Below are 72,089 nucleotides of genomic sequence, written 5' to 3' on the forward strand. Positions count from 1 at the left end.
ACAATACGCATTTTCTTTATGTTCTTCTTTAGAAAGTATAATAATTCCAAACAAAATTAACGAAATTAGTAACTCCTTATTTAGTCAATGCTCTTCATTAACAAATATCACAATTCCAGATTTAGTTACTTCGATTGGAATGATTGCATTTTCTTATTGCACGAAATTAGAAACAGTTATTTTTATGGGAAATAATATTAAAACATTTAATTATGAATCATTTGAATATTGTGAATCATTATTCAATATAACAATTCCGAACTCAGTTACTTCGATTGGTGATGAAGTGTTTTTAGAATGTTCAAATTTAGAAAATATTTTTTTGGGTGAAAATGTTATAACAATTGGAAAAAACGCATTTAAATCTTGTATAAGTTTGAGAAATATTTCTTTCTCAAATACAATTATGATAGGAAGTGGATGCTTTATGCATTGTAAAAATCTTAAATCTATTCATTTACCGAAAATAGAAAATTGTTCAAATAATTGTTTTACTGAATGTATTTCTTTAGAGAAAATTGATTTACCTTCAATTAAAAATATTGGAAATTCTTCATTTTCATGTTGTTGTATTATAAATAAAATTGATTTCCCAAATGTTATATTCGTTGATGATTTAGCATTTACTAATTGTTTTTCTTTAACTTTCGTTAATTTACCAAAAGTTAAAAAAATCGGAAATAGAATATTCGAAAAATGTATTTATTTAGTCGAATGTATATTTCCAGATTTAACTGAAGCTGGTGATTACGTATTTTCTTCATGTGCATCAATTACAACATTTAAAGCGCCAAAATTAACAATTTGTGGAAAATATTTATTTCAAGAACAAAAAGTAATCGAAAATTTCGAAATGGGAAGTTTAGAAAATGCATCTGATTACTTATTTTCAAATCAGATAATTTATACAATAAAAATTCCAAATTGTAAAGAGTTTGGAATTTCATGTTTCGAAAATTCAAGTTTTAGAATCAATTATGCAAAAAATGTAGTACAATTTAATGTTACGAAAGTTGGCGATAAATGTTTTTATAATTTTGATAACACAGAAACAATTGTTTTCCCATATTTACAAATCATTGGAATTTCTTCATTTTCTAACAGTAAAATTAAATGTGATTTTCCTTCGTTAATAACTTGTAATGATTTTGCATTTCAAAATTCTCAAATTACCAAATTCATAGCACCAAAATTGAAATTTATTGGAAAAAATGTGTTTACAGGTACAAATTTACAAAGTTTTATTGCAAATAATTTGATTGAAATTGGTGACGGTTGTTTCAAAAATCAAAATGAACTTCAAAAATTAAATATTGAAAATGTCGAAAAACTTGGAAACGAATGTTTTATGAATTCATCACTTAAAGTAATTAATTTTTCAAAGTTAAATCATATTGGATCAAAATGTTTTTCATATTGTAAAGATATCGAATATTTCGATTGTAGTAATCTCATTATTGAAATTGGTTCGAATGCATTTCAGTCATGTGAAAACATTAAATCGATTTCTATTCCAAATTTAATAAAAGTTAATGCAAATACATTTGATAATTGTCATAAGTTACAAAATGTTTATTTGCCAAAATTACAAATTATTGGCGATAATTCATTTAGTAATTGTATATCATTAACTAATATATCATTTAATGAAGTTTCATTAATTGGAATTTCTTCTTTTGAAAATTGTAATAATTTACAAAATATTAATTTACCAAATTTAAATGAAATTGAAGAAAATTCATTTAAAAATTGCGTTTCATTAAATAATGTTTCATTTCCCAATGTTTCAATAATTAAAGATTCAGTTTTCGAAAATTGTATAAATTTGGAAATAATTAATCTGAATAATGTTAAAGAAATTGGTTCAAAATGTTTTTCTAATTGTTCCAAGTTAAAACAAATTTCATTAGAAAACGTTATGACAATTGAATCGTTTACATTTTCAAATTGTGTTTCACTCGAAACGATCGAATTGAAAAAATTGGAAACGATCAAAACCAATTCATTCGAGAATTGTAAATCACTCAAAATTATGATTTTCGAAAATTTGCTCAAAATCGAAGGAGATTCTAACTTTAAAGGCTGTTCTTCACTAACATTTATTCACGCGCCTTTATTGCATACAGTGCCACCAGACTCCAAGCATATTTTTGAAAATTGTTCATCATTATCAATTGTATCATTTCCAGATCAGCCACCTAATTTTGATTCCAAAGTTTTTGAAAACACAAATCGAGACAAAATTCACAAAAAAGGACATTTTGTATATGACATTACATTGTGTTTACCATTTGTTAAAAACTATGAAAATTATAACGTTAATGATACGGAAGAATGGAATCAAATTCTTGCAGTTAAACCCGAAAATTATTTCGACGTTTGTAAATATACTAAAGATTCAAAATCGAATCAAAAAGGTTTGATTATTGGCGTAACTATTGGCGGAGTCGCATTGGTCGCAATAATTGTCGTTGTCTCTGTGCTGTTGTACAAGAAAAATATAAAGAACAGAAGACTGAGAAATGAAATTGATGAACACATTTTACTTACTTCGGCTGTTGTAAACGATTTCGGATAAATTCATGTGAATATATTAATAAATGTATTCATCAATTCAAAAAAACCCAAAATTTTTGTTTCAATGAAATGTTATAAATTTGTAATCATTCTGATAAATAAAAAAAGAAAAATTTAATCATTTTAAAGAGGAAAAGAAATTTGTAATTTCTTTTCACAATAAACAATGATTAACAAAAACAGAAAAATATTTTATTACCACATTTCAACATTTTTTATTATTACTCAAATCCATTGTCCTCTTCTTCCGTTATCAATTTAATAAATTAAATTCATTGTTCACTTCTTCGTGATTTCCTCCCGTAGTTGATGCAAGTGATCAGTATAAGAAGTTCATTACTTAGTATTATCGTTATATAACGATAATAATTTTTTTCAAAAGTCTTACAAAAACAAAAAGCACAATACTAAACATCAAAGTTGGAAAATAACGAGGTGGCTTTGAACTAACCATACTAAAAATGACTCACATTTAGAACATACCACACCCCATTATTTATTTATCTTAATTACATTTGCTCAATGAATTTCTCTTCTTTGAAGTAATCTGCAAATGGATCTTCTTCAATGTATGAGATTGATATTCCTGTTGTAAATGTGTTTGTGGTTTGGTTATTATCATTTTGTTGTTCTGAAATTTCATTTTCATCAATTTCTTCTTTTTTATTTTTAATTCGAATCAATAATATAATAAGCAATAAAATTATAATAACAACAACAATAACGCAAACGATTATTATGATAATTGTTGTTTTATTATCATTTGTTTGAATTTCATTATTATAAATAAATGTAAAGAAATTCGAATAATAATTGTAATATGTTGAATAAATAATAACTGTGTAATCATAATATATAAATTCTGTTTCAATATAAATACACGATGAATTAATTGTAATTAATGCAATTGTCTTTGTTTGCGTTTCATAATAAGTAAATGAATATGCAATTGTCAATGTATACGTTAATGCATATGAAAATGTTAAATCGCTTTGAAATGATTCAGTAAATGTATTACTAAAATGAATGTATGTAATTGAGAATATGTATTTGACTTAGTATCTGTATTACTTCGACTGAATGTATGTGATGCTGAAAATGAAAGTGTTGGAATTGGTTTGCAGTTTCCTTCTGTATATGATTTGATAACATTTAATATCCCAAAGTTACTTTTGATATATGTTGGATATGTTATAACTGTTGTTGTAACATTAGAAAATGCATTTACTCCAATACTTGGTTCGTTAGTTCCATAATAATAAATACATTCAAGTGCATAACAATTACCAAATGCTGTTTCTCCAATTTCCGTTATTCCATTTCCAAGTGTTAATATCATTAAATTAAAACACAATGAAAATGCTAAACCACCAATCGTTGTAACTAAATTTGGAATTGTAATGTTTTTGATTGATGAACATGATGAAAATGCTCCACTACCAATCGTTGCAACATTTTCTCCAAAAATAATCCTTTCTAAATGTGAACATGACGATAAAACATAATTCTTAATATCTGATAGAGAATTACCAAAATTAACTGAATTAACTGATGGCCATCCTGAAAATGCATTAATTGGAATGAAATAAATTCCTTCACCGATATTTATAAATTTCGTGTTGTCTTTATATCGTTCAATTTCACTAAAATCATTTGAGTTTGTTATCGTTAATGTTGAAGTTATAAAATTATAATCAATCCAAATTTTATCAATAAGTATAATTGAAAAGATTTATGAAAAATACAACAGAAATTAAAACATTTTTATGTTTTTTCTTTTCGTTTGTTTTCAATTTGTTAATTAAAAATTAAATTTCAGAAAATAAAAAAAAAAAAAACCAAAATTAAAAAGTATATTAGAGCTTGAACATTTTCGTTGAATTTGAACATTTTCCTTGTGAAACTACTATTCGTTAAAAATGATAAATGTGCTTTTAATGAAAAATGATTAAACACTAAAGAAAAGAATTGGAAATAATGTTTAACATATGAAATCGGTAATTCTAACAAAGGGGAATGACACTGATATTAAATGGATTCGATTCATTACCTTTTAGCATAATAAAATTTGTGACTTTGATGGATACGTTCTTTTTATTAAGGCATGAGAACGTAAAGTATGTGTTCCATTTGGATTTTAAAGTAAGGCAAGGGGAGCGTTTGAGGGTTTGAGAAATAGATAATTGATCACTAAAAATCTTTTAGCCTAAGTTTTTTGGTGAGGTTTGTAATAAGCAAAAGCAAGAAGAAATAACATTCGTTCGAAAACTTGCTAGCAAGCAGTCAAAAACGATACAGAGAAAAGGCGATATAACTTTTTGAATAATAACGATAGAATCCTTCGCAATAAAATTTACAAAAAGTGGCTACGGTTGTTTGCTGACATTGAACGACAGGGCTTTCAAAAATTGATAGTATAAACGGTCGGAAGGTTTGTTTTTAAGCAAAACGCGTTAATTTAAGAATTTGCAAAAACGAATTAAATGACGAATCATTTTTTCTCATCAGAATACTTCATAAGTGCAGTGTCAGATAGCCCTTTTGATCGTTGTTATTATAAGAAAAACGAATTTTCCCAAATTTTATGCGAAACATTTCGACGTATTTTTCATTTTGATTGTTTATCAACTATTTCTCTTCAAGTTTTGATGATCTTCCCATTACTCTTTACGCTTTATGGATTTGGTATGCAACAGAGGCTTCGAAATTTCTATGACAAAACTCGCTTATTATTCATTGAATTTCTTCTCACACTTTCTTTTGGTGCAATTCTTAATCACATCATTACCATGTGGATGAGAGAGCCATACCCCTGTCTTAAATGGAAAAACGGGCATTCAGAAGAAATTAAAAATTCGTTCCGTACACCAAACAATGATATGTTCATAATTACATATATATCCTTTATCTTCACACAAGTTGATCTCGGTAACAAATGGATCCGTTATTTTATCTCACTTTTAATTATATTGTCAAATTGTATATGTTCTATATTTCAAGGATTTTCTTCGATATCACAAGTTCTTATAACACTTTCATTAACCCTTTGGATAGTCACTTTCTTCCGCTTCATCCCGCCAATTGGAGTTATCATTTTTTCTTGCATCAGCATCATCGGCGGTTTTATCGTTTTTGGATTGAATTACGCTGAATTTGGATGGGACTCAGTCGTACGTAGTTCTCTCGAAATGCTTATTAGAGGACTTACTCTTATCACTGCATCGTTATATCTCCTTATAAGATATAAAATGTCAAGGAAGACATTTTCATTGTTTAAAGTTTCTTGGATGAAAACAGAAGACGATGAAAGTAGTGACGATGCATATATTCCGAGTATGACAAGAAAAGATGATGATTTGGAATTCGCGCCAATCCTTAAGTTTGACCTATTGGATAGTTCTATAGCTTTTTTCATTTATTTGATTGGAAACTTTGGTTTAGTATATGATAAAATGTATCGATTCTTCGAATAAGATTTAAATTTTTAGTAATTTTAATAAACGCTTTATACGATTACACTTTTTTTTAATATGTTATCCAAATTACACCAGTTTTTAAGGGTCTCGTCGTACCGTACGATCAAAATCAATTTTTTCAATACTTCCGAAAAAAACATGTTTTCATGTTTCATATTTCTTCTGATGTTGAAAAAAATCATTTGCTTATAATTCCTTTCAGACTGACTAGATCAAAACAAAAACACAATTGCAGCAATAAAACGACGGTTTTCGATCGGAATAAACGTACATTAAGCAAAACAAAAATATACACCAGCTCATTCATTCGTTTTAGCAATAATGAACATTACAATGAGAAACAACCCAATACGAAAATGATAAATTACGAACACAAATTCGATTTTTTGTGAAAGATATTCAAGGATCCTAAATAAACCTGAATTAATAGGAAAAGTTTTTTGTCCTTTGAAACACCAATTGTTTAGTTAATGCTGGGATGTTTCATTCACATTTTATGTTTAACTTTGAAATCTGATGCGTATGCTTGTTTTTATTTATAAAATTAAATGAACCTAAAATATTTTTTATTTAAGGTTTCATTTCTGTTAACAGGATAAATTGTACAAAATATGTACATCAAAAATGTCGTTGGAGAATTAGAACGCCAAACACTAGAATTATTGATCTGCCTCGTATTTATACTTTGTAACTTTTTAGCTATGTTACAAAATATTCTAAACTTTGAGTTTCGCAAAAATATTTGATTTCTGAATCTTTAACTTTATGTGAAAATCAGACTTCATACCTAGTAGCCTTATTCCTACAAGGCCTTTAGATGTTGAATTTTTTACATTTATCAAACCAGAATGTGATATGCTCAAAGCATATCGGCATCGTCAAGGTGTAAAAAACATAATACTGCAATATTACAAGCACTGTAATAACTCTTGGTCAAAGAATGATTCTTTTCTCCGCCGTCAGGATTCCACAAAAAAAGTAATAATAATAATTATAAAAATATTTTAGTTGCAGCATCCTTTGTTCTTCTTTGCATTTGTATTTGATTGGAGCTCGACAGTTTCACTTACCACCCTTTGTGTTCTTGGAATTCCGCTAATTTGATATGCTGATGTTAAAAAAATGATTCTATTCATAACAGCCTCTACATTTTGCATATTTTTAGCTGATGTTTCGAAATATTCTAAACTATGAGTTTCGCAAAAATTTTTGATTTCTGAATCTTTAACTTTATGTGAAAGGTCAGACTTCATACCAAGTAACATTATTCCTATAAGGTCTTCAGATGTTGAGTTTTTAACGCTGTCAAGCCAGAATGCAACATGCTCAAATGAGTCTGGATCGTGAAGTGAAAAACATAATACTGCGATATTACAAGCTCTATAATAACTCTTGGTTAAAGAATGATTCTTTTCTTCACCAGCAGTATCCCATAAATTGATTAAAAAATTTAATCCGTTAACAAAGCATTCAATCCCATGATATTCAACGCCCACAGTAACAATATAATTGGCTTGGAATTCACCTGTTTCAATTGCTCTACAAAACGTTGTTTTCCCTACTGCATGATCGCCAACAAAAATAACTTTTGGTGCTTTTGTTGGTTTGATTAAATCACCAAAAGGAATTTTATCAAATTCTTTATGTAATTGGGAAAATTGCCCAAGTGCTGGCGTATTACTTAGTGTGTATTGTTTACTCATTTTTAGTTGGTATGATAGGGCACCCCAAAAATAAAGCAAAAAAAATGACTTTAAATAAACAAAGTTTATACCTGTATTTAACTTTTATTTTTATATTTGCTCAATGTGCATCATCGAACGTGAGTTCTTGGCTTTTTCAACATTGATATCTTCTCTTATTTCCAACATTGTCTGGATTGCTCTAATAGGAGGAACATTTAATGGTTCCATATTATCACAAATTTTTATCATTACGTGAATTGCTGTCATTCTTACCAACGATGGAAGTTCTTTCTTTGTTAATATTGATGATCCATTTAAAGGTCCGAACCATCCGACATCTTCTTTACTCTTCACGTCAACCCTAAACAAACCAGTATGTAAAGGATAAATTATTATATGTGCTTGATTAAATTGAGATGTAATCATTTCAATATCATATTCTAATTCATCTTCACACCATAAAATATGTACGTGATCATTACCAATATGTCTTTTTTTAAGAATTTGTTGTTCATCACCTTGAACAATTGGCATCAATGGTGCAACATGAAACATAATTTCATATAAAGAATCCTCATAAAAAATAGATGTATTCCCATTAGTAAGTCCTTTTATATCGAGTCCTCCATCATATTTATTATGAGTTTGTAAGTCAACATTCCAACCTATACCTTGTAGGAACTCTTTAAAATGTTTTGACGTATTTTCCCATTTAATAGTAAAAATCTCATTTTGATTTTGAACTCCTTTTGGTACATATAATATTGCAATTTTTGAAAAAAATCGATTAACATTTTTTATTAGGAATGAAAGTTTTGCTAGATTTTTAGCATCTGGTTCTATATAATATATTTCATTTGTTAAATATCCAAGTGAAGTAATCACATTAGAAAAATGTTTAAAATCTGTATTAGGTTTCCAAACAATATTTGATTGGATTTTTGTTTTATATTTGGTATACAATGAATTTATTTGATTTATAAAATATTTATCATTTTCTGGTAATGAATCTTTTGTTGCTATTATTTTTTGAGTATTAAATTTTTGAGTTGTTATATCGAAAAATGATTTATTTTCCATTTTTAGTATTGTTTTTACTATTTTCTGATTTTTTACAAAATCCCAATTCGAAAATACATCTTCACATTTTTGTTCAGTAAAACATTCATGGATATCTTGAAAATCCCAATAAAAATATTCACCTTTATGAAAAATATTTAATGAGACACCTTTATTATGTTTTTTATAATTAATAACATTATAATTATGCAAAAAATAATTTTTATTATTTTCACAACTTTTAATATCAAATGTACATTTTTTAGAGAGATATGATGGAAATACTTTTACTCTTGTGGATAATTTATATATTAACATATTTATATGAATTTTTAATTTGCTATTTTCAGTATTTTCATAATAATATATTAAATTTTTTGCTGATTTTTGTAGAATTTTTGTTTGAATAGCCATATCATAAAAGTAAATTAATATTTCTGTAATCAAACTGAAAATATTTAAAATAAATTGAGGATCATCATTAACATTTGGCCAAATTTTAGTGATTTTTTCAAAAATTTCTTTAAATCTTTTCATCTTTTTAAAATAATTATAATAAGTTATAATAATATTTTTTAAGATAATTGTTGCTTCAACAGAATTATATTTTTGTATTTGAACACACATTTCTAGCAAGATATATACAATAACATTTTCATTAGGATTATCTTTAATGATTTCATATGCACAATATACTGAATAAGCAGAAAGGAAATTTGTTAAATGTTTCAATTCAAATTTCATTTTCTTTATTAATTGAAATACTCTTTCTTCTAAATTATTTCCTTCTTTATCTAATATTTCCATTGCTTTAACAATTAACGAATGATTATTTTTCACAATGTTTTTTATAGCTGTCAATAAATTATTGTTTTTTGAATATGTGACTGAGAAAAGAGGAGTTAATGAAAGAAATGATATCTGATTTGGGTTTGGATTATTTTCAAGAAATGAAATTAAAATAGGAATTAATATATTTGATCCTGCAAAACCTACTGATAATGTTTCTACACAATTATCATATGCAAGTTCTGATAATTCATGATCTTTATGTAAAAGACAAACAATAACACAAGTATACCATTTCATAAGTATATTCATATCAAAAAGATATTTTGATTCAGATTTTAAAATAATATCTTTAAGAATTTTATAACTTGCTTTAAATATTCTTTCATTTGTTTGATAAAGAATGGAATCAAATAGGAAATTTCCACATATTTTTATGGTTGTATTATGTTCAAATTGAATAGATCTTGGAATTCTTGACAACTTTAATAATGCACTTGCATAACTATTTAAAGCAGAATAAAGTCGAATTTGTACATTATCATCAAATTTTTTATAATCCTTAAATAAATCAATGAAAATGTCAATAGTTTCCAATTTTGGTTTGAAATTTAAAATATGAAAAGCAACTTTATTATTTGTATCAAACTCATATTTAATTGCTTCTGCTACTTTATATGGATTTTCAAGAATTTTTTCAAAGTTCAAAACAAACCAATCAAATTGACTTTTACTTTTTATTCTTTCTCTCCTTTGACTAAGAATCATGTTTTCCTTTATTGCTGCTTCTTGACTTAGATTAAATAATTTGGGAAATTGTAAAACAGCCAAGAATTTACAAAACTGTCCATTCACATCAGAATATATATCTGAGTTAATGATTTTCTCTTTAATAAATTCCCAAAATTTTTTGTTTTCGTAATTTTTCATCAATGCTACAGAAATAAGTGTAAAATAAAAAGAATACAAAAATGGTAATGATTTTTCATATTGACGAAGTGCAATATCTATATAAATTAATAAATCATCTTTAACAACTGAAAACAAACTTCTAATCAAATCATAAACAAAAGCAGAAAAGAATACATTATTTTGTATTGAAGAAGAATTAACACTTGATGAAATAAAAGTTTGATATACATCAATATGATTACTTACCAATTCTTTCATTGCTTTTTCAGAAATACAAACTTTCCTTTGAAGTAACAAAATATTCTTTTTAAAAGATATTTCATTTAATATGTAAATATAAAACATCGTTTTATCTTTTGATGGTGTAAAAAAATCACTTGGTTCACGAAAATTCGTAAGAAAATCAAAAATTTCATTGAAAATTTCTTCAGGTATCGAAGAAATATAACCAAATCCATGATTCGGATAATGGATTTTGATTGCAAGTTGATAAAATATTATATTTAAAATACCATCAAATAATAACCATTGATATATATCATTATCTTTATGTGTATCAATGAAAACTAACAAAGACTTAAATATATCATAATAATCACTTTGTTTAACTTTTTTCTTAGGTTTAAAATTTAGTAAAATCATTTGATATGTAAAACTTTTATAACTTTCTATTTCTTTACTATTATTAGTCAAATTATCAAAAGGATAGAATAAAGAAAATAGAAACATTAGAAAATCTTCTCTTTCTTTTGGAATAATTGCTAAAAAATTCAAGCACACTTCTTGTCCTTTTTTAGTTAATTCCAAATTTGAATCATGATATAAAAGAAATCTAAAAATAATTATTATACTTTGATGATCTTTTTCTATAATATTTTCTGGTTTTAAATATTTTACCATTTTTTGAAGACAATTAACAATCAACTTTTTATGAATTTTTGACTTTTTTTGTAATGCCTTTTGGATAAACACACCTAATTCAGTAAAAAAATCAGAGAGTTTAGTATTAAAAAAATCTTGAATATCAAATTTTGGTTCTCCAAATGTCTTAAGAACAGATTTAAGAAATGAATTCATTTTAAGTTTTATTTTTTTAACCCAACTAAAATGTTCCTAATAAAATATTCGAAAAACCAAAATAAAATTAGCAATAATAATTATATAAAGACAATTTGATCAAAGTGAAAAAAATTTTTTTTATTAATAAAAATAAACTATTGAAATTAAAGGTTAAAAAAAAATTAAAATTTCACCAAATGAGTTATTTTATTTGCTTACTGAACGCATAGCTTCAATAGCAGCTTTAAGTTCTCTTGAAAGATCCTCTGCTTGTTCTGATGTCATTGCGAATGAAAATGTATTTCCATTCTTTGGACTAAACCTAAGACACAAGCTACCTTTGGGGAAATTATTTCCTCCCTTTTTCTCCAATATAATATCCGATCTAAAATCAAAAACAGAAACTTCTGAAAATCTCTGGAAGTTATTCCTGAAGTATTTTCTTAATGTTTGTCTGTTTTCACGATAAAATCTTGTGATTGTGCTAGTGTGAGAAAGAGGTGTACCAAGTTGTTGAAGTTCTTGTGATAAATCTTCAGGATCAACATTAAAACGAACCGCATTTTGGATAATGAAAGAAAGGACAGCAAGGACAGAACGTGTTTGGCTTTCATTTAATTGAGCATCTGCTAAATGTCTATAGATTTCATCAAAATCTACCTCAGCTTCAATTAAAAGATTTAAAACTTGAAGCAAAATGAACTTAATACGAACTGAAGACACATAAGAGAGTGTATTTAATTCAGATATGATCCAATCTGGTGCATCGCTGTTTCCAAGAAACTTGAAGAGCATTTTGTCACTTTTTATTCATATCGGTTTTCAAAAGTGCCAAAACTTAAATTCAGTTTCAATTGAAACCAATGTCACTTTTCAGTTCATTTAACGACCATGTTGATCGTCAATCGGCTTCTCCTTTCGATAAGTCTTCTTTCTATGTAAATCACTATTCTCGTGTTTATTTCACAAGTATTGATTTTATTAACATCACTAAAAACATATATTTTTGATTTTCATCAATCAACTAAAAATACTATTTATGGTTCAATCAAATTTCAGACAAGTGAACATGCTTATCCTCTTCTTCAGGATGTTCGTCCTTTTCTTCTTCCTCTTCCTCCTCTTCTTCAACATTCTTTTTCCCACTCTTATCACAGAATCCAATGAAAATAGCAGCGGCCAAAAGCACTAAGCCTAATACCGATATTGCAATTTCCCATGCAACGTAAGCGCTCCATTCTTTTAGCCAAAATACTCCTAATGCAACGCCGACAATAATCTGGCCGAATGGTACAAAATTAGCGCCAACTGCACCAACGTTATTCACTAAATACATAAACCCATGAACGGCAACACCAGATGCAAACACGCCAAGCATTAACGGCCACATCCATTGAAGCCAATCCGACTGCTCACATGATTCTTTGATTTTCTGAGGACCGTCCATGATGAGCGACCAAATCATATCGAATATAAATGATGTAAATGTTTGAACCATACAACTTATTGTTATATCTACGTTTGTAGCCTTCCATTTGAAATACACCGAAGCAACGCCAAGGAGTATGACTGCAACAATAAGAAGAATATATCCAACTGCAACCATTGTTGTTGATTTTTCATTTGTTGTATGGTTAAATGATGGAATGGCAGTAAGAACAACACCAACAATAGAGCTTAGAAGAGCAAAGAGCTTGAACAAATTAAATCGTTCATCGGGAAATATAAAATGCGATATAATTTGACTCACAGTAGGACTAACAGGTTTGCACATTTGAACAGCTGCACTTGGAATCCATTGTTGAGCAATAGCAATAAGTGAATGAGGAATTGCTAAATTAAAAAGTCCACCAATTGTTATATGGACAAAAAGCATAAAGCCTCTTGCCATAACTTGTTTAACAACGAGAACGTATCCTCGCTCGAATTTGAGCCTAAAAAGGAAAACAATTAGGCAAAAACCAAAACCAAATAACATTCTGAAAACAATTATAAGTTCTGGGGTAAATGTTTTAAGAGCTTGGGTTACAGCGGCTGAAGACGCACCATAGGCAACAGCACAAAAAATAAATGAGATTGCAATAAGCGGAGAGCACTTCATCGGGATCGAGAACGATGAAAGTTTTTTTCAATGAATTTTGAGTAAACTTTTGAAATTGATCTTTTTGAACGGAACCATTCAGATCTGGTTTTTTGTGTTAAATTTATGGATGATTATGTAAACTTCACAATTTTTGTCGTTGATGTTTTTATTTAATGGAATCGAGTCAATAAAAAAAATTTAAGAAGAAACATTCATAAAATCAATCAAATTATCGACAAGTGACTGATTAGAAGAAAAAAAATAATTGATATTTCTTGTGAAAAAAATGATTGGCAAATTATCATTATGAAATGCCATGTGAAAAATTCGAATGGAAAATGAAACAAAACGAAAAAACAGAAATAGAATCACTTCCTAGAGATCCAAACATGATATTTTCTGAAAAGGGGGATCAATGGTATGTTGAAAGCAGATTTTTTTGGTCAACTCAACAACCAACAATAGAATCAATGATTTTTGGAAATGAAGAATATTCAATAATTGATTTAAGGTACACTTATAATGTTCTCTCTCTGCTTCAATTTGAAAAGAAAATAAAAGGTGGTGTTGTTGCGGATTGTGGTGGTGGAATAGGTCGTGTGTCTTTCCAAGTTTTAACGCATTTTTTCCAAAGCGTTGACATAGTGGATCCAATTCCACATTTTTTATTTAAGGCAAGAGAACATCTTGAAAAAGTTTTATCAGTGGATATAATTCAAAAAGGACTTGAAGAATGGAATCCATCAAAGGCTTATGATGCATTTTATATTCAATGGACAATGTGTTATTTAACAGATCGTGATTTGGTTTCATTTTTAAAAAGATGTTCTTTGTCCTCTTCTAAAGATTGCATTTTCATCATCAAGGAAAATATTGCAGGAGTAGAACTTCAAACAGATAAATCACAATACGAGTATTACCCTGAGAGGAATTCAATTTGTAGAACATACCCACATTTTTGCGAACTATTTAAAAAAGCCGGACTTGTTTTAGAAGAATATAGGATACAACCAAATTGGCCCAGCGACTTCCTTTCTGTTGCAATGTTCATTCTACGGAAATAACAATGCAAAATGATTCCAAACGTATTTTTGAATTCAAAAATTGAATTATACGTAACTTTTTCATAAAACGATAGAAGTTTCGAAACTTTTTTTTGGCACTGTGCAATACAAATAGAATTGGCATTTAAAAGTTTTTATTGTAAAAAATTGTAAGTTAGTGATTTTTACTGAATTGTAAAAAATTCCCACTCATTTCCTAGTTAAGATATTGATAATTTCCGTATTACCATTCTCTTCAGCATAATTAAGTGCAGTTTTATACAATAATAACAAATTCCAAATATTTTTTTGAATTTTTAAGTTATTTGTATAAATATATTAAGACAGAAATTGATATCTTTAGCATCAATTTTAATATCTTTGTTTGAAACAAGTAAACTTACAATCTGACTGTAGTTACCCATAGATGCCTTTATAAGTGCTGTTTCAAACCACATGAATAAGTTTCATATATTATTTTAAAACACAAAATTGTGAAAATAAATATTAAATATTAAATATCATCATCAGCAGCATTGATATCAATATTCTTTTGGGCAAGAAGTAATTTAACAATTTCGATATGACCATATTTAACAGCTGATACAAGTGCTGTTACTAATAAAGTGAAGACATTTCTTAAATGATTTTGAAAATCCTAATTCTTCAAATAAACATGGATTAAATCAAATGAACGCAGGTTGCATTAATATCAATATCTTTATGTCCTAGTAATAATTTAACTATTTCAATATTATTTTTCATAGATGCAATTATAAGTGCTGTTGCATAATATTATAATAAATTTTAAATATTATAATGATATAAAAAATATATTAAATTAACACGAAAAATATTAATGAAATATTATCAGTATCATTAATATTAATTCCTTCTTTATTTAATAGTAACTTAGCAATTTCTATACAATTATATTCAGAAGCATACATAAGTGCTGATCTATATGAAAATTAGAATTTCCAAATATTATTTATAGACCCAAACTTATTCAAACAAACTGTGAAAAAAATAAAATAATATCTTTAATATTTATATCAATTCCATTTTTATCAAGAAGTAGTTTAACTACTTCAGTATTACAATTTATTGTTGCTTTTATAAGTAATGTTCTAAATAATATGAATAATTCTTAAAACAAGCAAAAACAACACAGAATCGGAATGATTTATATTAATATCTTTTTGTTCAAGAAGTAATTTCAGTATTTCAATGTAACCATTTTCTAATGCTATAAATATTGCTGTATTAAATGATTTGTATAAACTCTTGGATAAAATTTATTTAATTACTCTGTTCTCAGAATTGATATCAATTTCTTTTTTATTAAGAAGATATTTTACAAGTTCAATATTTCCAGATTTTGAAGAATTTACAAAAATATTTTTTGGAATTTCATTCTCATTAAGAAGATCTATGAGAAGTATTAAATTACCATATTTAACAGATTCTTTAATGACTTTTTTATAATTCAAATTTGCACTTTTACGTAAGAATGAAAGTATTTCATAATTACTTGATTCAATGCATTTTTTAGCGAGTTTTGTAAAATCATTGATTTCTTCTATTTTGTTTTCATAAAGATATTGGAAGATATCATTCTGATGGAATTCAATTGCTGATTCATATATATTATTAAGTGGTGCATGATTTTGTATACACAAATGAATTATTTCTTCATTTCCTCCAGCAACTGCAAATTTACCTGTGTTATTTAATTTACAGCCATTTATTAACAAGTGTTTAAAACAATTAATTGAACCAAAAAATGCTGCATAATCAGTTAATGAAATATTATTTTGATTAATAAATGAATATTTTTCATATAGTGATGGTATAATTTTTTGATTCAAAACGAAATTTGATTGCGATAACATTTCTTGAAGTTTTCCTATTTCATCATTTCGAATGATTTTTAAAACTTCATTTGGATTAACTCCATCTTTAATTAATCGTCTATGAAGTTCCCAATCATTCTTTTGTAATTCTTGCATGTTATCATTGAAGTATTTAGAAAATGGAATATTATCTTCAGTTTTGATTTTTTTTAAAGTTTCATTTGAAATACGATGTGCAAAATATAATGTAGCTTTTTTTTCAATTGAATTTGAAGATATGATTTGTGATTCAATCATTTTTTCAAGAAGAAAATTTGATTCTTGAGAATCTAAATGAAGTAAATAATTTGTAAATATTTTGATTAAAGTATTATCATTTGTTATAACTCCTTTTTCTTTAGTGTCTATAATTTTTATAAAAGTAAAATATGTGTTAAAATCTTTCTTTTGTGAAACAAATGAGGCATATATTAATTGACTCAATGCTAAATTAAAAGTATATGGGAAATTGATATATAATTTTACTATTTTATCTGTTTCATCAATATTAGATTCATTTAATTCAAATACAATTTTTTCAAGAGATTGCAACAGATTTGGTGGAAAACTTAGATTCGGCTGTGCTTTTTCAACTGTTTCATGATATTGATTATTTCCCATGAATAATCTTGGATACTGCCAAAAAAATATTTTTATTAAACTTTTTGAGATAAATGGCATTTTTTTCTAAACCAAATCCAACTTTTTGAATTGTATTTATGTTAAACGTTCAAAAGCATTCCTTTGATTCAAAAATTTTTGAACACAACCAGAAAAAGCCATAAACGGCCGACATTCATAGTTTCTGTTTAAACACGTGTTCAACACCACATTTTTGCTTTTGAGCAAATCTTACACGCTCTAACTTCAATTATATAATTATTAATTCGTAATTTATTGGAATTTTTGAATGAGGCTTGTCAATCAGCAATGAATCTCTACATATATATACTGGAAGGAAATTTATTTGTTTTAACACTTTAGTTAGTTATTTAATTAAGCAAATAAACATTTAGTTACGTTCACCACGAATACGTTGTGCAAGTTGGACATCGCGTTCCATAATTGTAACACGATTTGCATGAATCGCGCAAAGGTTTGTATCTTCAAAAAGACCAACAAGATATGCTTCCGATGCTTCCTGAAGTGCTGCGATGGCTGATGATTGGAAACGGAGATCTCCGCGGAATCCAGATGCGATTTCACGAACAAGACGTTGGAATGGAAGCTTACGGATAAGAAGGTCTGTGCTCTTTTGATATTTACGGATTTCACGGAGTGCAACTGTACCCGGCCTGAAACGATGCTGCTTCTTAGCGCCTTGTGAATCAACAACTGGTGTTGACTTACGTGCTGCCTTAGCGCCAAGTGACTTACGCGGTGTCTTACCACCAGTTGACTTCCGTGCTGTTTGTTTGGTACGTGCCATTGATGGAAATGAGCAAAGGAGTTAACGCCTAGTAGGCGGCTTAGTGCTTAATGACGTTTTGGGTCTGTTAAATTTAAATGAATAAGTAATTGATAAACATATTTAAAAATGATGATGCAAAATGACATTTCAATAACAAAAGAAAACCCCGGGAAATTAAACCAAAGTTTTCTTGTATTATTATGTTATGGACTATGAATTATTAATTTATTTTAATTTTTAATATTTTATAAATTCATTTCCTTATTTAATTTATTGGATAAATTTTTAAATTAACGATAGATAAAATGGATTTAAATCTTTTGTTGAAATGATTCACTAAAAAATCAAACCAAAACACATTTTGTAATACAACTTTTTAAAGATTCACTTTTGGAATTATAGAGCACGTAAATCTTTTGCTGAATATATTATAATTTTTTATCAACTGTATGATATTCATGTAAATTACATTTTTTTTAATACAATGGAAATTCTATGAAGATTATTTTATTTTTGAATTTTCTTGAAAAAATTCATGTGTAATGCAGTATCTCTATTAATTTAAATTAATTTTTTACATTCTTAAAATATTTATTTTTATTTAACTTATAAATTAATCTTCTTTAATGTCTTTTGCAAATGGATATCTTCAATATTTGTGTTACTAATCCCTATCGAGAATACATAATCGGTTTCTTTGTTATTATTTTCTTCACAAACATCTGTATTTTTGTTTTCTCTTTTTATTTTGATATTTTATTATAAATATTAATATTATTATAAATACAATAGTTAACACAATATAACTGCAATTATTATAATAATTAATGTATTATTTTCACCATATTCTATAATTCCTTCATATATATAAGTAATATAAAAGAAATAGGAATAATAACCATAGTATCATGGATAAAATATAATTATATAGTTATAATATAAAAAGTAAATATAAATATATTTACTTTCTGATTTTATAAGTGTCATTAAATATGATTTTACAATTGTATAAAGTGATAATATTTGTGGATAATGATAAAAAATAAGTGAATACAATGCAGGCATAATAATATGTGTAAAATTATCCAAAAACGTTTTAACATAAGTAACTGATTCAATCAATGTATTTTATTCAGTATATTTATGACTATGTGTTAAAGCATTCGAATTAAGATATATGTTATATTCTCACATTTATGGAGATAAATTTTTTCATTCGTATATATCTTTCTAAAAATTTGGTTTCCTTCAATTGTAAAGTTCGATCAACATTATATTTTACTTTAAAATGATAATATATAGTTAAATAAATATTAAACTTATAAATCGTTATGATTTTTAGAATAAACAAAAATATTTTAATGGGTTTCCTAATGGTAAAAATATTGTTTATATATATTATAATTCATGTATAATCTTATTTATCATATTCACTTTATTATATCATTAAACTTACAAATACAGAATTCTACATTATTAATTAATAATTCGATTATAAATTAATGATAAAAAAATTATTAATAATATAATTTTACAAAACATAATAACAGTTATTGCGGAAATTCTTCAAAATACAAATGATTGAACTTTTTCATCAATTCATTTGCGAGTCTATAATATGAAGTATCAGGCGTATTGAACAATTTGCAATTATCACACATTAATGTGATATCTGCTGCAAATATTTCTGGTCTTTTATAGTAGTCTTCATATTTTGTTAATCTTTTCCGTATTGTCATGAAATCCATTGGCTTCTTGATCTTTGAAAAGTATCCAGGAGCGAAATCTTCTGTAACAGGATGCTCAAAAACTTCCGCAAATTTGTTATCACTTGCAAGAGTATTAAATATCCTTAAAAGTTTTTCTTTGAGAACTTTCATTCGCTCCGAATAGTTTTCAGCTTTGAAAAGTGACGGGGGAAGTGACGATAACGAAAAGTTCGCAAACGAAGGCGATTGGAAAAAATGGAACAAAAGAAGGCGTAACATTCGGCAAATCATGAACAAAATGTGTCTTGCTCCTGAGGATTTCAATCTGTTTTTGAAGGATTTTTGGAAACTTGGAATAAACAATGTCAGAACGAAGACGGCAATGAACTAGAGTAATTCCATCATAATCCTTGATACACCCAACCCATCGAGAAGGATTCATCAGAATTTCGTTTTGATTAAATCCCTGTTTACGAAAATATGTAACTGCTTCATTATCAGCACAAGTTATCCTGTCATAAGTATTAATGTTTTGAGGACACGACTTGGGGTAATTCATAAGTAATCGACCATACCCACGTGCTTGAAATTGATAATCAACTGCACAAAATGCAATTTCAATAAAAGAAAAAAAAAAAAAAATACGTGAACAAATACCGCCATGAACACAACCACCGTGTAAAAGAACAATAGAAAATGCTTTGATATCAAATAAAAGCCGTGATATATAGGTTGTACCCATGTTTGGTAATTGCCTGGAAAATAAATTTTTTGTGCCAATTAAGATTATTGACCCTTGAGGATTGATTCCAAAATAATTATATACAATTTTTAGCTGTGCATCAGGATATGGGTCTGGGTCTGGAACAAAAGACTTAGGTTTGGTATAAAGGCGAGAACGGTGCCTAAGTCCAGGGTTTATCCTCAAGTTCCTTACATGTGGAGGATTTGATATCTTTGAAAAATACTCCATAAACCCAAGACCCGATAGATAAAACGTACCACTGCGAAGTGTCACTTTTTATGTTGCTTAAATATTATGTTTTGTAAAATATCTTTTTGGTAAACTTGATTGTATGTTGCATTTACACCTTAACAACATGGTGCCTGGCACTGATTTTTGATTTGGTGAGTAATATTGTCCTGTCTCTCTCCTGCTCAATTGTGTTTGTAAGGTATTCAATATCACAATACCGATCATTTTCCTATCAATAAATCTCAGCAGAAAACTGAGTATTGAGCAATTATTACCAAATGTGATACGAAAACCAGTCCTTTTTTACAAAATTCATTGAATTTTTATGAATAATGATGAAGAGTTTAATTCATATTTTTATGCATTTTTTTTCTTGATTTAGAAGTGGATTTCATTTCGTACCAAGTTGAATATGTTTTGATTTAAAAAATAAAATATAACTCTTTTAAAATTTTAATAATATGTAATTATTTTTTATTTCTAAATAGTCATGTTTTGTGTACGAAAATTTTTTTTTTATGATTTTTCCCAATTTTTTTTTCTCCTTAATATGACATTTATGTTCCAAAGGAGTGCTTATATTTTGAGTTTGGAATAATGTTATTGTTATGGGGTTTCAAAACTCAATTGCTTGGGTCCTTCTGAACAGTTTTTAGTTTTACTTCTTTTTTGTTGAGTAATTTTACTATTTCTTTATTAGCTTTTGAAGATGCTAAAATAAGTGTTGTATTAAATCATATGGATAATTTCCAAATTTTATTTTGTAATTATAAAACAAACGCATTTCATTGTGTATTATTCGTTTTCTTTCCAATTTTTTGATAATAGCAAAATAAAAATAAAACAAAACATCTAAGCACATTATTTATCTGAATGAATTTTATGTTTCAAAATAATATTTGGAAATTATTTAAAATATTTCAAACAACACTTAAATACGCATATATAAATTACAACAATGAAATAATGAAATTACTTTAATAAGAAATTCAATATTTTTAATGATTTTAATAAAATATCATAAATCATTTCTAAGTTTCATCATTAAGATAAATAATTATTAAAATATACTTAAACATTTACATCTACAATATTAATATTACCTAAAATAAATTTTACCTCCATACAGTGCATGAATACAGTTTCTTTATCATTAATTTCAAACCATTGTTGACAAAGTTATTACAAATGAAGTTAGATCCACATAAAAAACCCTATCTGAAATTTGAATTTGTATCTTCATTTATCGAAAACTTTTGATCCCAATCATTGATCAGTCCCGTTCATATGTAACATCCATATTTTGTTGTACATATTAAGTAAAATTATGTATGCACAAATTTTGTAACTTAATTTGAAGGCATTTACACATCTTAATGAAATAAATGCTCATCAGAATTTTTTAGTTGTATTCAATTTTATAAATTTTTTCTCTTCCGATCGATTTTCAATTCTTATAAAACAAGAACCTACACTCGACCAACATTTTGTAATTTGTAATTTGATTTCTAATTTTGTTATGTAAAAAATAATTTAAAAACAAAAATAACAATAAAACATTATTTTTTACCAATTACATTAAATTTCACCAATATTTTCCGAATTTTATTTCCCATCAAAGCCATTGCTGTAGGGAGAGCTCCTATCCCATATTTCAAGAACAAAATCGGTGAAATCCATGGCAAAAAGTACATAAAAGTTATTTGAACAACGAAATCAGTTATTGACATTGGGAATTCCATTGCTCTGTAAACTCCCATAAAAATGAAAGGCAAAAACGCAGACTCACAATCATTTTCCCTTAGCACACAATAAATCAAAGCAGCAAATGATAAAATCGGGAATTTGCTGCAAAACAAAACAATTCCAAAAACATACAAATCAAAAGGCTTATTAAAAAAGTGTAACAAATGCGCAGAGGCAGACAAGAAGAAAGCAGTATGAAGTATAGCAGTAGAAACGAATTTGTCGCCAAAATCGTTCATTTCGTAAAGCATTACGCCATGAATAAATTCATTCTCCATTTTGTTAAGTGATGAAAAAAGACTATGAATCCTATTTTCCATATTCTTTGGAATAGAAATATTAAATTGATTTACGTTTCCATTGTCAATTTGCTTGATAATTTGAAATGATTTAGAACCATATGTTATGGATATAAGTTCAATAAGATCAAGAGGTACACCTTTTGTGTAGTTAATTAAAATAGTATCATTTTGTGAATAAGTAAAATTGAATGTTGCTAGAGGTGGTGGTATTAATTGTTTGAGACTGAAAAGATCACATGGTTTGGTACATACTAAAATATCATGAGCAAAGCCTGTTTTAACCATTGTCGAAAGTTCTGTAAATAACGATGGAAGAAGAAGAATAACAGAGAGATCGGCTTGGCCATTTGACCGAAAAATATAAACACCATCATCAACTTGGAAATCATTGAGAAAGAATGGATATCCGTCATGAACAGGCATTAGTTTTTGGAAATAATTTTGCATTAATGCGGTTTCTTGAATATTTATCGATTCAAGGAACATTTTGTTTTTTCTGAATAAAACCATCCCGAAGCTAATAATAACACATAATATTGATATATATGTGGATTTGTTGATAACAAGACGGATGATTTTTTCCCTCATCTATCTTGAACAAACATTGTCAATTACACTTTTGGAAAAAAAATAAAAAAAATTTTCTGCGGCATTATAGTATTACTGGATATTAGGAAGAAAACAAGAAACGAAAGTTTGGTTAATTATAATAGGATTATAAAATTATGATTTTGATTGAAATATATAAAATCAAGTTTTACTTATGTCGCGTATCTTTGTGTCCATTCGCGAGCTGTACGGTTGAAAGCCTCGCGATCATTCTTATATTGACGTGCAATATCAGGAACAAGAGGATCTTCTGGATTTGCATCGTTGAGAAGTGAGCAAATAGAAAGAAGAACTTTGCTGATAGTAAGTGCAGGAGCCCATTTATCTTTTAAGATATCTAAGCAAATTGCACCACGAGGACTAATATTTGGATGATATACACGTGTCTTGAAGATTATATGTGGTGGTTTAAATGGGTAATCTGGTGGGAAAGTTATATCAACGAAGAAAACACCTGTTTCATAAGGTGTATCTGGTGGGCCTAAGATTGTACCTGTCCAGTGGAAAAGATCTTGCCCTTCTGGGCCAGCACTGCAATTGCAAGGTGGATCTCGCGAAATTTCTTGTAATTCTTTCTGGATCCTTCTTAAAGCCATTTGGAAAATAAAAGTGACAAATTGGCCGGACAGCTCTGTAACGATACAACTTTTTAATGAACGTTTACCCTTTTATGATAAAAATCTCACAGACGTTTGTCAGGCCAAATAAAAATTCAAATTCTTCAATAAAAAATATTTACAATTTAATTTTTCAAGAATTCTTAACTAGCCATTTTTTTTTTTTGATAATCACGATCTTTTCAAAATAAAAATTATGTTAATTTCTTCAAATTTATACTTATGTAGAAACAGCATTTTGTTAATGTCATAAATTCTTTAAATTTCATTATACCTGGAAAATTTTCCCGAATACTTTATTTTGAATATGATTTAAACATGAAGTAGAATTGATATTTTGCTCAATTAAATGAAGTCATGTAATTTAAATGATTTTTAATTTGAGACATTTTCAATAATGAATAAATTAAAGCATGGAAACATGATGCCTATTGATTAACAGCTAACCGCTAAAATCCGATTGTTTTGCATTCAAAAAATTCGATCGTTCAGCACTGATTCAATTTTGATGATGGTATTTTTGAAATTTTTTTCCAAAAAATGTCCATGTGTTTGCATGGACATAAATAAACTCCCCTTAGTATCTATAATGATGTAATTGCTGTTAATCATATAAATGCTAAAATATTTATATATCACAAACTTACAATCTAAGATGCATCTCAAAATTCATTTTAATTGACATTAATTTTACATGCAGATATCAAATATTTATTGAATATTATATTGAAGGAAATGATTACTTTGTTTGAAAATATTCTGGAAATTGTGTTTCTTCGTAATCAATATCATTAGGTAACTCGATTCCATCTATATCAAAAGTAAATATATTATTTTGATATTGAATTTCGTCTAATGGATCTTGCATAGGCGTAACATTATTAGCGTTTTCAGTGTTGTTTATTTCTCGATTGGGATATATTTGTTGAATAATTTTCAAATCTTCAACTTTGATTTTTTCATTTTTATCAACTTTGATATAGTAAATCCAATTGCCAATAGAAATTGTGAAACCTTTTAATGGTTTCCAATAAATACTTTTTCTTCCCATCTTTAATTGATGAACTACAATAAATTCTGTGAAGCAATCATTCAAAAAACCGTTTTACGTTGAGTCAATAACAACGGTTATAATCGACTTATCTTTCTCAAAAAGCTGTTTTTTGTGAAGAGTATTTTTCGTTAACGGTCTGTCAAAAATATTGCTCATTTAAGCACATTTTTCCTTTCCTAATATAAGATATCTTTTATTTCTTTAAATGTTGGTTAGATATTATTTATTTTAATAGGCCTTGGTAATACATGTATTAATAAAAAATATTTTTAAATTTGAAAATTATTGTAAATTTTTTCTAAAATTCCTAATATAACATTAGGGATTTGCATATTTCGATATTGTTGGCGCTTTTCAATTGAGAGTTATGTAATTATTTTCTTACACATATGTAGTTAGTTATTACTTATTATTTATTACTTTGGTATGCAATAACAAGAAAAGTTAAAAATGATTAGAAAATATATTTTTAGTGTTGTTCAATTAGAAGAACATTCCGAGGATCTTACCTCCAGCGTTCTTTTTACGGGCTTCTTCATGATCTAAAATACCGTGTGAAGTTGTAAGAACCACGTAACCAAATTGACGTGATGGAAGAAGCTTTGATTGCCAATTTTCTAATTCAGTTAATTGAACGTCAAAGCGTGGGCAAATGGCAACGCATTTATTAAGCCTACCCAAAAGGTTGATAATGATTTTACCAGAACGGTGATCATCTATGACTTCAAATTCGCCAATATAACCACGCTTCATCATAACTTTGAGGAATTGAATAATAACTTTGCTGCATGGACGAACAAGGACTTGACGCTTTCCTTGACGTTCGGCGTTTGTGATAGCTTTAAGTGCATCTGCTAAGACTGATGTTCGAACCATTCGAAAGGGCGACCAAAACCGAAAAACCGTTTACCAATTCACTATCTCTGCTCGCAATCTGAAATCAAATGCTGTACAATAAATCATTGATATCAGACCAAATTCATTTAATTATAGGTAAACTAAGCGTACTTCCTGGCTGCAGTTTATTGGAAGATTTCTTTTTCCTAAATTGTTTTCAATATGTCTTATTTTGATATTTAAAACAGATTCAAATCCATATTTTATTTACTAAAATCATTCAATGTTTGTAAGTATAAATCTATATTTTCATGAATTTCATCAAACTTTTGCAGCACATCATCGAAAGCATTTATTAATTTATCTCCTTCTCCATTTTCTATTTTATTATGTACGTCTCTAAACACATATCTGATTTGATTTGTTTTGAAAGCGTTTTGCCCAAGTATATTGTTTGGGTTCAACGGGTCAATTATGTACATTGTTGTTGGCGAGTCGAGGCTCATGTTGTTATTTAGGTACCGAGAAAAAAAACGGCCTTTGCCCTTTACGTCGATACCTGTTAAAGTGAAGTTGAATTCACTTCCATAGAATCCGCATACACCTTCGATGAACTCAGAAAGGTTATTTGGGATCCCACGATACTGTATATATGCTAGTAACATCAGCTGAAGTGTATATGAGCTGATGCCTCCGATATATGGCTTATCAAGATTATTCTTATGAAGTAAACATTTCATAAAAATTTGAGCTGGAAGTAAACATGGATATGTGGAGAAAATGTTTCGAATGGCATTAACATTTAAAGGACCTTGTAATTCATCAAATGATAAATCTATCTGAATATTGGGTTCTATCGAAAATTTAAGCACAGGGACTTTGGCTTGGGGTATGGGTTGAAAGGTTTCTTCAATAACTAGGTCTGCCAACTGTTGCATAAGAATTTCCATTATCTCAAATGGATTACATGGAAAGGGATAAAAATATAAAACTATGTCTATGTCAGCACCAGGGAGAAAAGTTCCGTTGAGACAACTTCCTGATGGTAAAACAATCATTTGATTTTGCATAATTCTACACTCTACAACTAATGCTTCTTTAATTCTATTACATAAATTATCTATAATCATCTGTCTGACCAAAACATCATTTTTTGTTGGGATTAACTTTTTAACGAAATCACCTAAATCTTTATTAAATTTGTAATTTTTATGATCTGGAGGAAGCTGTGTGTTATTTATATAATCGAGTCCAACTTCAGGGAAGCCAACCACTTTCTGATTTGGTAAAGTTCGGCTGACCCAATTGAAGAATTCCATTCGATGAATTAAGAACCAAAAATATAAGAAAAAGTGACAACAAATTGAACCCAACGCTAAATTGAACCAAATGTGACAAATATCTTTAAATCCAAAATTTCATTATATTCTTTACCTGGAAACCAAAACTTTTTTATCACACAAGTTTCACTTCTTACTGATAAAGAGTATTTGTTTGATTTTTACTAAAAAAAAGAAAGCTATGAAAAAATGAAATTATATAATGCCAAAAAACGAAAACGAGAAATTCATATTCTAATTGAAAAATCAATGCCAATAAAAGAAATCTTTAATGGAATTCATAAATTGTTTTTTGTACTAAGATACGAATAAATATGAAAAAATTCAACTGAATTTTGATGTGAAATGAAACCCATCAAATATTTTGATGTCACAATTAATTTATTGATTAGAGCATGAATCTGTGGTCCTCCTTCTTGTGCTTGTTCTGTTTCTCGTCTGAAATTGCACCACCAGCAGCTACCACTTCTACTCCTTGTAAGTTTCCGCTTAATAACTTCTTTACATCTTGTTGGGCCTTTACTTCTGCACCATCTCTTCCAGTTTGTGAATACAATATTCCCTTTGCTGCATCCCTTGCTTCCTTTTCCTTCTTTTGCTTCTCCTTCTTTACCCTTCTATGAGCTCTATGTTCTTCATGGGTTCTTTCAAGTTCTCCCTTCATTTGCCTTGTGCTTCCAACAGGTGCCATTATTTCTTCAGGTGCAAGTTGATTCTGTGGACGTTCTTCAACATCAACTGTAACACCTTTAGATACGTCAACATGAGCGCGTGGTCGACGAGCAATATAATTCTTTTCGGTAAATCGATTAAGTTCACTCATGACAGATTCGAAGAGATCAATGGCTTTACGTTCCTCTGCTGTATATTCCACTTCGCCTGAATTGTCTCCGGAGTTTTGTGCACGTTGAATATAATCATTAACATATTCATCGACAAGACTACTTTTTGGTTTAGAACTATTAATCTCGCGAATTTCACTAGCCCTAAGTTGTGGCTTTTGTTTCCGAGTGACATCATCGAAATTCATCGACTCAATGCGCGATAAAAGTATCGCTTCGATATCGGCCGTCGGTGGTGGAATAGGAGCGCGATTACTCGTGAAATCAAAATCGAGCTCAACTTCAGCAAGAGAATCAACTGGACGTTCGCTTGCAAGTGTTTCACCATTCAGCTCCCATGGTCGTTTAGATATGAGGGATTGCTCAATTGCTTCGACTTGTTTTTTCCGCGCTGAGCTTACGTCATCAGGAGGCTCATCTCCATAGAAATCTTTGTAATTGATAGGCTTTGAATAATCGGAATCATCGTCAGCGCCCATCAGTATACGACTGAACTCTTCGTTTGCTTCTTCTTCCTCTTCTTCACCTTCGTTTTGGAGATTAAGTGGGAAATCATTTGCTTCTTCTTCCTCTTCTTCGTAAATGAGTGGTCCACGTTCACCTCCACTTGGCGCTTCATTAAGTTCTTCTTCCTCTTGTGCTAAATCTTCGTTGAAATTGACTTTGGATGCGGCTGCAATTAATGCTTCGTTCTGGACGCGGATTTGTTCCCACGTTTCCCACTCGCCAAATTCTTTGTTGTGAACGAGATTTTCTATGGGACCGGCTGAATTTGGTTGAAATTCGTTATCTTTTGTAACTTTGAAAAATGATATTGTCATATCCATGAATAAATTTGATAATGTGCTGTCGCCATTGATGAGAATTGATGGCGTTTTCGAAATTGCATCAAGGCGATCTAACATTTAGATTTTACTTGACCAGAACAAACTTGTTCAATTATATGACTTTTGACATGAAATAAGATGATTATTAAACGGTCGAAAATCTTTTTAATGCTAATAATTTGATATATTTACCTGATGTTCTAATTATATAACAAAAGTTCATTATTATTTGCTTTTTGGAATTGCTTTTATCTAAAATATTTTAAATGAATCTGATTTCAGTAAATTTTTAGTTATATATTTTATTTTTCATATAAATTTAATAAAATGTTTGATTTATATTATATAATAAAGTTAAATGATTAACATGGTCAAAAAAAATTCAAATGCAAAAAGAACAATAAATATCATCATAAAAAAATAAATAAAAAAAGAAAGTTAATATTAATGAATCATTAATACCAATTCAAGAAATAACTTGTATATAAATACATGAGCACGAACTAAATCGCACAATAAAAAAGTAACCACAACTGATTGCTTACAAATAATTATGTATATTTTAAAATATTTTCATTATATATTTATTAAGCTTTAATATCTTTAGCAAGAATGTTCATTGAAATATTTTCCATGAATTCAAGTACAACAGCAACAGATGATTCCATATATTTTGATGGACATTTAATAGTATTATCTTGCTTGTTCTCCGCAAATATTTGTGCCTGCGTATTCTGTGAATCTACATTTACATCTGTGTGTATTCCATGGAATGCATAAGATAATTTATCTAATGCTGAATTAATTAATTCAGTACAATTGATTGCCGATTTTTCAAGAACTTTTTGCTTTTCGGCAAACCTTCGCATTGCTATTGTAGCATCTTCATTAATTCCTGGTAATTGATGTGAATAAAATTGATCAATTAATCGTGATCTTGGAACTCTATTCTTTTCATCTGATTGATCAACTTGAGGCCTCATTCTACGCTGAGTGTGATCAGGATATTTATCAAGATGTGTTCGGAATTTTTTTAAATATTCTTTACGAATCACACCAGCTGAATTGGAATATAGCATAAAAACTCTATTAAGTTCTGATGGCTCAAGAGAATCTAACCCTGATGACGCGAAAAATTTCTCTGTGTTATCTTTTTGAAATTCTTCTTGAACTTCTCTTAGTGTTTTAATTCTTCCAAAGTTCATATGCAGATTTCATATCATATTTCTCATAGAGAAAAAAAAGAATCCAAAAAAAGGCAAAACAATGTTATAATATTCCAAAAACTAAAAAGAAAACATAGGTGAAGATAATTATCAGTTTATTTTGCTTGGGCTTCACGAAGACGTTTGATTGCAGCACGAGCTGTAAGAGCTGCTGGTGTAGATGGTATATATGCACCGCCTGTTGTGGCTTTACCGCATTTTTGGCACTTCCAAATGCCGACTACTGTTCTTCTAACTGATGTTTTTCCACAGAATGGACATGGATACTTTTTTCGTTGTGATATTTCGATCTTCTTAATGGTTTTACGGAGTGATGCACCATAGCGAACGCCATATTTACCAACAATTCCGACCTTCTTTGTTCTGCGAGCCATTTTCGAAAAGGCAGACCAAAACCGTCTGGTGGCCGTTTATTTGCAAATAAGGAGATTTGTATTACTCATATAAATACACGTTTTTTTTGAAGAGAATGGAGGACACGATGGCCGAGTGGTTAAGGCGTGGGATTAGAGTCCCCATGGGCTTGTCCCGCATCAGTTCGAATCTGGTTCGTGTCGTTTTTTTTTATTTTTTTTGGCAATGAACTTTGCAACTTTTTTAGTATATGTACTGCAGTACCTAATATAAATTTTAAAAAAATTATGGTTTGATAGCTGCTTACAAATTATAAATGCATGGTTTGATGAAAGTTGACAATTCATTAAAATGAATTAAATGAATTTCTAATAGTATTGGGCAATAATAATGATTTTATTTTAAAAAAATATAATCACTTCGGTAGCTCTTAGGTTTAAATGTTTGCAATTATATTACATCATGATGAATATTTTTGGCAGGCATCTTTAAAGATCGGAATTTTATCAAATTTTTCTTCTTAAATTTTAACTTATAATTACCACCAAATATGAGGAATTTTATTTCCGTAGAGCTAAAAAATTTATACTTACTTTTTTGAAATCGATATTTGGCTTTACCCATTCAATTCTTTCTCGAATTTTTATGGAAACCGTTTAGTAACTTTCGAAAAAAGACGTTAAGTCTATAATGCCATTTTTGTTATACTTTTTGAGGAGGTTTTATTCAAATGGCATTTTTTGGTGATTCCATTTTTCAAACATGGAACAAGAGAAAAATGTTGTTGGAATTGATCTTGGAAACTATAGAATTCGTGGTTGTATCTCAAGAATTGACAATGATAATCTAGTTCTTATCCCTATTCAAGATAATGCTAATACATCCTATAAGTTTACATCTTGTATTTCTTTCTTTAGTCCAAAACGTATGTATGGTGATCTCGCTTGGTGTAGTATTGAATCATATCAAACAACAACATTTTATGATCTTAATAAGTTACTAATGTTAAAATACGACAGTGACGAAAGGAAATTTTTTTCCAACAATGTTAGGTTCGATCTTGTTAAACTTGGTGATGATTACACAGGAATTAAAACAGATGATTCTGCTTTTTATCTTCGACCTGAACATTGCATTTCTTTTTTACTTACCAATTTCTTAGGTTATGGTCAAGACACAATGGAACTTCCGTTATATATTGCTGTTTTACCATGGTGGGACATATATCATCGGAAAGCAATATATGACATTGCTTCTTTATCCAATATCAATTTTAAAGGAATAATTAATACAACTACAGCAGCTGCATCTTATTATGCAAAAAATAACGACAAAAGAATCATTCAAGAGCAATTACCTTATCATGTTATTATCATTGATATTGGAGACACCACTATGAATGTTTCTATTGTTGAATTTAATTATGATGATTCAAGTAGAAAATTAATAATAAAAGTTTTAAGTTCTGTTTGCGATGGAAGACTTGGTGGTAGTAGTGTGACGGAATGTGTAAAACAATATTTTATTGAAGAAATAATGAAATTTAATGTTAAAAATATCACTCCTCAAAATATGTTATACATTCATGAAGAAGCTTTAAAGTCAAAAACAAAATTTTTTGGATCAAATCAATTTATAGTTAATATATTATCTTTTGAAAAAGAAATTAAATTCCGTGCTTTAGCATCAAACTTCGAAAATCTTATTAGTGATACAGCAAATAAAATTCCAAATTTGATTAATACTGCATTAAGATTTGCAAATGTTAGAACAGAAGATATAAAAGATATTCTTTTGGCAGGTTCTGGTATTCGTGTGAGACCTTTTGAAAGGCAAATCCAAAGTTGTTTTCCTTTAATACCATTTCCTCAAAGATATTATTCAATATGCGACGACATTATTTCAAATGGTACTGCTTATGCAGCAGCAATTCTTACACCAGGTAATCCATTAAGCAAAAAATTTGAAATTAAGGATATTTATCAACATTTTCGAAATGATGTTAAAAATGAAAACATTGATATAATTGCGAAATGGGAAGATAATGGTACTGAACACCAAGAAATTTTATTTAAAGAAGGAACAGAAATTCCTTCGACTCGAATAATTAAATATCATTCAGAATATGGTAATATCAAACTTTACATAAATAATAAATTGATTGGTGTTATTAAATCACAAAATCCTTCAAAGGAAATCGAAGTAAAACTAAACATTTCACATATGATAGAGGTTACACCAACAGAAGGCATTATATATGAACCAGAATATGGATTAAAGAAAAAAGATTTTGATGACTTTGAAAAATTAAAAGAAAAAATGGATGAATATGAAAAATGTATAGATGTTATAGAAGATACACAAAAAGAAATAAAGAATAAGCAAGAAGATTTAAAAGATTACATTAAGTATGTTGAAAAAAATGAAATTGAGAAAAAGTACAAACAAATGCAAGCAATAGAAACAACTCCAAGAGAAGAAATTTTTACGAAACAAGGAAATTATTTTGTTACTTTTTATCAAGCCAAAAAAGATATCAAAAGAATTTTTCGAAAAGTAGAAAATCGAAAAGAAGCATTTAATTTCTATAATAAAAACGCACAGGAATTCGAAGATAATATTAATACTATAAAATATTTGAAAACAAAAGTTCCATATGAATTGTTTAAAGAAGCTAATTGTCTGTCTAAAAAATATAAGTTATTGATGAAATACATCGACAAGCAAAAGGATCAAACTAAGAATCCAAAAGGATTTAATGAAGATAATTTGTTTGAATATGTAAAACATTTACTGAAAGATATCAAACAATTAAGTGATCAGATAACTATGGAATATAATAGAATTGAAGAAGAGAAAGAACAATTAAGAAAAGTCGAATTCACAAACATCAAATCAAATATAAATAAAGTTAAAGAAGAAATACAAAATGAAATTAAATCAAATAAAGAAGAAATACAAAATGAAATTAAATCAAATAAAGAAGAAATACAAAATGAAATTAAATCAAATAAAGAAGAAATACAAAATGAAATTAAATCAAATAAAGAAGAAATACAAAATGAAATTAAATCAAATAAAGAAGAAATACAAAATGAAATCAAATCAAATATAAATAAAGTTAAAGAAGATATACAAAGTGAAATTAAAGCAAACAAAGAAGAAATGCAAAATAAAATTAATGCAAAAACAAATAAAGTTAAAGAAGATATACAAAGTGAAATTAAAGCAAACAAAGAAGAAATGCAAAATAAAATTAATGCAAAAACAAATAAAGTTAAAGAAGATATACAAAATGAAATTAATGCAAACAAAGAAGAAATGCAAAATGAAATTAATGCAAAAACAAATAAAGTTAAAGAAGATATACAAAATGAAATTAATGCAAACAAAGAAGAAATGCAAAATGAAATTAAATCAAATAAAGAAGAAATACAAAATGAAATTAAATCAAATAAAGAAGAAATACAAAATGAAATCAAATCAAATAAAGCTGAAATGCAAAATGAAATTAATGCAAACAAAGAAGAAATGCAAAATAAAATTAATGCAAAAACAAATAAAGTTAAAGAAGATATACAAAGTGAAATTAAAGCAAACAAAGAAGAAATGCAAAATAAAATTAATGCAAAAACAAATAAAGTTAAAGAAGATATACAAAGTGAAATTAAAGCAAACAAAGAAGAAATGCAAAATAAAATTAATGCAAAAACAAATAAAGTTAAAGAAGATATACAAAATGAAATTAATGCAAACAAAGAAGAAATGCAAAATGAAATTAATGCAAAAACAAATAAAGTTAAAGAAGAAATGCAAAATAAAATTAATAACAAAACAAATAAAGTTAAAGAAGATATACAAAATGAAATTAATGCAAACAAAGAAGAAATGCAAAATGAAATTAATGCAAAAACAAATAAAGTTAAAGAAGAAATGCAAAATGAAATTAAATCAAATAAAGAAGAAATGCAAAATGAAATCAAATCAAATAAAGAAGAAATACAAAATGAAATTAAATCAAATAAAGAAGAAATACAAAATGAAATTAAATCAAATATAAATAAAGTTAAAGCTGAAATACAAAATGAAATTAAATCAAATAAAGAAGAAATGCAAAATGAAATCAAATCAAATAAAGAAGAAATGCAAAATGAAATTAAATCAAATAAAGAAGAAATACAAAATGAAATTAAATCAAATAAAGAAGAAATACAAAATGAAATTAAATCAAATAAAGAAGAAATACAAAATGAAATTAAATCAAATAAAGAAGAAATGCAAAATGAAATCAAATCAAATAAAGAAGAAATGCAAAATGAAATTAAATCAAATAAAGAAGAAATACAAAATGAAATTAAATCAAATAAAGAAGAAATACAAAATGAAATCAAATCAAATAAAGAAGAAATACAAAATGAAATTAAATCAAATAAAGAAGAAATACAAAATGAAATTAAATCAAATAAAGAAGAAATACAAAATGAAATCAAATCAAATAAAGAAGAAATACAAAATGAAATTAAATCAAATAAAGAAGAAATACAAAATGAAATTAAATCAAATAAAGAAGAAATACAAAATGAAATTAAATCAAATAAAGAAGAAATACAAAAATGAAATTAAATCAAATAAAGAAGAAATACAAAATGAAATTAAATCAAATAAAGAAGAAATACAAAATGAAATCAAATCAAATAAAGAAGAAATACAAAATGAAATTAAATCAAATAAAGAAGAAATACAAAATGAAATTAACAGCAACTTAAAAAAAAAAAAGAACACAGAAAACATTGATTTTTATCGAGATAAAAAACGCTCAAAATTCTTCACTTTCAAGAACATAATATTCATAATAATGCTCATACTTCTTATTGTCATAGCTTCTATGGTCATTTGGTATTTCCCTAAAATCTCAAACATATTGGACAAAACTGTTAACTCTGTTGAAGAATCGTGCACATCAAATCAACAAAAACCTTTTGGTTATTTGAATCAGCCTAATGTAAGCCCTAGAATTGTACCTTAAACCTCTTTTGATTTCTTCAATCAAGATTACTGTAACAAATCGTCATAATAAACATGTCCTTTTTTACTTTTCAGCCCAATTTTTTCTTGTCTTTTATGAAATTTGCGAATGTGGGTTCTTTGTTTCAAAACAGTTTGCGTGCGCAAATTTGTCACCCCAAAATTTTTCTGTAGATAAAACGGAATATTTTGTGTATGAAATGTTCTGAATCTGGTTTAACTGTTTCATTTGAATGCAATAAGCGGTTTTTGCATTTACAAAAATTCGTCGAAAGGGCGCCAAAAAATATCTCAAAAGAACAATGGATGCAAATAAGCCAACGCGAAAAACATACATCAGAAGAAAACGTTGTCTCAATCAGTCAATACAGCAAATAAAAAATACGTTGCTTTATATTATGAAAAATTCAGGAAATCCAATTAATGAAAGCGAAATATTGAAATATGCAACATCAAGGGCACAAGAAATTGAAGCAGCTTGTTGGTCACCAAGGTTAAAAATATCGGATGCAGAATACTCACAAATAATTTATTTAAAAACCTATCAATTATGTAATGTACTTATCACACAGAACAAAGCTTTAATGCAGGCCCCTTATACCTTGATGAATCAACAGCAATATATTCAAGCAACTGAAAACTCAATAAAATCAAATTTTAATATTTCACATAATAATCATTTCCAACCAAATGTACATGGGCCAGCTGGAACCATCATTTACATAAATCCATTAACCCACCAAAATTTTTCTTCTACTGATTCAACAGAATCAATTCCACAAAATATGTTACAAGTTACACATAATGAAGATGATCAACAAGATGAAACTTCTTTTTTCTTCAACCAGTCGCGTGTTTCACAAGAAAGAAATGAATTTCCACAATCAATATATTGGGACAAATGATTTATTTTTCTGTTTTCTAAAAAATATTCTGAATATTTATGTTTTTTGTCGTAATTTTCTTTCTAAAAATTATTTGATTTGAAAATATTAATATCAATTCCTTCTTGTTCAATAAGTAATTTAACTATTTCTGTGTGACCATGGATAGATGCTACAATTAGTGGTGTAATTATTTTTATAAATCTTTTGTATATAGATTCCATTTCTTCATATTTCTAACTCACCAAAAACGATATATAATTTGAATCATTTATTTTTAGTAAAACTGAATTTCATATGATTTACAATAGCTTACAAAAGTTGACTGTATTTTCGGCGGCAACTTATTTTGTACAATTGCTTGTATCACTCCTGGATGACTTTGACTCCATCCAGCCAAATTTACGTACATAAACTTCACCAAGTCAGCGCCGTCAAGTTCTTGGAACTCTTTTAGTTGTGGTATATCAGAATACACCAACTTATTAAATGTCGTATCGAATTCCATTGCTTCCACAGTTGCTTGTTTACTTGATTGGTGCATTTCCTTATAATAATCGTCAGATGGTGCTTCGAACATCATTAACAACGAGATAAATAAATGTTCCCATAATTCTGGTGGTATTATTGTTGCTTCTAATAACACTTTCAAAACGCCAGCCAAAATGCATTTTAAGTATTCTCTTCCACGCATTATACTTAAAGCTTTACCCCATGCTTCAATGAAGTCTGGCATTGGATTTAAGTTCGAAAGAAATTCATCAGCACCTAAATAATATGCAGCTTTAGCCATAAATACTGAAAACGATTGTTGGAATTGTACTAAGTCAGGATTACCAATTTGTTGTATAATTAATGGTTGGATTTGTCTGAATAAGTTAACAGAGCCATTATGTTCCATGAAACGAAAGATATTTTCGAAGATTTCAAACGCGTATTTATGTGCGCGTGGCATTTGTAAAAGGCCTTGACATATAAATAATATTTGTGATGAAAAGTTAGCAACAAGTTCTGGAATACGTATAATATATGCACGTACTAATATAGATAAAGCTGGAACATTACCTTGTGGTTGCCATAATTGAGGATTAAGGAAGAACTCAAATTGTGTTGCATAAAATGGATTAACTTCTACATTTGGTGGATATGATAAAAGATATGTACCAATTATTTGAAAAACATATGGTACAAAATCAGTCACATTTTCAGAAATTATTACATTAAGTAAATCTAATACAGGTGGCTCAATCAATTTTACATCTACATTTAGACGTGTTACAGAAGCAACAAGAATTTCAAACAAACAATGTGTAAAATTAGGATTAAGAGGATTACCACAAAGTCTCCTTATATAATCAGTAGTTGTTTTTATAATGAATGGAATTAACGGTATCACATTGGGGTGCCCCGTTGTAACGATCCGCATCAAACATTTTGATGCTTGAACATTTAATTCTTTGTCATATACGAAAATTTCAAATAATCGATTGACAATAGCTTGTAAGTTAACTTGGGTCATCATTACGTTAAGGACTTCTGGATCATTTGATTGAGAAAACATTAAACGCTCCATACAATATGCAGAATAAAATGTTACAGCAGGTGATTGTGAACTTAATAATAGATTTTGAACTATGACAAATATATTTGGAATGATTGGCTTTAATATTGATCTAAAATCAACAATGAACTTTAATGAATCAGTTTGTAATATAGGAAATTGGTTTTGTGGATTTAATTGGGGGATTATAAATTGATTCACAAAACCTTCTAAATCGAATCCTTCAGCAACTTTAGTTACTCCTTGTCTTACTAATTGTGTTTCTGTAGCTATTGCGCCCATTATAAATATTGCCGTATCCATTTGTACCCAATTATTTAGAGGGTCTGCTTGATATTTTTGTAACAAATCATTTGAATAAGGAATGAAAACCATTTGAAGTTGTTGTCTAAAGTTCCTACATAATGTCTTTAGGAAGTCATAAGCATTATTCCTTTTAGATCCTTCAACTCCATCGATATCTTTTGCGAAATATTTTAAAGGTTCTGAATCAAAAGAATTGACATCTTCTGGATCAAGTTGAATACATGGAATAAGGACTGATTGACATAAACTTATTAATATTTCATTATCGACGAAGAAGTTTTTATCTGAAGATCGCGCAAGTTGTTTTAACGCGTCGAATGCTGCAATTGTAAGATTTTCATCATTACTTTGGAATGTATTTAATATGTTCTTGAATATATTTCCAAATGTTTCACGCATATGTTGTATTACTTCTGGCTCTTGTTTATAATCTTCCGTTGTGCCCCATACATGAATTTCGTATAGGTAACGAATAACACATTGTTTGACGTTTAAACAGATTTGTGTTTTGCCACGGATAAATTGGTCCGGTGGTAATGAGAGAAAATGATTATAACAATCAAAGAACTCATTAATGCGTTCTTGATATATTGGTGTCATTCCATGTGAATTAAGTGAATATATTATTGACAAAACATTAATAAAACATTCTTCTACAAGTGGCGATGGGGGAAGCTGTGGAAGGAGTTGAAGAAGAAGTGTGTACGCATTTTTGTCCCAATATTCAATTGATTTGTTGATTTGATTAAAAAGTGAAGGACTCTCCATTTGATGATCAAATCGTTGGAAAATGGTTTTCGCTGTTAATATAATCGCATACATTGATTGAGGAGTGGGGTTCTCAAGTGCATTTGTCATATTTAACATTAAATCTGGCCATCGTTCAGGGAAATCATGGGACGCAATAATATTAATGGACTCGCAGAGCAGAGGAACAAATTGTGCCGGAGACATGAGAAGAATTTTTAACATCATATTTCGGATTTCAACTTTGTTTGAATAGAGATTTTCATTTTCCCAATACATTTTGATGTTGTTCTTTATTACTGTGATTGTGAGATATTGTATTTTAGGATCTGAGTTATTATTTACAAGAAATTGAATTAAATATTCTAAAAAACCTGGTTGAGTATGCATTTCAAGAATCCCTTGTGTTGCTTGTAAAATGCTGTCATTATCAGTGCCTGTAAGAGCGGAAATATATGTAGGGAAATTATTGAACATTAATATTTTTGGTCTTTCATATGGAGCACCCTATTTTTTTCAATTATTTATTCGAAAATTGAATTCGACCTTTTGAAACTATCGTCATTGAGGAATTCACACCTTGAAGTCAAAGATTTTAAAATAACCATAAAATGTGTTTACTTATTGTCGATTTAGCAGCATTTGCTCTCTTTGACAGCCTGGCCTTCTGGTTTCAATTGAGTACTTTCTATTTGTTCGATTTCATTTTGTGCAATCTTCTGGATGATGGCTGATATTAACCTTGTGAATCCTTCTTGAACATTATGGGCTGTAAGTGCAGAAGTTTCGATGAAAAGCATATTTTCACGTTCTGCAAAATTGATTCCTTCTTGTGTTGTAACTGATCTTTGATCTTCAAGGTCACACTTGTTTCCAACTAACATGATTGGGATGTCTCCTCCTGTCTGATTTCGTAATTCTTTTAGCCATTTATCTAATGATTCGAATGTGATTGAGGAAGTTATGTCGTATAAAAGCATTGCCCCTTGAGCGCCTTTATAGTAAGCAGATGTAATTGCACGATATCGTTCTTGGCCAGCGGTATCCCATATCTGAACTTTAACGACTTTGCCTTCGACGCCAATAGTTTTAGTTGCGTATTCAACACCAATTGTAGTTTTGAAATCTTGAACAAATTTGTTTCTGGCAAATTGTGATAAAAGATTTGTTTTACCAACACCAGAATCTCCAATTAACACTATTTTTATGAGGTAATCTGGATCAGCGCCTTCCGGTGGTAATATTCCTGTTGTGAGCTGTACCTTTTGGCTCATTTTTTTGAAATTTTTTAATAACTTTATACGGTTAAAAGTAATTTGTATGTTTTACACGGATCAAATTGAATATATACAACACTTTTGGTGTTCAAACCCGATACGAGCGGTTTTTAGCACAAAACTTCTTTATTTCACCTCACATTTCTTATTTGAATGATTTACTTTTTATCGAAGTTATAAATCAAATCCAAAATGAAAAATGTTTGAACTAAAAAGCTGTATATTTTGATAATGAGTTGTTCCTTAAGTAATATAACTTCCATTTATCTTTCTTTTGTAGAACGAAATTTTTGTTTAATTCGAAAAGCACCTTTAGCTATTGTTAATGTTTTTTTTTTTTTTTTTTAATAAGCTCATTCAGTAAAATGATAAGAATAATATAGCAGGGCTTCAATTACATTCGTGGTTTTTTTTTTTTTTTAATTATTTACATAAATTATAAAATATTTATGTGCATATATAAATAGCAAACCCAAATATAATGTACATCACAAAATGGTCACTTGATATTGTTTTTGGTGACATTGTTATTTATTGAATTGAATCAGCAAATGAATAATTTTCAGCCTCAAAAGTGAAAGAAATATCATTTTCAGATTGGCATAAACAAAAAATAAAGGAAATACGAAAAGACAGCGAATTCTATTTCGTTGTATCAAATACAACGGTCGAACAATAAATTAACCATTGAAATTTCTATTAATTATAATGTTGATTGAATCGATAACCTCCAGAATTCGAGTAGTCAATTTCTTTAACAAATTTGATTTCATAGAACTTTAAATTTTGTTAATAGTTTTGATCACGTTGATAAATAAAATTGACAATAAAACTGGTTTAATTGATTGTCAAATGCCAAATATTGAGTGCAGCCGCCAGGTCACTTCGTTTTCAAAGCCATAAAAATGTTTGCTCTTCTCTTGATCAATACATTATCTTACATCGACGCAGTCGAGATCCCAGAAGGCCTTTCTAATGCTGATGCTTGCTCAATCTGCAAGACAGTTGTTGGTGGAATTGCCGGATTCATCGGTGCTTCACCAGTTCAATCAGTCATCAAACAATTAGCTCTTGGTCTCTGTGGTAAATTCTCTGGCTCTGGCAACACACTTTGCAAGAACATCGTTAACAAGCTCCCAACAATCTTATCATACCTCTCAAAGGGTCTCTCTAAGGCTAACGTCTGCAGCCGTATCAATGTTTGCAAGTCCAACGATGAAGAAGAAGAATACGAAATCGAATACATCGAAATCCCAGAAGGTCTTGAAAACGGAATCGCCTGCTCCATCTGCAAGCACCTTGTCAACGCAGTTTCCAAGGTTCTCTCCAGCTCATCCGTCCAAAGCAAAGCTGCAGAAGCAGCAGTAAAGCTTTGCCAGAAGCTTCCAAAGATCGGCCGTAACTTCTGCGCCAAGCTCGTCAACAAGTATCTCGGCAAGATCATGACATGGCTCGGCCAAAAGGTTAGCGCCTCCACAATCTGCAACAAGCTCAAGTCATGCAGCGGCAACGATGTTGACAGCGACGATGCATATCTCGAACTTTACCTCGAAATGGACGACGATGACTATGTTACCGAAATCGAACTTCCAATTGGTCTTTCCAACGCAGACAACTGCGCCATCTGCAAGAAGGCCGTCGGCTTCGTCTCAGCAGCAATGGGCAACAGCATTGTCCAAGCAATCGTCAAGGCCGCCGCTACTGCCGCATGCAGCTTGATCACAAACGGCGTCGGCGCTGCTCTCTGCAAGACAATCGTCAAGGCCTCCGTCGGCCCAATCATGAACTGGGTCAGCCAGAAGCTTTCGCAATCCACAATCTGCTCCAAGCTCGGCTTCTGCAGGGGTAACGACGTCGAAGATGACGAAGTAGAAGACGGCGACGAGAACTTGTCCTTCTACAACCCGTTATGCTTGAAAATGCTGCAAATGGGCATTTACCCACTCCCACCTGCATGCTTCGACCCAATAACAATATATTTCTGAATCCCGTAAGCAGGTAAATAGCTTTTAACCAAATTTTTGTTTTTGGCTGAGTAATGTGAAAATTGGTGATAAGTCCGCTAAGGCGTTGCACTTACAAACACAATCGAATGGCTAGGAAATGTATAACTTGTGTACCATCTCTCAATTGATATTTAGTATATTTGGTGATAATTCGAATTATTTTATGCATACTGAACATGGTTATATTGAAATAGTTAAGTTGCTACTTGAACAAAAAAAATTGATATTAAGGCTAAAAAAATTTTAATTTGTTTTATTTAATATAAATTTTAATAGATTTCAATTTAATATATGGAAATTATCCATATGATTTAATACAACACTTATAATAGCATCTTCAAAAGCTAATAAAGAAATAGTAAAATTACTCAACGAAAAAGAAGTAAAACTAAAAACTGTTCAGAAGGACCCAAGCAATTGAGTTTTGAGACCCCACAACAATAACATTATTCCAAACTCAAAATATAAGCACTCCTTTGGAACATAAATGTCATATTAAGGAGAAAAAAAAATTGGGAAAAATCATATTTAAAAAATTTTCGTACACAAAACATGACTATTTAGAAATAAAAAATAATTACATATTATTAAAATTTTAAAAGAGTTATATTTTATTTTTTAAATCAAAACATATTCAACTTGGTACGAAATGAAATCCACTTCTAAATCAAGAAAAAAAATGCATAAAAATATGAATTAAACTCTTCATCATTATTCATAAAAATTCAATGAATTTTGTAAAAAAGGACTGGTTTTCGTATCACATTTGGTAATAATTGCTCAATACTCAGTTTTCTGCTGAGATTTATTGATAGGAAAATGATCGGTATTGTGATATTGAATACCTTACAAACACAATTGAGCAGGAGAGAGACAGGACAATATTACTCACCAAATCAAAATCAGTGCCAGGCACCATGTTGTTAAGGTGTAAATGCAACATACAATCAAGTTTACCAAAAAGATATTTTACAAAACATAATATTTAAGCAACATAAAAAGTGACACTTCGCAGTGGTGCGTTTTATCTATCGGGTCTTGGGTTTATGGAGTATTTTTCAAAGATATCAAATCCTCCACATGTAAGGAACTTGAGGATAAACCCTGGACTTAGGCACCGTTCTCGCCTTTATACCAAACCTAAGTCTTTTGTTCCAGACCCAGACCCATATCCTGATGCACAAATAAAAATTGTATATAATTATTTTGGAATCAATCCTCAAGGGTCAATAATCTTAATTGGCACAAAAAATTTATTTTCCAGGCAATTACCAAACATGGGTACAACCTATATATCACGGCTTTTATTTGATATCAAAGCATTTTCTATTGTTCTTTTACACGGTGGTTGTGTTCATGGCGGTATTTGTTCACGTATTTTTGAGAAAGAATCTTTTATTGAAATTGCATTTTGTGCAGTTGATTATCAATTTCAAGCACGTGGGTATGGTCGATTACTTATGAATTACCTCAAGTCGTGTCTTCAAAACATTAATATTTATGACATGATAACTTGTGCTGATAATGAAGCAGTTACATATTTTCGTAAACAGGGATTTAATCAAAACGAAATTCTGATGAATCCTTCTCGATGGGTTGGGTGTATCAAGGATTATGATGGAATTACTCTAGTTCATTGCCGTCTTCGTTCTGACATTGTTTATTCCAAGTTTCCAAAAATCCTTCAAAAACAGATTGAAATCCTCAGGAGCAAGACACATTTTGTTCATGATTTGCCGAATGTTACGCCTTCTTTTGTTCCATTTTTCCAATCGCCTTCGTTTGCGAACTTTTCGTTATCGTCACTTCCCCCGTCACTTTTCAAAGCTGAAAACTATTCGGAGCGAATGAAAGTTCTCAAAGAAAAACTTTTAAGGATATTTAATACTCTTGCAAGTGATAACAAATTTGCGGAAGTTTTTGAGCATCCTGTTACAGAAGATTTCGCTCCTGGATACTTTTCAAAGATCAAGAAGCCAATGGATTTCATGACAATACGGAAAAGATTAACAAAATATGAAGACTACTATAAAAGACCAGAAATATTTGCAGCAGATATCACATTAATGTGTGATAATTGCAAATTGTTCAATACGCCTGATACTTCATATTATAGACTCGCAAATGAATTGATGAAAAAGTTCAATCATTTGTATTTTGAAGAATTTCCGCAATAACTGTTATCATGTTTTGTAAAATTATATTATTAATAATTTTTTTATTATTAATTTATAATCGAATTATTAATTAATAATGTAGAATTCTGTATTTGTAAGTTTAATGATATAATAAAATGAATATGATAAATAAGATTATACATGAATTATAATATATATAAACAATATTTTTACCATTAGAAAATTCATTAAAATATTTTTGTTTATTCTAAAAATCATAACGATTTATAAGTTTAATATTTATTTAACTATATATTATCATTTTAAAGTAAAATATAATGATGATCGAACTTTACAATTGAAGGAAACCAAATTTTTAGAAAGATACATACGAATGAAAAAATTTATCTTCATAAATGTGAGAATATAACATATATCTTAATTCGAATGCTTTAACGCATAGTCATAAATATACTAAATAAAATACATTGATTGAATCAGTTCCTTATGTTAATACATTTTTGGATAATTTTACACATATTATTATGCCTGCATTGTATTCACTTATTTTTTATCATTATCCACAAATATTATCACTTTATACAATTGTAAAATCATATTTAATGACACTTATAAAATCAGAAAGTAAATATATTCATGTTTACTTTATATGTTATAACTATACAATTATATTCTATCCATGATACTATGGTTATTATTCCTATTTCTTTTATATTACTTATATATATGAAGGAATTATAGAATATGGTGAAAATAATACATTAATTATTATAATAATTGCAGTTATATTGTGTTAACTATTGTATTTATAATAATATTAATATTTATAATAAAATATCAAAATAAAAAGAGAAAACAAAAATACAGATGTTTGTGAAGAAAATAATAACAAAGAAACCGATTATGTATTCTCAATAGTGATTAGTAACACAAATATTGAAGATATCCATTTGCAAAAGACATTAAAGAAGATTAATTTATAAGTTAAATAAAAATAAATATTTTAAGAATGTAAAAAATTAATTTAAATTAATAGAGATACTGCATTACACATGAATTTTTTCAAGAAAATTCAAAAATAAAATAATCTTCATAGAATTTCCATTGTATTAAAAAAAAAATGTAATTTACATAAAGTTTTTGCAGTTGATAAAAAATTATAATACACTCAGCAAAAGATTTACGTGCTCTATAATTCCAAAAGTGAATCTTTAAAAATTTGTATTACAAAATGTGTTTTGGTTTGATTTTTTAGTGAATTATTTCAACAAAAGATTTAAATCCATTTTATCTATCGTTTATTTAAAAATTTATCCAATAAATTAAATAAGGAAATGAATTTACAAAATATTAAAATTAAAATAAATTAATAATTCATAGTCCATAACATAATAACACAAGAAAACTTTGGTTTAATTTCCCGGGGTTTTCTTTTGTTATTGAAATGTCATTTTGCATCACCATTTTTAAATATGTTTACCAATTACTTATTCATTTAAATTTAATAGACCCAAAACGTCATTAAATACTAAGCCGCCTACTAAGTGTTAACTCCTTTGCTCATTTCCATTAATGGCACGTACCAAACAAACAGCACGGAAGTCAACAGGTGGTAAGACACCGCGTAAGTCGCTTGGCGCTAAGGCAGCACGTAAGTCAACACCAGTTGTTGATTCACAAGGCGCTAAGAAGCAGCATCGTTTCAGACCGGGTACAGTTGCACTCCGTGAAATCCGTAAATATCAAAAGAGCACAGACCTTCTTATCCGTAAGCTTCCATTCCAACGTCTTGTTCGTGAAATCGCATCTGGATTCCGCGGAGATCTCCGTTTCCAATCATCAGCCATCGCAGCACTTCAGGAAGCATCGGAAGCATATCTTGTTGGTCTTTTTGAAGATACAAACCTTTGCGCGATTCATGCAAATCGTGTTACAATTATGGAACGCGATGTCCAACTTGCACAACGTATTCGTGGTGAACGTAACTAAATGTTTATTTGCTTAATTAAATAACTAACTAAAGTGTTAAAACAAATAAATTTCCTTCCAGTATATATATGTAGAGATTCATTGCTGATTGACAAGCCTCATTCAAAAATTCCAATAAATTACGAATTAATAATTATAAAGTTGAATTTAGAGCGTGTAAGGTTTGCTCAAAAGCAAAAATGTGGTGTTGAACACGTGTTAAAACAGAAACTATGAATGTCGGCCGTTTATGGCTTTTTCTGGTTGGCTTTTATTTAAAACTGGAGGCATTTTCCTATTCTTCCCCTGAGTTCATCGACTTTTCAATCCACTCACCAACTCAAAAATACTTTGATCCAGTAAATAATGTTAACTGGGATTATAGAGACGTTGGAGATACATCATTGAAAGAATCGATTCTTATTATTCCTGGTATCGCAGAAACCACGAACACAATGTTCCGAATTGTGCCCAGTTTGCTAGAAGTTGTTGGTAGAGTTGTTATAGTAAGCATTCCATCATACGAAAAACTATCTCATTTTTTAGTCGGTTTCGATGTTTTCACTGCAAAGTTCCAAATTTCGCAAATTCACTTGATTGGTTTTGGACTTGGCGGATTTTTATCTCTCCACATTTCTACATATCCAAATCTTTCAGCCGAGATTAAATCTCTTACATTAGTTTCAAGTTATGTGTCAACAGTTGACTTTAGAAACGCCGGTTTTTTAAAATTCTTTACAGGAAAAACACGAATTTTCAAAGATCTTTCACTTGATTCAGCACCAGATCACTTGGTTAATTCGTATGCATTCATTGCAAAAGAAATAGAAATAATACCAGCATCTTTGATATCTTCGCGATTAACTTTAAGAGCAACTTCACCAAATATATCAATTTCTAAAATTCCACAAAATCCAATTTTAATCATTCAAACATTGGATTTCCCTTTAAACATTAGTAACAGCGCTCTCCCACAGCAAGCTCTCGGATCAATGGCAAGCGTTTGTCTCCTTAAAATCGGTGGTTGCTTCCCACACTTAGCTGATCCTGAAAACTTAATTTCTTGCATCAAGCGTCATTTGCAAAAAATAGTAGGCGAGAAATAACCAATATATTAGTAAAATGAAAGCTGTCATATTTTTAATTTAATTTAATGAAACACCGCTTGAACTCTGATTTAGATAATAAAAATTAGGATATTTTTTAAATGATGACATAATAATTCTAAAAGGAAACAACAAAGCAATAAAAAATGTTTTTGGGGATCCCCACACGCTCATCATAAGTAAAGTATTCAATACATTGATTTGAATTATTTACATATATCTTTAAAAAAAACGAATGTTTTGGACTCTTGTTATTATTTTAATAATAATTATTCTTCGATTTATAATAATCAAATATTGTCTTAAATATTTACCACCACCACTTCATAATAAAGAACCAAGTATTAGTTTTGAAGAGTTAAATTTTGGTGAAAGTTTTACAATTGGTACAGCCACTAGTTCATGGCAAATCGAGAAAGAAGTTCAACCAAGTAATTGGAGTCTTTTTGAGAAACGAACACGAAAAGATGGTACCGCGTGTTGTCCCCCGCATTTAAATGGTTGTGATGCTATTAAACAATTTGATACAGATTTAACATTAATGGAAAGTATGAATTTAACTTCATATCGCTTTAGTCTTTCATGGTCAGCATTAAATCCACACGAAGGATATTTTGATGAAGTTTATTTGCAACATTATATTGAAATGTGTGATAAATTATTAATGAAAGGTATTGAACCATATATTACATTATTACATTTTGAATTACCATCATGGTTAGAAGAAATCGGAGGTTTATGTAATGACAACTTTGATAAATATTATAAAGAATATTTAAAATTTGTTATTCCTAAACTCAAAGGACATTGTATTAATTTTTTTTACGATTAATGAACCATCTGTTCATAGTATGATGAGTTATTTATTTGGATCATTTGCTCCTGGTATTAAATCACTTCAAAAAATTTTAAAATATCACTTATAACATTAATGCGATGTCATTCTATTGGTTATAAATTTATACATAAAATCATACCAGAAAGTCGAGTATCATATGCCAAACAAATTATCGAATTTCAACCTATTCATCGATGGTCATTAATTGAAATATTAATTACATATTTAGGGAATCAATTTTTTAATTCACCTACATTAGATTGTATTCAAACAGGGAAAGTTGAAATGAATTTTTTTGGTATTAAAGTTATTAATGAACGTATTAAAGGTTTAAAAGATTCTATTGATTTTATTGGAGTTAATCATTATACTATTATATTTGCATCTATTAATCCTAAAGATTGGAGTGGTCGGAAAGAATTTCCAATAATATTATCTAATTATACACAAAAATATCGATTATCAGATTGTGGATGGTCATTAGTTCCAGAATCATTATTAAATACAGTTGAATGGGTTAATGCACGATGGAATGCGAGGAAATTAAATATAATTATATCAGAACACGGTATATCAGATCAAAAAGATGATAGAAGACCTCAATTTATCACTGAATCACTTCTTTATCTTAAAGAAGGTATTGATAAATATAAATTACCAGTTAAAGGATATATGTATTGGTCATTATTAGATAATTATGAATGGGCCGATGGTTATAAAGAACATTTTGGATTAATTGAAGTTAATTTAGAAACACAAGAAAGGAAAAAACGAGGTACATGTGAAATAATTAGTGAAGTAGCATTAAAATGTAAAAATGATGAAAAAAAGAAATAATAATAATAATAATAAAAGAAATATATTTAAATTTTATTATTTAGAAAATCAATCAATCAATCAAACATTAAATATTATGAATCAAATTAATTTTATATTTTTTTCATTAATATAATTTTCTTTATAAAGATAAATGTCAAGGTCTCGTAGCTCAGTCGGTAGAGCGTTGTGCTGATAACGCAAAGGTCTAGGGTTCAAGTCCCTGCGGGACCATGTTTTTTTCATTTTTTAAATCGAGCTTATTTTTACCCCAGGTTGCAGATTTAGAAAGCTTACCTGGAGTAGAGCACAACGGTACTAGTCTCGCGTCTCAACTCAAAACTTTCATTTTACAAATTGCATATCGGCCGGAAGACACCCACCCAGAACAGCTCAGAAACTACGCACGACACCACCTTACAACACAAAAACAAGATAGATATTAATTTTTTTATAAAATATTGAAGAAAATTTGAGCATCACCAAATATGATCTCGGTGAATATGATGTCCTTCCCATTTCACTGTTGATCTTTCCGTTTGAACTATGGGATAACATATTAATGAAACCAATTACGAAACCGGTCTCCCTGGACTTCTTTCAAGCTCTTTTTCCTGATTTTTCGACACCCAACATCCAAACAGACCTAGTCAATTTTGAGTGTCATTTTAAGAATTTAGTCGACCACCAACTACAAGATCTCTCAAATTTACTAACTTTACTCTTTATCGACTATTACATTTTATCACTAGGAAAAAGTGCGTATCTGCAGGAATTTGTTAAAAAATGCGGTCATTCAACTATACGAATTCTCTAACTTACTACTTACGAAACCCTACAAATTCACCTTCAATCTTAATAATGAAAGACACTTTGTCCCAATAGAGTTACGTAATAAATATTTATTAACATCTCCAAACATTAATTTATTATTCAGAAGAATGGGTCTCATGTTTGCATTCTATATCATTAGCATATCGAATTCAGGTATCTCACCTCGGATTTTTGAAGACAATTTTATTGATCTACTAATGCAAAACAACTTTGATTTAAACTACTTAAGAAACCCAGAAACAGAGAATCCGGTAGTTCCTGCACAAAATAGTGTCCAAAATCCAATCATAAACAATAATCTCGAATTTAATTTTTACATAAATCAAACTTTCGATCAAAATTTACTAAATAGCATACACTACGCCTTAGCAACAATGGAAAACTATCATCAGGTAACTTTTGACCAATTCCTAAAATTACAACAAGAACAAGATATCAAAATATTTAATTTACAGAATAAATTAGAGTTACAAAATGAAATTATGAATAATATAATCTATCAAATTAAATACATTGAAAATACCAAGATCAATGAGAATAAAAATACTACTGACCTAATTGAAAATTTCGTCTCCAATCAAAACATATTTAATAAAGATTTAATCCAAAATTTAATTAAAATCAAACTAAATCCAAATGATGATTATAAAGCATTACTACAAAATCAAAATCAGAACATTGTAGATAATATTAATAGAAATCATAATCTTATAATTTCAGTTTTTAAAGAAGCTCAAGTTTTAAATTCATCGAACTTAACTAAAATATTTGAAAATAATAACACTCTAATTGATAAATGGAGTGAAAATATTAATTCGTTAATTACTTTTAAAAATTCAGAATTAATAGCACAATCAAACCTTTATAAAGAACATTTAGATAAAATTATGACTTATAACCAAGAATTAATGGAAATTAATCGAAATTTCATTTTGGAACAAAAAGAAAATCGAGAGATTGCAGACTTGGCTATAGTCAATGTTCTAACTCATCAAACTGAGAACCTTAACCAACAAAATGATTTATTTAATAAATTTATGGAAAATGTACAATATATTTTAACCAACTTATTGAAGGTAACCACAAATTCCATTATGAATATTCAAAATCAAAATAACAATACACAAAATCAACCTAACAATAACATTCAACAAAATGAACAACCCCAAAATACAATAAATATTATAATTAATAATGACCATAACAACATTAATAATCAGAATAATCAACAAGATGATCAACAAGATTTTGTTTTCAATAATAATCAGCAACATATTATATATATAGAAGACAAAATTGCTAATATTAATAATAGAACAGAATTAGACAAACTAATTGAAGAATTAAAAAGAAATGAATGAAGACGAGCTATTATATAGATCTAATTATACTTCTTTACTTATCCAACTGATTGTCAAAAAACAATTTCCATCAACTGGAATGTTTGCATGTACACACCCAAATTGTTTATCACCTAAACATGCTAACAGCAGAAAGAAACACCTATTAGAGAAACATAATGAAAATAATTTAGATAGTGAAATATGTTTATTAATTGAAGCAATACATAATAAGAAGATTATTTGGAAAACTAAAGATACAAACTTTAGACCTTTCTTTTGTTTATTATGTGATTATATTTCAGATAAAAGAGATCCATTCAGAAATCATTTAGCAAAATATCACCATGATGCATCATTGTTAATTAAAGAATTCGGAGTAATTTGGGCTCAATTAATCTATATTTGTAGAAAAAATCTTAACATTAAAGATTTATCCTATTTTACTAACACACAAAATATTGTTATTTGTAAAGAACTAGATTGTATCAATAGAGATAAACATGCACTTTCAATACATATTTCTCAAGCGCATCAAGAAGCTAGAACCCAAGGAGCAGAATCTTACATTTTGGCAGCACAATTAAAATCAAATTTATTAAATGAAATCGACTCAGATAACTCTTCTAATGATGAGGAGGACTTAATAGAAGTTAACTGGAATGAGATGTTCTCAGATAACTCTGATAATGAAAATTCTATAAATAGAAATACTAACCCTGAAATAAATACTCAAGAAGATTCTAACGAAATTCCCCAACAAAATACTCAACAAGATCTTCAAGAACATAATGAAAATGAAGTAATTAACAACTCTTTAAACACTGAACTTAAAAAATTAGAAAAATGGTACAACAAATATGATATTCTTATTGATCAAGGTATATTAACTCTACCGAAAGTTACATACTCCCAAAAAAAGAAATTATCCAAAGATTTAAATGAATTATTCGAGAATAAGATCTACCCAATCATAAGGAGATACTTACCTTATGACAAAGATCAATTTCATTATTTTGAAGGAGCTTTATTAAAATGTGAACATGTTCTTTTTAAATTCCTAAAGAAGAAATTCAAAATTAAGCAAATTGATAAGAATAAAATAAATCAAAGGCTCTATGAGAGAATTAAAAAAAGAGAATCAGAAGAAAAAGCTCTAAAGAATTCATCCGATCTAACATTATTACTTCTAGAATTCAAACAACTCAAAAATATAGATATTAAATTAAGAGATGATACATGGAACAACAATATGACAAAAATTAAAGAACAACTCTTAACAATCTCTCAAAACTCAAATGATGAAATTATACAAAACACATTTGGCACTAGATCTGCTGCTAGTCTTAATAATTTGGAAAACCAACAAGATGATTGGTTTGATAATCTAATTAACTGGCTAGATTCTTATATTACTAAAATTAATCAAAAACAAAAACGACAGAAGAAAAAAACAAATTATTAAGATACAAGAACTCTATAATGATGACCCTAAAAAATGTTTAGAAAGAAACATATTCCCCAATCTCTCTCCTTGTTATAATATTTCACAAAAAGATACAGAAAAATATTTTAATGATACTTGGTCTAAAATTTCAGATTTCCAGGAGGATGCAGATTCTATCTGGAACCCTTTGAAACTGATTAACGAAGAGGATTTAGACCTATTTTGGTTAAATGTAATGAATAGAAAACATTTAAAATCAATTATTAAAACAAGAAAGTTAAGCTCAGCTCATGGTTTAGATGGTTTATCTAATGCAGTATTTTCTGCATGCCCAAAATGGGCTTCAAAATATTTTAAAGTCATCCTAAAAGCTATTAAAAATACTAAATGTTTTCCAACTCATTGGAAAACTTCCAAAGTAGTTCTAATTTACAAACATGACGATCCTAAAAATTGTAGTAATTGGAGGCCAATTACAATTACTACAACCAGTTATAGGATCATCATGATGCAATTTGCTTTTGCCCTACAACAACTTAATTCGAAATTAAATATCATCTCCAATTACCAAAAAGGCTTCATCAATGGTTATAATGGGTGCTTACAACATACAGCTACAGTTCAAGAACTTATTAATTACGTTAGTAAAACAAAAGAAGATATTTACATAACTTCTATTGATCTATCAAATGCTTTTGGTGAAATTCCACATAAATTAATATTCAACAATTTAAAACATTTAGGTTTTGATAAAACTTTTATTAAAATTCTTAAAAATTGTTATACTGATTCCTCGAATATTATCCAAACAATGGAATTTAAATCAAAGAAAATCATCCTTAGAAAAGGTGTTAAACAAGGTTGTCCAATCTCCCCTCTACTATTTGATATAGCAATAGACCCTCTATTGAGAATGGTCAATTCTAGATATAAAAATGAAGGAGTTAATGGAATAGTTATTCAAGCTTATGCAGATGATATTCTATTGATCAGTAAATCGGAGAATGGTATGAAGAATATTTTAGAAACTGTAGACAACTTTTGTAATTATGCAAAACTTAAAATTAATGTTAAAAAATGTGGTTTATATTCATATTTATTAGATAATAATAGAAGAGTTTCTTCTAACGCTAGTTTTAAATTAAATAACCAAGAGATCCCTAAAATTAAATTATTAACGTTAAAAGAATACTTAGGTACACCAATAGCCAGAAAAAAAAAAAAAAAAATGCTTCATTCAGATACTTTAATCAAGGACATTAAAAATAAAATAAAATTAATTGGCATGTCCCAATTAAGACTAAATCAAAAAATTGATGCTATTAAAAGATTTATCATCCCAGCCCTAGATTATGAATTAACTTGTAGTAATTGTAGGATCAAAGATTTAGAACTTATTAACAAAGAAATCAGGAATACTTTAAATCAACATCTTCAAGCTATAGCTACACCAATTGCAATATTTCATACTAATTGGAAAAATGGTGGTTTAGGTATTCAAGATTTAATAGAAAGAGCAAGAGCCCTGAATATTAAAACTTTCTTTGAACTAAATTATTGGTCTAATCAAAACATTATAAACTTTTTTAAAGAAACAACTAAATGTGAAAGAGAATTTAGGAAGATCAATGAAGATGATGAAGATTCTGTATTTTTAAACTGGAACTTAAATAATATGAAACAAGGAACTCAATCACTTTGTATAAAAGCTATTAAGGCAATTAAAAAATTAAAAATTGAAATTAAAGAGGAAGAAGATGAAAATACATTTAAGTTAAGAGATTTGATATTAGAAGAAAATTATAATAATATTGCTAATTCGAAATCTCTATTAAAATCATTAAATAAAATGTTCAATAATAGGTGGACAAAAAACTTAACTTCGATGCCACTTAAAGGACATACATTTAATACTTTAATTAAATCCCCGTGTAGCTCATTCTTCTTAAACCCTTTAATGACAAAGGCTAATGATAACATTGTAAAATTTGCAATAAATGCTAGGTGCAATAATTTACCTACTGGCGAAATTACAGCTCATGGTAAGGAAACGCCCAAATGTACAATATGTAATAATGGTAATGATAATCTAAAACATCGTCTAAAACGCTTGCCTACCAAGGAAATCTTCTTACAAAATTAGACACAATTACATAGTCGAAGAAGTCATTAATTCAATTGATAAAATTACTAATCAAAATCTATTATTTCACAGATCCACTACGATTAAATTACCAAATATGCGTCCTCTAGAACCTGAAAATAGTAGATTGATGCCGGATATTTGGTTCGTAGATAATATTAAAAATCAATTAACTATAATCGAAGTAAGTGTTCCTTATGGTGATTTAAAGAGTTTAAATGATGAAACAATATCTTCTTTAGATTATTGTATAAATACCAAAACTCAAAAATACCAAAATTTATGTGATGATCTTAGAGATAAAACTCAATTAAACATTAAGTTTTATCCAATTATTATTAGTTCTCTTGGCGCTATACCTAAGAAAACTTTTAATAATATTAAAGCGCTACTAAACAATGATTTAAGGCAAACAAAGAAATGTGCAAGATCATTATCATATAATGCTATCAGAGGTTCAGCCTTAATATATTGGAATATGTTAAATCATAAACACAAAGAAAACAACCAAATTATCGAAAGTAACGAAAATCTAAACATTAACCCTGAATTAATCCAACAAAATCCCGCAGTTTAATTTGAAAATGTACTGAAAAGTACATTTTCAAGAAAACCGTCTGACAATTGCTTTTTCACAGGTTTATCTCAAGCAATGACGCGAATATTGCTTGGATTCGTTTTTTTTTGGAAGGACAAGACAATCTAAGCACTAGTTGTAGTTGCTTATCACAAGCTTAAAGAACATTAGACTTAGCTCATTGTAAGTCTTGATGAATAAACATTCCCTGCGGGACCATTTTTTGTTTTTTTTTGTTTTTTGTTTTTTTTAACATTATTATCTTTTAAATAATTATTAATTTAATTTTCGTATCAAAAATTAAAAAAAAATTACTATATTAATGCTTAGATATTAAAAATTTATAAAATTGTTTTGCTATAATAGGTATAAATTTAAAAATTAAATGTTTTTTAGAGCACCTTTTGTAATATTATTAATAAATAAAAATTTTTATTTTTTGACTTGTGTTTAGAATAATATTTGACATAAAGTTATAACTTAACAATAACATATTAGAATATTCAAGTGTTATTCAACTATAAACAATAACTTTCGAAAGATGAAATTATTTGTTCAAAACATTTCAATAATTGAGAATAGAAGATTCATAATTCAATACTTTCAGATAAAACACGTCACCTCACATTCCTACCTCCTTTGCACTGAAAATATTTTCATCTCATTTTTGAAGAATGATGATTCTTTTACTTGGCTTGATAAGATGTAATGATTTCGTATATCGAATCATTGATAAAGATAAAAAAACTGCAACAATATTAAAAGCGCCAGATAAAAATTTTAAACTTATTACCTGATAAATTTTTGTAAAAATTAATGGAATTAATTATACTATCATCGGTATTGAAGATGAAGCTTTTAAAAATTGCAAAGATCTTAGAACAGTCAGAATTTCAGATACCATTAAAACAATAGGGAAAAAAGCTTTTTATAATTGTACTTCTTTAATAGATGTTGATTTAGGTGATGTTAAATTTATTGATGAAAATGCTTTTCAAGGTTGTACTTCAATTTATAATGTATTATTTGGAGGTTTATATGATATTCAAGGATGTCATAATTTATTCGATAAATACATCACAATATTTGTTGATAGGAATTATCAAGATAAAACATTCTGTGGTTATAATGTTGATAAATCTTTAGAATTATTCATTTATGCAGGTCCCGCTGTAATATATAAATGGTTTAATGAAAATAAGAAAGAAATTTCATTATATAGATCACTTGAAAAAGGTGTTTATACAATTCCAACAGAATTAGTTACAAAAGAAACTTATAAAATAGTCGGAATTTATGATGGTGCATTTCGTAATAGCAATGATTTAACTGAAGTTATCATTCCTGATGGTATTAAATATATTGGTGAAGAAGCTTTCATTAATTGTGTTTCTTTACAAAAAGTAACAATTTCATGTGATGTTAAATATATCGGTGAAAATGCTTTCAAGAATTGTTCTTCTCTTAATGAAATAATATTTGAAGGTTTATATGATATTCAATCATTGAATATATTCGATCATTCATTAACAATATTTGTTGACAGGAATTATCAAGATAAAACATTCTGTGGTTATAATATCGAAAAATCATTAGAATTATTCATTTATGCAGGTCCAACTGAAATTTATAAATGGTATAACAAAGATAAGAAATATGTTTCTTTATATAGAACACTCGCTAAAGGAATTTATACTGTTTCTACTACTGTTTCAACACATCCTGATTATTCTGTCATCAAAATTTATGATAATGCATTCGAAGATCGTAAAGATTTAACTGAAGTTATCATTCCTGATGGTATTAAATATATTGGTGAAGAAGCTTTCATTAATTGTGTTTCTTTACAAAAAGTAACAATTTCTTCTTCTGTCGAATTTATTGATATTAATGCTTTTAAAGATTGTTCTTCTTTAAGTTATGTATATTTCAATGGGAATAATGAAATTAATTATGATGATCCTGTTTTCCCTTCATTTACAAAAATTTATGTTTCTGAAAATTATAAAGATGATACATTTTTGTGGAATGAATGTAATTAAAATACAATCAACTTCAATATCAACATCAACATCAAATGATACAAAAAGAAGGAAAGAAATTAAATATGATATTAATTGGATGTGTTGTCGGAATTGCAATAATTGCAATTATTGTTGGTATTACAATATTTATTAAAACAAAATTACATAAAGAAGAAGAAATTGATGAAGAACCAATGCTTGGTAAAGATTGTAAATATACTGAAATATTGGATACTGATCCTTAAATAATAATAATAATAAACATTTTAATTCAATAATTTTTATTTTTGTTTTTATTAGAATTATATAACATAATCTACTAAAACACGCCAATGAATAAACTCAGATCATGAATGATAAAAGTAATTCTCCAATAAAATTTCAGAATTATTAATAATCTACCAATCATTGATTTATCATCATAATCAAGTAGAAGCAAATAATCAAACCTTTAAAACATATTTTTCGTTGGGTTTTAAAAGAGTCTAAAAATGTTACACATGCTTTTTTTATATATAAACTTTATATAGATAGCATATATAAATAAAAAATTCTTAAAATCGTCAACAAAGAGGAAAATGTTCAAACATTTAATGTTTATCACTTTTTATAGTTTTGCTGAAGCACAACACAATTTCGAAAGCGAGATACCACATTTCTGATTGAAAAATTTTCTATATTAGGCACCTGTCCATAAGGTCTTTTAGCGGTGATAACATTAGTATGATTGTGGGAATAAAAATTAGAGGTAATAATGTCAGTAACTACTTGAATAATTATTTAGGCTCCAGATCAAAGTTACAAATAAAAACTTTGCAAATATAAAAAAATTCTTTACAATTAATATATATAAATACGAATTAGTACAAATATATAATGTATATTCGAGAGATTTAAAGAAATTAAAGGTAACCTGAATTTAGATTTTTGCCCAAATTTTAACGTTTTATTAAAGTGCATTCTTTCATTAATTTTTTGATTTTTTAATTCATTTTTCACTTGCTGTCAAGAACAAATACGTGCTTGTTCACTTAGAGCAAAAAACCATCTTTTTTATTTGGTCCTTAAGTCGATGTCACAAAAATTTCAAAATAGATTTGAAGTAGAAAAAAGTAAGTTACCATGTTACAATAGAATTGAACACTTTTATGTATCATATGTAATATAAAAGAATCGATACCAAGCAAATCTTAAATAGTAATGTTTCATCAAGAAATGTGAATAAATAATTTTTTGCGAACCAAGAGGAAATGTTCATATTGATAGCTGCATGTGCAAGAAATTAAATAAATCGATATGATAATTTACTCAAAATCCCAAAAGTCCCAGAAGTTAAAGTTAAATGGTGTTTGCTCATCGCTTGGGCCAAAAAGGAAAGGGTTGGTGTAAAATTCGTCAAAATTACTTAAACAAATTTCGTTCGAGTTCGAAATAGCCTCTGAAGTATCAAGAGGTTGTTCGGCGTTTCCTCTAATTATTTTGGAGAATTGATTTAGTTCATTCAAAGTGCCTTCTTGAAAAACGATTTTTTCGTCAACAAGAGGAATGGAAATTACCATGCCGTTAGGTACACTAATGATTATAACTTTTATTCTTTTTGAGTTTGGACTTCTTCTTCCCATTATATTATAATGAATTCATCTACACGCTTCTGTTATAACAAATTCTAATGTCACTTTTATCTCAAAAATGACGTAAACCTTTAAAATAACCGATAAGCGTGTAGCAGCCTTAAAAAGGTGCATTCATAAAAAGTTAATGTAGATTAAAGCTTAGCATCTTATTTGTTAGATTTAATAACCTATGTGCAAGACTCTAAAAATATATTGAATTACATAATGCATTTTAAAATTATATTGATTTAAATGTATCTTAATTATTCAATTTTTTATCCATAGTATTATTTAATTGTATTGGTAACTTTTATTGTTATATCTTACCTTCCGAAATTAAATCCTGTTTACTTTTTATCAGAAACAAATGACTAAATCACTTAATAAAAAATATTCATAAATATATTTTCTCATAAATATCATTCAAAAAAATCAATTTAAAAAATGTTCACCCAAGTAAAAGCGCAATATTTATTTAATTTTTATTTCAATTGAATCATTTTTCACATTTAAAATTTTAGATGAAAAATAGCAAAATAAAATTATTGAATTAAAATGTTTATTATTATTATTATTTAAGGATCAGTATCCAATATTTCAGTATATTTACAATCTTTACCAAGCATTGGTTCTTCATCAATTTCTTCTTCTTTATGTAATTTTGTTTTAATAAATATTGTAATACCAACAATAATTGCAATTATTGCAATTCCGACAACACATCCAATTAATATCATATTTAATTTCTTTCCTTCTTTTTGAACATTCGATGTTTCATCTTTAATATTATTACCTATTTGAATTTCTAAATTATTATTATTATTGTTAAAGTTATTATTATCATTTGATGTTGATGTTGATATTGAAGTTGATTGTATTTTAATTACATTCATTCCACAAAATGTATCATCTTTATAATTTTCAGAAACATAAATTTTTGTAAATGAAGGGAAAACAGGATCATCATAATTAATTTCATTATTCCCATTGAAATATACATAACTTAAAGAAGAACAATCTTTAAAAGCATTAATATCAATAAATTCGACAGAAGAAGAAATTGTTACTTTTTGTAAAGAAACACAATTAATGAAAGCTTCTTCACCAATATATTTAATACCATCAGGAATGATAACTTCAGTTAAATCTTTACGATCTTCGAATGCATTATCATAAATTTTGATGACAGAATAATCAGGATGTGTTGAAACAGTAGTAGAAACAGTATAAATTCCCTTTAGCGAGTGTTCTATATAAAGAAACATATTTCTTATCTTTGTTATACCATTTATAAATTTCAGTTGGACCTGCATAAATGAATAATTCTAATGATTTTTCGATATTATAACCACAGAATGTTTTATCTTGATAATTCCTGTCAACAAATATTGTTAATGAATGATCGAATATATTCAATGATTGAATATCATATAAACCTTCAAATATTATTTCATTAAGAGAAGAACAATTCTTTGAAAGCATTTTCACCGATATATTTAACATCACATGAAATTGTTACTTTTTGTAAAGAAACACAATTAATGAAAGCTTCTTCACCAATATATTTAATACCATCAGGAATGATAACTTCAGTTAAATCATTGCTATTACGAAATGCACCATCATAAATTCCGACTATTTTATAAGTTTCTTTTGTAACTAATTCTGTTGGAATTGTATAAACACCTTTTTCAAGTGATCTATATAATGAAATTTCTTTCTTATTTTCATTAAACCATTTATATATTACAGCGGGACCTGCATAAATGAATAATTCTAAAGATTTATCAACATTATAACCACAGAATGTTTTATCTTGATAATTCCTATCAACAAATATTGTGATGTATTTATCGAATAAATTATGACATCCTTGAATATCATATAAACCTCCAAATAATACATTATAAATTGAAGTACAACCTTGAAAAGCATTTTCATCAATAAATTTAACATCACCTAAATCAACATCTATTAAAGAAGTACAATTATAAAAAGCTTTTTTCCCTATTGTTTTAATGGTATCTGAAATTCTGACTGTTCTAAGATCTTTGCAATTTTTAAAAGCTTCATCTTCAATACCGATGATAGTATAATTAATTCCATTAATTTTACAAAATTTATCAGGTAATAAGTTTAAAATTTTATCTGGCGCTTTTAATATTGTTGCAGTTTTTTTATCTTTATCAATGATTCGATATACGAAATCATTACATCTTATCAAGCCAAGTAAAAGAATCATCATTCTTCAAAAATGAGATGAAAATATTTTCAGTGCAAAGGAGGTAGGAATGTGAGGTGACGTGTTTTATCTGAAAGTATTGAATTATGAATCTTCTATTCTCAATTATTGAAATGTTTTGAACAAATAATTTCATCTTTCGAAAGTTATTGTTTATAGTTGAATAACACTTGAATATTCTAATATGTTATTGTTAAGTTATAACTTTATGTCAAATATTATTCTAAACACAAGTCAAAAAATAAAAATTTTTATTTATTAATAATATTACAAAAGGTGCTCTAAAAACATTTAATTTTAAATTTATACCTATTATAGCAAAACAATTTTATAAATTTTTAATATCTAAGCATTAATATAGTAATTTTTTTTTAATTTTTGATACGAAAATTAAATTAATAATTATTTAAAAGATAATAATGTTAAAAAAAACAAAAAACAAAAAAAAACAAAAAATGGTCCCGCAGGGACTTGAACCCTAGACCTTTGCGTTATCAGCACAACGCTCTACCGACTGAGCTACGAGACCTTGACATTTATCTTTATAAAGAAAATTATATTAATGAAAAAAATATAAAATTAATTTGATTCATAATATTTAATGTTTGATTGATTGATTGATTTTCTAAATAATAAAATTTAAATATATTTCTTTTATTATTATTATTATTATTTCTTTTTTTCATCATTTTTACATTTTAATGCTACTTCACTAATTATTTCACATGTACCTCGTTTTTTCCTTTCTTGTGTTTCTAAATTAACTTCAATTAATCCAAAATGTTCTTTATAACCATCGGCCCATTCATAATTATCTAATAATGACCAATACATATATCCTTTAACTGGTAATTTATATTTATCAATACCTTCTTTAAGATAAAGAAGTGATTCAGTGATAAATTGAGGTCTTCTATCATCTTTTTGATCTGATATACCGTGTTCTGATATAATTATATTTAATTTCCTCGCATTCCATCGTGCATTAACCCATTCAACTGTATTTAATAATGATTCTGGAACTAATGACCATCCACAATCTGATAATCGATATTTTTGTGTATAATTAGATAATATTATTGGAAATTCTTTCCGACCACTCCAATCTTTAGGATTAATAGATGCAAATATAATAGTATAATGATTAACTCCAATAAAATCAATAGAATCTTTTAAACCTTTAATACGTTCATTAATAACTTTAATACCAAAAAAATTCATTTCAACTTTCCCTGTTTGAATACAATCTAATGTAGGTGAATTAAAAAATTGATTCCCTAAATATGTAATTAATATTTCAATTAATGACCATCGATGAATAGGTTGAAATTCGATAATTTGTTTGGCATATGATACTCGACTTTCTGGTATGATTTTATGTATAAATTTATAACCAATAGAATGACATCGCATTAATGTTATAAGTGATATTTTAAATTTTTGAAGTGATTTAATACCAGGAGCAAATGATCCAAATAAATAACTCATCATACTATGAACAGATGGTTCATTAATCGTAAAAAAATTAATACAATGTCCTTTGAGTTTAGGAATAACAAATTTTAAATATTCTTTATAATATTTATCAAAGTTGTCATTACATAAACCTCCGATTTCTTCTAACCATGATGGTAATTCAAAATGTAATAATGTAATATATGGTTCAATACCTTTCATTAATAATTTATCACACATTTCAATATAATGTTGCAAATAAACTTCATCAAAAATATCCTTCGTGTGGATTTAATGCTGACCATGAAAGACTAAAGCGATATGAAGTTACATTCATACTTTCCATTAATGTTAAATCTGTATCAAATTGTTTAATAGCATCACAACCATTTAAATGCGGGGGACAACACGCGGTACCATCTTTTCGTGTTCGTTTCTCAAAAAGACTCCAATTACTTGGTTGAACTTCTTTCTCGATTTGCCATGAACTAGTGGCTGTACGAATTGTAAAACTTTCACCAAAATTTAACTCTTCAAAACTAATACTTGGTTCTTTATTATGAAGTGGTGGTGGTAAATATTTAAGACAATATTTGATTATTATAAATCGAAGAATAATTATTATTAAAATAATAACAAGAGTCCAAAACATTCGTTTTTTTTAAAGATATATGTAAATAATTCAAATCAATGTATTGAATACTTTACTTATGATGAGCGTATGTTGCAACAGTTTACATCCTTTAAACATTTGATTTCTATTTTTTTTAATCATTATCCATTTCTTTCGGTTATCAATTTCAGGCATAAAAAATGTTTGAATAATATCATTATTAAAAAATTATCAATTTCAAAAATAGATTTTTAAAAAAAGTGATATGTTTAAGGAACATTAGAAAAGAAGTTCATATATTCAGGACAAATAATAATACTTCTGAGGCCGAAATTTGCTTTTTTTATTAAAACTAATTTGAGACATGTCATATGAAAATTTTTAAATTAAATAAATTATAAATGGAAGAGCAAAATGAACAACGAATAGAAAATCTCGAAAAGTTAAAATCATTTCTTACTAGTGAATACGAATCGCTTGAAAATAATACGAGTCAAATCTATCAAACATATTTAGAACAACTTGAATACATACGTAATCAAAAGCTTCAAACACTTGAAAAATGGTTATCCGACGAAAAGGAGTCAATACAAAGATTTCATGAAGGGCAATATACTGGGATTAATAATGATTATACAGAGAAATTACAACAGCTTCGAATTCGTACCAAGGATTTTATTATTTTCAAGTACCATCTTCTTAACAAGCATTTTCCTGAGGCGCACAATTATTTCCATTCTCATTGCGGATATAATCCACCATTTAGTCAAGTTCATCAAGATTTACCTCTTCAATTCACTCCTGACATTGCAATCAATACTCGAGGAGGAGCACTTTTGTCACCTGAGGAAGTTTCCGAAGACCAACAGGTGATTGATGATATTTCAAATAATCAAGCAAAATTAATTTCTCAAATTTCATTACTTCAAGGAGAACTGTGTTCAATAGATTTCCCAAATATACCACCACTTGTTGGAATTATCGGAAAAATTACAACAGAATTTTTTTATTTTAAATGTGAAAATGGAAAAACATTGAACCTTTCATACAAAATTATTTTGTTTAAAAAAGCTACAATTAGAAAAATAACAGATTAAGAAATTAAGAATTTTTAATTAATAAATAGAAAATATTTTTTGTTTGTAAAATAAATAAGATTTAAAAGAACATTGGAAATCTGAGCTATTATATTTATTACCTCTGTTGAAAATAGAGCAAAATATTGAATGACCATTCTAAAAATTATTATAATATTTGATTTATTTTAAATTTTAACAATATTAATAATAAAATCAGAAGCAATCAGCGCCGCTCTTAGCTCAGTGGTAGAGCATTTGACTGTAGAAAAGTAGTCATCAAAGGGTCGCCGGTTCGATTCCAGCAGCGCGGAATGGATTTTTTATTTTTTTCACCTGAGCAACTTAGAGAGGGGAAAAAGCGCACCAATGGATTGAGCTCCCGGAGAGGAGCACAACCATATGACTTCCGACGATCATTGGAGAATCTCGGAACATATCAGATTATCTCTCCGAGATAAAACATTTAGGCTCGAAACTATGCACAACACGAAAATCAAGACCAAAAAATAGAGCCTAATAATGCTAAATTTATCAAGAAAAACCCGTTTTTTAAGTCCGGCCATCCTGAATCAGATACAGAAGAAAGTTCGACGGAGAACATCACAAGCAACACAGAATCAATATACACCAGCCCAGAGCCATTCAGAGAAAGTTTGAGCCCATATGACGAACGAAATTTCGAAATCAGATTTCGATCAGATGCAGAAGAAAGTTCAACAGAGTACACCGCAAGCAACACAGAATCAATATACACCAGCCCAGAACCATTCAGAGAAAGTTTGAGCCCATATGACGAACGAAATTCCGAAATCAGATTCTCGATTAGATGCAGAAGAAAGTTCAACGAAGTACACCGCAAGCAACACAGAATCGACATACACCAGTCCAGAACCTTTCAGAGAGAATATGGGACCAAATGAAGAACAAAAATCTCGAAATCAGATTTCGATCAGATCAAACACCAAGTTACCAAACACATCCACAATTAGTACCAAGTATCACTAGATACCATATGAAGATAGTTAATGAGCAAGAATACTATGCAGATGATGAAGAAACTTGTACAGATACAGAAGTAGAAGATATAATGCTTAGACCAAGAACACTAACAGGAGATGAAATAAATTTAATGAGGAATGAAATAAGATTCACATACTACAACTTACCGATAGCAATACGAAATAATATGAAAAAAAGAATTATTATTTTGTCCATGGTTTCCCTTTTTGTACTTGGCAAAACGAAAGCGTTGAAGAATTATTTATACATTTAAACAAGTTTCATAAAGGGAGAAGAATTGAATTAGCACCATATATGAGATTCAGAGATATAGACATAGTTAATTTACTTAACATTAATAATAATGAAATTGAAGAAAGTGAGGAACCAGGAATAATTTTTTAATATTAAGTGTCCATTCTGTATCCCAAAATTAATTTTATAAAAAAAGATCAATACATTAGGATTCCGAAATTTAATATAAATGAAGAAATTAACAATATTTTATTGCCTAAATATCACAAACAAGATTTCGATATTAATATTCCAATGCCTAAATTTAATTTACAAAATGAAGAGAAAAATATTACTATACCTAAGTTTAATATTACAGAAAACGAAACAAATATATCATTACCGAAATATTTTAGACAAGATCTTAATGTTAATATCCCAATCCCAGATTATAAAGTACAGAACGAAGAGAAAAATGTTATTATACCTAAATTTAACCTTACAGAAAATGAAACAAATATCTCAATACCAAAATATTTTTAGACAAGATCTTAATATTAATATCCCAATCCCAGACTTTAAAGTTCAAAATGAAGTAAAGAATGTTATTATTCCAAAATATAATCATGCTGAAGAAACAATTGATATTCCAAATCTTAAAATAAATCAAGTGAATGAAAATATTAATGTCCCTATACCAAACTTTTGTTATTCAGAAAATAAAATTAATATTCCAAAACCCGAAATTAATGTTACGAGTGAAAATATTTATATTAAAACACCAAACTTCAATTATATCGATGAAAATAAAACAATAACTATTCCAAATATCAAAGTTAATGAATCGCAAACAAATATTAACATTACAATCCCAAAAATTAATTATATTTATAAAGATATTGATATTATTGTACCAAGTGGAAATTATAATTTCATTCAAAGCAAAAAATGAAGAAACTAATAAAACATCGAATAATAACAAAGTAACTAACTTCAAGGATGATGATGTTAAACAAACAGTAGAAGAATCACAACAAGTGAATCAAAAATATCGAAAGCAATAATGAACCCAATGAGAATACACCACCAAACAACAATAATAATGTTAATATGAATAAAGAAATCATTATACACACGCCAGAAGAACTTTATCTCAACCTTAAAAATATTAAAACAACATTAGAGTTAAAACAAACAATTGATAAATGGAGAAGTTATGAAATTGATAAAGATCTATTCTTAAATAAAACAGATGAAACAAGAATACCCATCATAAATCTAATGTTAGTTTTCGATAAATTCCCAGGTATTGGTCCATTTATTTGCCATAAATGTGATTATCAAGCTTTCAATGCAGTCACCGACTTAAAGAGGCATGAAAATTCAGCCCATAATGGAAAAAGAAGAAATGGGAATATTATTTATGATTGTTTAGGATCGATATTAAGGAAAAACATATTGGATGCAATTTGATAAAGGTAATAAAACAACTTTCAACTTATCGGAAAAACTCTTTATGCATGTCCTTTACATAATTGTAATTATATTACAGATTGTGAAGACACATTTAATAACCATATAGTGAAAAAGACACTCCAATTATAATGAAGATAAAAGAGATTTTGGATGGATGTGGGCTTTAATTTTTAAACTATATTCAAAGATATGATATAAATCCAACAGCAAATATATTATTAAGAAAAAAGGAAAGCATATATTTGTGATTTTTGTAAAAAGCATTAGCAGAAACACATAAAAAATATAATTTTACATAATAGTCATGCGCATAATATTTCAAGAAAAGAAAATATTAAGATCCCTATACATCAAGTTAAATTTAAATCAATTGTTTTTAATTATCCTGATAAAGATGAAATTATAGAGATTGAAGAAAAGATTAAAAAGAAATGAAGAAGAAACTAAAGAAAACTTAAACAAATTAGCAAAGGTGAAATTGAAATTGAATTTAAAAAATAAAGATGATGTAATAAAAAGGAAGAAACAGGAGAATAGGAAAACAAGAAAAACGAGTCAAAAAAAGCAAATATTAACAACGTAGAAGTATTAGAAATCAACCAAGATAATGATACAAATAAAAGTGAAATTAATAACACTAACTCATTAACAGCAGACAAGATAGTCACAAGGAACCAACCAATTAATGATAGAGAAACTTTATATAATAAATGCAAAAAATGGATATTTGCGAATGAATTCCAAGAATCACATATAATCAGATTACCAAGGATTAATAAAAATATTAAAAATATAATTTATAAAGAAATTAGTAATGTTTTTTGAAAACAAAATTTTACCTTTGCTTAAGAAATGTAAAACTAAAGAAAAAACAGAAGAAGAATGGATTATATTTCAAGGTAAATTTTAATGACTACATTTGGAGGTGATAATATAAATAATATCAGAAATATCATAGATGAAGAACCAAATCATCGAGAGCAAAGAATGAAGTATATTGAAAAATTCATTAATCAAATATCAAAACGAAATTTCAAAAAGAAAGGAATAAGAAATATACACAATTGGTGCAAGATATGTACGCAGAAGACCCAAAAGAGCTATGAGATGGTTCATTACAAATGAACCAACACCAGAATGCAACATTGAATTTGAGAAAATAGAAAAGCATTTTTAAAGATGAATGGGAATTCCTCCCAAATTACCAAGAAAAACAATATTCCAGATATATTTTTTTTTGAATAAAAACTTAGATAACAAAGATGAAGAATTACTTAAGCTAATGTTACTAGACAAAGACAGAATCAAACAAGCAATTATTACAAGACCAAATTTATCAGCTACAGGTCCAGATGGTATTTCTAATACCATTTGGAAAATCAAAATTAATATTACAGTCAAATTAATCAGAAACATAATTAAACAAATAATGAGATTCAAGAAAATTCCAGAATTATGGAAAATATCAAGAACTATATTGTTATTTAAGAAGAATAATCCAGATGAAATCACCAATTGGAGACCAATTTCAATATCACCAACTTTATACAGAATTATGATGTGCCACTTTGCACGATGCATTCAAGATTTAAATGTTTCTTCGCCATTCATAAGTTCAGTACAAAAAGGTTTTAAAACCAATATCAATGGGATAACTGAACACATTACGAATATAAATGAAATAATTGCACAATCAGTGAGGTCAAAAGATCTGATTTATATTACAACATTAGATTTCGCCAAAGCCTTCTGATTCAGTACCCTCACAAGCTTATTACTTGGTCATTAAATCAATTAGGATTCCCGGAATTATTTTTATCAAATTAATAAAAGACTTATATACAGATACCAAAACAAGAATAGAACTAAGAAATAAACCTTCAGATTGGATTAACATCAATAGAGGTGTCAGACAAGGTTGTCCTCTATCACCAACACTATTTAATTTATGTCTTGAACCTTTAATCAAAGCAATACAAAAATTATAATAAAAAAGATGGAGTAATTATAGAAGATCCAATGAGAGAAAATGAATTTTTTTTTTTAATATTCAAGCTTATGCAGATGATGTTATATTAATTTCTAATACACAAGATGGAATGCAAAATATGATTAAAACAGTAGAAGAATTTTGTAAAATATTTAAACTTAAAATAGCTTCACAAAAATGTAAGACTTTATCTTATATATATAATAATAATACAAGACCAACTTTAAATGAATGTTTTACTATTAATAATGAAGAAATACCAAATCATCCATTAATGGAATATATAGAATATTTAGGTGCACCAATAGCAATAAATCGTGAAAGTAAAAAACAACATTCTCAAACTAAAATCAATAAAATTAAACAAGAAATCATACAAGTAATTAATTCTCCTTTAAAAGTTAATCAAATAATAGATGCAATTAAAAAGAATAATTACTCCTCAATTAGATTTTGGAAATGTTAAATGGTTTATGCTGTATTAAAGAACTTAAAAAACTTGATGAATTTATTAGAGGTTCAATAAATCAAATATTAAATACAAAAGCTTTACCAAAAGATTTATTTTATACACATTATAAAAGAAGGAGGTTTAAGTTTAATGTCTTTTAAAGAAAGAAATTATGTGTTACAATTAAGAACATTTATAGGTTTATTATTATCAAAGGATTTAAATATCAGGAATTTTATTAGAATGACAATGTACAAAGAATTAGACTATAGGAAAATACAAGTAGATGAAAACTCACCTTATTTTGGAATTCCTTTGATAATAAAGGTAAAATTATACAAAAATCGGAAAGAAAAACAAATAGTACATTTTGTAGAGCGGTAAAAGCATTATATAACTTAAAAGTAGGTTTTAAACCAAACCTAGAAGAAAATAATTGTATTATCTATCAAATCGATAATAAAGAAAATAAAGAAGAGGAAGAAGAAACAGAAGAATTTATTAATGAGAAAGACATTACAAAAATATTTAAATAAAATGATACGAAAAAAAACACCTAGACAACCTTAAGAAATTACCATTTAAAGCACATACTTTCTGTACAATGGATAAATCAACTGATTCAAACTTCTTTTTATCTAATTTTAGAGCACCAACAAGTAATAATATTATTAAGTTCGCTATTTTAGCAAGATGTAACAATTTACCAACAAATGAAATCTTAAATAAGAAAAAACCAAAATATAAATCCTAAATGCAATAGATGTAATTTAAATCAAAATGATTCATTAATGCATAGAATTAATGGTTGCTTAAAATTTAGAAATTCAACTATAAAAAGACATAATGCAATAGTAGAAGAAATAATTAAAGGAATTAAAGAAAATAATTATGAAGGTAATAATATAATATTTAATAGGAACACCAAAGTAATAGACAAAGATTACAAAACAATTGGAACATTAAAACCAGACATATGGTATATTAATAACAATAGATTAACTTTAATTGAAGTCAATTCTCCGTATGGTACGATCAGAAATCTCGATAACAACTCTGAATCAACTCTTATTATTAGAAGAAAAGAAAAAGAAGGAAAAATATAGAGATTATATAGAATTATGCAAAAATAGACTTAATATAGAAGTAGATTTTTTATATAATTATTATTTCATCATTAGGAATTATCCCTGAATCAAACTACTAAAGATTTAAAGAAATTATTTAATGGAAACAAAAGATTAATACATTTAGTTTCAAGAAGATGTGTTATTGCAGCATTGAGAGAATCTATGTTAATATTTTATAGAATTTATGAGAAAGATAAAAATCAAAATAAGAATAATAACAATAATATAAACAATATAGAAAGAGAAGAAGAAGACTTTAATGTTATTGATGAAGATAATTATAATCCTGAAGAAGAAGAAGAAGATAAAGATGAAGATGAAGAATTAGAAGAAGTACCTTTTTTATTTTTTTTTTCAAACTCAGAACCATCAGATACCAATGAAGAAGAACAAAAGGACTACATGAAATTCGCATTAAATGAAGCAGAGAGGAAGTACAATAAACCGATCAAAGAAGATACTATACAAAAATCTATAATAAAAGGAAAGATCTTTATTATAGACAAGAACAAAAAAAGAAGAAGAAAGAAGATAACTTGACGAAGATGAACTCAATACTTAAAGGGAAAAAGAAATAACGAGTTAAAAAGACGAACAAGAGTTGTACGATCATCTAGACTTTTGCAATACGAGATCAATGAAAAAAAGAAAGAAGAAATAGTTAAAGATTCTACTATTAAAAAGAATAAGAAGAAAACAAAAGTGACTATTAAAAACGGTTTCGACCACCCCAAAGAACAGTTCTAACATTGATCATAACAGTAGGGTTAACCTACAATAAATTAAGACGGACGCGTCATTATACAACACATACTCATTCCAAATGAGCACTAACACACGTAAATAAACACCAAATTCCAGCAGCGCGGAATGGATTTTTTATTTTTTTTCACCTGAGCAACTTAGAGAGGGGAAAAGCGCACCATTGGATAGAGCTCCCGGAGAGGAGCAGAACCATATAAGTTCCGACGATCATTGGAGAATCTCGGAACATATCAGATTATCTCTCCGAGATAAACATTTAGGTTCGAAACTATGCACAACACGAAAATCAAGACCAAAAATAGAGCCTAATAATGCTAAATTTATCAAGAAAAACCGATTTTTAAGTCCGGCCATCCTGAATCAGATACAGAAGAAAGTTCGACGGAGAACATCACAAGCAACACAGAATCAATATACACCAGCCCAGAGCCATTCAGAGAAAGTTTGAGCCCATATGACGAACGAAATTTCGAAATCAGATTTCGATCAGATGCAGAAGAAAGTTCAACAGAGTACACCGCAAGCAACACAGAATCAATATACACCAGCCCAGAACCATTCAGAGAAAGTTTGAGCC

At 28.0% G+C, this 72,089-nt stretch overlaps 17 protein-coding genes across 17 annotated transcripts; 5 read left to right on the forward strand and 12 right to left on the reverse strand.

Moving 5' to 3' along the window:
* Positions 1–7,057: 7,057 nt before the first annotated feature.
* GO595_004988 (Ras family protein) lies at positions 7,058–7,756 on the reverse strand (the record flags this gene model as incomplete). Its single annotated transcript, XM_067918180.1, has 1 exon — positions 7,058–7,756. The coding sequence occupies one exon, from the start codon at positions 7,754–7,756 to the stop codon at positions 7,058–7,060; it is 699 nt and encodes a 232-aa protein (XP_067775006.1).
* A 4,008-nt stretch (positions 7,757–11,764) lies between these two features.
* Positions 11,765–12,352, reverse strand: GO595_004989 (COMM domain-containing protein 4; the record flags this gene model as incomplete). The annotated part of the gene is made up of 1 exon (XM_067918181.1): positions 11,765–12,352. One exon carries the CDS (start codon positions 12,350–12,352, stop codon positions 11,765–11,767), a length of 588 nt encoding a protein of 195 aa, XP_067775007.1.
* A 253-nt stretch (positions 12,353–12,605) lies between these two features.
* On the reverse strand, positions 12,606–13,658 carry GO595_004990 (Integral membrane protein; the record flags this gene model as incomplete). The annotated part of the gene is made up of 1 exon (XM_067918182.1): positions 12,606–13,658. The coding sequence occupies one exon, from the start codon at positions 13,656–13,658 to the stop codon at positions 12,606–12,608; it is 1,053 nt and encodes a 350-aa protein (XP_067775008.1).
* A 320-nt stretch (positions 13,659–13,978) lies between these two features.
* GO595_004991 (c9orf32) lies at positions 13,979–14,704 on the forward strand (the record flags this gene model as incomplete). Its single annotated transcript, XM_067918183.1, has 1 exon — positions 13,979–14,704. The coding sequence occupies one exon, from the start codon at positions 13,979–13,981 to the stop codon at positions 14,702–14,704; it is 726 nt and encodes a 241-aa protein (XP_067775009.1).
* A 2,886-nt stretch (positions 14,705–17,590) lies between these two features.
* On the reverse strand, positions 17,591–18,007 carry GO595_004992 (histone H3.2; the record flags this gene model as incomplete). Its single annotated transcript, XM_067918184.1, has 1 exon — positions 17,591–18,007. The coding sequence occupies one exon, from the start codon at positions 18,005–18,007 to the stop codon at positions 17,591–17,593; it is 417 nt and encodes a 138-aa protein (XP_067775010.1).
* A 1,532-nt stretch (positions 18,008–19,539) lies between these two features.
* GO595_004993 (acetyltransferase, GNAT family protein) lies at positions 19,540–19,869 on the reverse strand (the record flags this gene model as incomplete). Its single annotated transcript, XM_067918185.1, has 1 exon — positions 19,540–19,869. One exon carries the CDS (start codon positions 19,867–19,869, stop codon positions 19,540–19,542), a length of 330 nt encoding a protein of 109 aa, XP_067775011.1.
* A 3,614-nt stretch (positions 19,870–23,483) lies between these two features.
* On the reverse strand, positions 23,484–23,927 carry GO595_004994 (Ubiquitin-conjugating enzyme E2 2; the record flags this gene model as incomplete). Its single annotated transcript, XM_067918186.1, has 1 exon — positions 23,484–23,927. One exon carries the CDS (start codon positions 23,925–23,927, stop codon positions 23,484–23,486), a length of 444 nt encoding a protein of 147 aa, XP_067775012.1.
* Positions 23,928–25,485: 1,558 nt separating this feature from the next.
* On the reverse strand, positions 25,486–25,878 carry GO595_004995 (40S ribosomal protein S15a; the record flags this gene model as incomplete). The annotated part of the gene is made up of 1 exon (XM_067918190.1): positions 25,486–25,878. One exon carries the CDS (start codon positions 25,876–25,878, stop codon positions 25,486–25,488), a length of 393 nt encoding a protein of 130 aa, XP_067775013.1.
* Positions 25,879–27,567: 1,689 nt separating this feature from the next.
* GO595_004996 (Mpp10 protein) lies at positions 27,568–28,926 on the reverse strand (the record flags this gene model as incomplete). The annotated part of the gene is made up of 1 exon (XM_067918191.1): positions 27,568–28,926. One exon carries the CDS (start codon positions 28,924–28,926, stop codon positions 27,568–27,570), a length of 1,359 nt encoding a protein of 452 aa, XP_067775014.1.
* Positions 28,927–29,435: 509 nt separating this feature from the next.
* Positions 29,436–29,831, reverse strand: GO595_004997 (uncharacterized protein; the record flags this gene model as incomplete). Its single annotated transcript, XM_067918192.1, has 1 exon — positions 29,436–29,831. One exon carries the CDS (start codon positions 29,829–29,831, stop codon positions 29,436–29,438), a length of 396 nt encoding a protein of 131 aa, XP_067775015.1.
* A 338-nt stretch (positions 29,832–30,169) lies between these two features.
* On the reverse strand, positions 30,170–30,448 carry GO595_004998 (60S ribosomal protein L37a; the record flags this gene model as incomplete). The annotated part of the gene is made up of 1 exon (XM_067918193.1): positions 30,170–30,448. The coding sequence occupies one exon, from the start codon at positions 30,446–30,448 to the stop codon at positions 30,170–30,172; it is 279 nt and encodes a 92-aa protein (XP_067775016.1).
* A 6,166-nt stretch (positions 30,449–36,614) lies between these two features.
* On the reverse strand, positions 36,615–39,026 carry GO595_004999 (Importin-beta N-terminal domain containing protein; the record flags this gene model as incomplete). Its single annotated transcript, XM_067918194.1, has 1 exon — positions 36,615–39,026. One exon carries the CDS (start codon positions 39,024–39,026, stop codon positions 36,615–36,617), a length of 2,412 nt encoding a protein of 803 aa, XP_067775017.1.
* Positions 39,027–39,583: 557 nt separating this feature from the next.
* Positions 39,584–40,225, reverse strand: GO595_005000 (ras-related protein RABA1f; the record flags this gene model as incomplete). The annotated part of the gene is made up of 1 exon (XM_067918195.1): positions 39,584–40,225. One exon carries the CDS (start codon positions 40,223–40,225, stop codon positions 39,584–39,586), a length of 642 nt encoding a protein of 213 aa, XP_067775018.1.
* Positions 40,226–41,133: 908 nt separating this feature from the next.
* Positions 41,134–42,213, forward strand: GO595_005001 (proactivator polypeptide-like; the record flags this gene model as incomplete). The annotated part of the gene is made up of 1 exon (XM_067918196.1): positions 41,134–42,213. The coding sequence occupies one exon, from the start codon at positions 41,134–41,136 to the stop codon at positions 42,211–42,213; it is 1,080 nt and encodes a 359-aa protein (XP_067775019.1).
* A 1,298-nt stretch (positions 42,214–43,511) lies between these two features.
* GO595_005002 (acetyltransferase, GNAT family protein) lies at positions 43,512–44,411 on the forward strand (the record flags this gene model as incomplete). Its single annotated transcript, XM_067918197.1, has 1 exon — positions 43,512–44,411. The coding sequence occupies one exon, from the start codon at positions 43,512–43,514 to the stop codon at positions 44,409–44,411; it is 900 nt and encodes a 299-aa protein (XP_067775020.1).
* Positions 44,412–45,944: 1,533 nt separating this feature from the next.
* Positions 45,945–46,361, forward strand: GO595_005003 (histone H3.2; the record flags this gene model as incomplete). Its single annotated transcript, XM_067918198.1, has 1 exon — positions 45,945–46,361. The coding sequence occupies one exon, from the start codon at positions 45,945–45,947 to the stop codon at positions 46,359–46,361; it is 417 nt and encodes a 138-aa protein (XP_067775021.1).
* A 434-nt stretch (positions 46,362–46,795) lies between these two features.
* Positions 46,796–47,446, forward strand: GO595_005004 (maspardin; the record flags this gene model as incomplete). Its single annotated transcript, XM_067918199.1, has 1 exon — positions 46,796–47,446. One exon carries the CDS (start codon positions 46,796–46,798, stop codon positions 47,444–47,446), a length of 651 nt encoding a protein of 216 aa, XP_067775022.1.
* Between the last annotated feature and the right edge of the window lie 24,643 nt (positions 47,447–72,089).

The sequence above is a fragment of the Histomonas meleagridis genome, assembly GCF_020186115.1.
Source record: "Histomonas meleagridis strain 2922-C6/04-10x chromosome Unknown contig_30, whole genome shotgun sequence".
Taxonomy (NCBI): domain Eukaryota; phylum Parabasalia; order Tritrichomonadida; family Dientamoebidae; genus Histomonas; species Histomonas meleagridis.